At 42.9% G+C, this 72,089-nt stretch overlaps 1 long non-coding RNA gene across 1 annotated transcript; it reads right to left on the reverse strand.

The window, feature by feature from the left end:
- Window positions 1-637: 637 nt before the first annotated feature.
- On the reverse strand, window positions 638-11,022 carry LOC131201660 (uncharacterized). Its single transcript, XR_009155946.1, has 3 exons — window positions 10,897-11,022; window positions 1,277-1,310; window positions 638-1,195 (listed from the first exon to the last, which is right to left on the reverse strand). It is a non-coding gene; the product is annotated as an uncharacterized LOC131201660 (long non-coding RNA).
- Between the last annotated feature and the right edge of the window lie 61,067 nt (window positions 11,023-72,089).

Consider the following 72,089-nt stretch of genomic DNA (forward strand, 5'->3'; position numbering starts at 1 on the left):
TTCAAACGTACCAGCACAACTCTCTCCCGGGGCTCGAGAGTGGAGTGGAGCCCAGCACACATCCTAATGTGGCACGGGAAAGGCTGGAGGCAGCATTGGCACCCTCTTACCCTGCCTCAGCGGGGACCCTTGTACAGTGTCAGCAGATTGTCAAAGTTATAGTCTTGGACAAGCCTTGCCTCGCTCGAATGGAGCCGGCCCTCAACCAGACTTTGACGCGCTACGTGTCCTCCGATTCCTGCAACTCTACACCCTTGCACTGTCGAGGCAGCGGGCTCCAAGGGACCCCGGTGAAAACCATTCATCAGCCCCCACTTCCACCTCCGCCACCACCCTACAACCACCCGCACCAGACCTGCCCCCCCAGCTCCTTGCTTCACAGACGCAGATGCTCCAGTGGCTCACGCAGTCTAGTGTAGCAGTCCCTACCAGCAGTAGCCAAACAGCACAGACCTAGCCTGGGACTCTTTTTCTGTCTTCAGAAAATATCTAGTTTGTAATTTATTTTTTAGTAAAATGAGAGAGAGTGTATGTGGGGAGAAAAGAAGAAAAGAAGAAGAAGAAGAAGAAGAAGAAGAAGAAGAAGAAGAAGAAGAAGAAGAAGAAGAAGAAGAAGAAGAAGAAGAAGAAGAAGAAGAATGGAAGGAGGAGGAGGAGGAGTATAGATTGTGATAAAAACACACAAAATCTTTAGTTCTTTATTACCTCTTCTAAACTGATTCTATTTTGAAGGAGCCCTGTGAGAACTTCAGAAGATTTTTTTTCCTTTGTAGCCTCTTCTGCATTCTGCTTCAAACTCATACCTTTTCTGTCCTCTCTGCACTCCATCCTACTTCTGAGAGGTTCATTGCCTTCCTCTTTCTTCTGCTTTCACTTGCCCTCCCGTCTCCCACTCCTTACCTTTTCAGATAGGACCTTTTCTCACCAATACTGAATTTCATATGTTTCTGACCAAAACAGACCTATCTATTTGGGCGGGGGTGGTGGTGATGATATTGACTTTCATAGCCCATTTTGTTGAGGTTTGAAGAACTGTAGCTGCCGTTACCAACGCTGTTGCCTCATCACCGCAGCTTGCTAAGTTGGAGCTGAAAATCTGTGCCGTTCACCGTGCTTTCTTCTTCACACTGTCTTCGCAAGCGGAATGGAAGAGGAAGCAGAAGATGGAGGACGCTCCTTCTTCCACCCCACCCTGCTGCTAAACACAAAATCCAGACTCATTTTTGGACAAGAAAAAAAGTCTCCATTGTAACGAGAGAGCTCTGTAAATACACACCTTTATAGCTGAATGTGGGTGGATCATGCCTCACCTGTTGGGGGAAATTGGAGGAAAAGATAGAGGCATAACCACTTTCTGAAAGTATTGGACAATATGAAAGGCTCTTCAGATTTTTATTGAATTATTTTATACCCTGATTTTCAGTCTGTTCCAGGTTTTTAAGAAGTGATTAAATTCTGAAAGAAGGAGGTAATTTCAGCTTTAGAAGCACCCTGCTTTAACCCCCAAGTCAAGATTTATGCTTTCTTCATGTAAGGCAGGGGTGGGAAATGATATCCTCTTTATGACTTGTGGACTTCAACTCCCAGAAATCCTGAGCCAGCATGGATGTCTCAGGAATTCTTGGAATTGAAGCCTACAAGCCACAAAAGGGCCATCGTTTTCTACCCCTGGTGTATGGTAAGAAAATGCACCTCAAGTTATAATATAAGCTAAAGATTGCATTTTTTAAGTTGATGGATGGAAGTGAAATGTTGAAAACATGTGGTGGATGTTCTAAAAAAAAAAGCCGATGGAAGGAATTTCAAATCAATCCATCAATTTTACTTCGTACACCAGCACAGAACCAATAACATAACAATTACACTAAATAAAGTCATCTTGATAGAATAAAATAAGGCAAAGATAAAATTATTTTGGTAAAATTACTGAGCAGAGGTATTAAAACTCAAAAGAATCCTATAAATTTACAATTTTACAATGAATAATCTAAATTCTATAAATAACTAGGACAGATAATTATAAAGGGCCATAAATGATACCATAAAACATTATGAGAATGTAGAGCTATGCTAATTTATATTAAGTCTGATACCTGCTGAAGCTCTGCTAGGATTAGTTGGGATTAACACTATTATGCTCCAAGCAACAATAACAAAGAAATGGCAAAATAAAACATAAAGTGATATGCTTATATTTAAAAGGAAAAAAAGGAAAAATGGGGAAAGGGGAGGGGGAAAAGAAGGAAAGACCCAAAAAAGGCATATATTGAGTTATGGAAGTCTAGTTAAGGCTTAGCATCAATTACCTCACTTGGAGGAGATGTTTATGTTCGATCGTAGCTCTGACACAAAACTGGACTGCATTGTCTGAAATTCTTGCTATATGGTCAGCTAGTGAGAGACTGAGGTAATCAACCACTGGCCCGCCCAGGTATTGTGTTATAAATGGAGAAATATACATTTCTCATAGATGTCTATAAAAAAAAGGCAATACATGTCCCACAGTTTCAATTTCCCACTCTCCACAAGAATGAAGCCACAGCTCTTTCGATACGTTAAAGATAATATAGAACCTTCCTTCAAGAGAATGGAGGGGAGCGAGTAAATACTCTTCTGGTGTTTTGAGGGACAATGTAAAATGCAGGAGCAACACTTTTTTGTGGGTTCACCGAATTAATCATATGATGGAGCCTGGCTAAAATTGTTTTACAGGGCCATGTATCTGGCACATAGCTTGAAAGATGCTTTGGCCCACTGGAATTAATGCACTGGAGAAAAATCCACAATGGATTAGGGTGGCACCAAGTAATTTTTGCCAAGAAGTCTGGAATTTGTCTTGAAAGTCAAAGAAGCCAGACAAACTGGGCTGAAAGTTATTTTGAACCAGTAACTACCAGGCATACGTGTTAAGTGGAACCATGTCAGCTTCAGTCTAAAGGGTTGTGTTAGGAACACAACCAGGAAATCAAATCAGGTTCCTTAGGAAGATTAATTGTTCTAAAGGTTCTAGGTTCTTATATGCATATATTTGGAAGTTGTAGGACAGTGGGGCTTTGGGAGCCTCTGAGCTTGGTTGTTAGACATTTTCCATTAGGTAAGTGATGATGTTACCTACTTTGGTAATGAGATATCTGCAAGAAAACAACTGAGCTCAGAGAGCACAAAACATCTCACAGTTCAGCCTTGAGCTATAAATATTCTCTTCTATCAGCTGTGGGACAGTTGTGATACTAGTCCACCAGGTATAGAATTACCTCCTATGGTGTGAGAAAAAAAAATCTTAATAAGGCAGCTTCACTTTTGACCTTTTAGTGGCTGAATCTGTGGACCTCCATGAACTGGTTGCATAAAAAACAATTCTGAGGTATTTGAAGGTCTGAACTTGTTCATTATCATTCCCATTTAATTGCTACCTATGACTATGTCTAGAAAGTTTCTTTGAAAAGGCCATATTTTTTGTTTTCACATAATTAATAACTAAATCATTGTCCATGCTGTAGGAGACAATTGATTTTAGAGCTCTCCACCCACAAACTGAATCCCAGGAGAACAACGGTCAGTTAAAAAATGCTAATTTATAGAATTCCCACTAGCTCCCCTACTATCAGATATTGGCTATTATCCTTGCTTTCCTTTGCCAATTTTCAGTTTTTCAACCTAAGCATTTAGCATCAGTTGCCTATCCTTTGGATTTTTAACAGAACGCTATTTGTGCCACAAAGATACTGTTGGAAATAACGATTGAGTTTAGAGTTTGATTCTTTATAACATGCCGATTTCCCTTTTTATTTTATTTTTTAAGTGTACAAGGCTGGAAAACCTGTCAGATTTTTAACACGTTGATTGCCTTGGATGTCATACTAGGGAGACCTGTTTTAGGGTTTCCCTTATATTCAGAACATTCCCTTTTGTGTCCATCTTGCATTCTGAGCTGTCAGATATGTATTTAGGGCAGTGTTTCTCAACCTTGGCAATTGAAGATGGGTGGACTTCAGCTCCCAGAATTCTCCAACCAACAAGCTTCCTGGGGAATTCATCCTGAGGTCCATCCATCTTCAAGTTGCCCAGGTTGAGAAACACTGGTTTAGGGCATTGTCCTGATTAAAAAATGCCTAGGTTTACGTAAGGAGGGGAAATGTTTGGTTCATATTCCAGATGCTTCTGGTATGCTTGATTTAGATTAATCAGCTTCACCTGCCTTAATATTTGCAACAGAAAGAAATGAAGCCTTTGTGGAGGTGATAGAGAAAAGAGGGATGTTAGTTAGCACCTCATCATTCAAACTATTTGCCTTGCTTTTCTGAACGCATAACAAATTGGATATGTTGAGATGAATGAAGAGGACATGGTCACAGTTAGCCAGCCATGTAAGTAGAGCCCATAAGGTCAGGTTGGTTATGGCAAGCTGTGTGGGACGCTCCAGAAAGATATGAAAGCTTTTTAAGCTCCATCAGTGATGCTGATCTGCATAATGATATTAAATGAGGCCATTACCATATTTTTTAGAAAAAGTATAAGGGAGCAGCAGCATCAATTAAGAACTTTGTTCTTGGCCACTTCATCTCCCTATGAGACCTAAGAAGATCGTCTTTGGTGTTTGGAAGGGGAAAAAATTAAATCTTTGACTTGTTTGTTTGCTTATAAAGAAATGGATACAAGGAAAAACAGTCGGTTTTCTTCTTTCCACATGAGACAGAAACAAAAACGTGCACTGATGTTGAACCAAACACTGAATTATCTTATGCTGATAAGCCCAGGGCCTGCTGTGGTATGGAAGTATCAGTACTGTAAGAGCTTGGTTAAGCTCAATAAGAGCTTGCAGATCCATGCAGTCAGGATTTTTATTGTGCAATTGTTCTGCTTTGTTCATAAATGGGTCCAAGAGTCCTTTTCAATTTTACACCCTTTGTGTTTTCCATGATTTCTTGTGGTAATGCAAGAGAAATCACACAATCTCTTCTAATTGAGAGCACTATGACTACTCCCTCTGGAAGTCCCAAAGGGAGTCCAGAGGGAGTAGAAAGTCCAATTGCCTTTTTGAAAAAGTACCTTTGGGACAACCATGACCTGGATGAATGAGACTCTCCATAGACATTTGTCCATCGGGAAGTATAGTCTACCTCAAGTGGTTGCTAATAGCATTTCTGTTACAGTAATTCTGTCACTGTGGATTGGCATTTGTTTTTCTAGGATTGTGGTCAAATCTGGAAAACCTTAGAGATAAAGCAAATCATGCAAAAACAAATATTTGACTTGAAGATTCAATTTAAGTCAATTATACAATTTCAACGTCTTAATCCGGAAGGATTCAGATCTGTTTTGATGGATTTTGTGCATGTCCAAATATACCTTTTCCCAATTGCTCCCAAAGTTCAAATATAATTAATTTGAGACAAATTCAAATCCAATTAGAGTTTATAGCATGTCTCATTATATTTTTACAATCTGTTTAAAATGACTGCCCATATGACATCACTGGTTGCATTATGAATGAAATCCCATTCATGGCTGGTTTTATTTTTAAAAAAATCAATCCCATTTGCCATCTGCTGAGCTTTGTGGTTTTCTTGTTGTTCCCTCTTCCATTCAGTCAATTTACCCTTTTGATCATTAGAAACTAGGTTTCTTGGAGGGCTGGATTTCGTCACTTATGACCTTGAAGTGAAGTCTTGTACTGATTGAGAACAGAAACAAGGAAGAGATCAACAATGGGGACAACACATTTCCTGCTAGCCAGGATGGATGGAAAACACTGTAACTTGGTAGTACGAAAAGCTCCTTAGGAGACAAGGATTTTATTATTTCCACACAGTAAGTTATTTGCAAGGGGGGAGGGAAAGGAGGTGTTTAAATAAATAAATTAGATTGCACTTGACACATGACACAAAGTGGAAGAAAAACATTAGTGGACTTGATGACATGATTGCTTTTTCAATTAAATATTTAAGCGAATGTGGAATTCTTAGACAAGTAAGAGATCAAGGTGATTAATAATAGATTTGGGGTGATGTGAAAATATTCAACATAAGGACTTTTAGCTGAAAAGTTTCCCTCCACTCCACACACACAAACACACACACACACACACACCATTCTGTTTTGCATCACTTCGAAAATGAAAAGTTTGGAGGGTCAAGAATGCTAAGACCAGATCTGAGTTTCTGCTCTCCAAACCCAGCCTGTGCCATTTTGATGAAGTTAGTAATTAACAGGGTTAAGCAAATGGCCTTGATATTTTGGGAAAATCTTCAGATGAGAACTCAGGCTCACCAAGAGAATCTTCATTTTAGAAAGATGCGTTCTTGTGTGCTACACTTCAATTCTCCCCACTTCTCTTGATTAAGTTTATACGTCCCCTGCCTGTAGTTTCCCAAATTTATAAATTTTTGAGATCAGAGAGGAGGAGATAAAAAAAAAATCGGTGGGAAATATTTGCAAAAGTCAAAAGCTATCTACATTTCCTCCTAGTTTCAATAAAGGCTTCTGAGCACACTTAAATCAGTATTCATTTGTTTATTCATCCATAGTTATTTTTTTTTTGCCACAATCCAAAGATTTTAGGCAGGATTTAATAAAACTTTGAAAAACTGAGATTATATATATATATATTGAGTGGGTACGTTATTTTCCTATTCTATTTAGAATAGAATGATTTGGAAGGGATCTTAGGATCTTCTAGTCCAGCCCCCTGTTGAAGCAGGAGAACCTATACCACCTCAGATAAGATATACTATCTATATTCTTCTTTAAAAAAATCCAGTGATGAGCGCCCACAATTTCTGGAGGCGAGCTGTTCCTTCATCTGAAATCATTCTACATCTACTGCTGCTACTGTTACATTGTGAAGCATCCCAATGTCGTGAAGCATTGTGTCTTTGGCTCAAATAACGCCATTAAAAACAACACTGGCTTAACTTGAGTCTTAATAGCATCTCTTCGCTATTTAAGAAGCGTAACTGAAGTGGAAAAGTTGCTTGCAGTTAGAGAGCTTTGCATTCAGTTTCCAAATAATGTGAGTTAAAATTATGCTGGGGGCAAGAATTGCTGTGCCATTCCCACCCCTAAGCGGATTGATTCCTATTCTTTCAAATCTTCGCACAGTTATTATTGCATTTTGGAAGGACTGTTTTCATAAGAGATCCAGGAAGACATTAGACAGGGATGTACGGTACATGAGCACCTAATTTTATAAGGTTAGCTAAACCTCTCCTTATCGTCAGATAAAATTTAGTGTTACCAGAATGGGTAGCAAAGCAAAATGTTGGGAACACTCTTCAGTGTTCATGGATCCCCTTGAATCAACCTGGCTGTGTTTGGGGTGCAAGAACTAAGCCAGGCACCCTTGGGACTGCAGTTGGATCACACAGCAGAGATTTGGGGTGGGAGAATGTGTAAGGAAGAGCTATGACAGGGCAGGTTCTTCATTGTTTTGTGGCAATATTTATTTATATATTTATTTATTTATTTAATACATTTGCTGCCCATCTCACCACAAGGTGACTGGCAATGTTAATCACTTCTGGTGGTTGACTCTAATTTGGTTCCAGAAGAATAGCAGGAAAGAAAATAATGAGTGTCTTTGGGGAGGGGGTCTCTTTTGGAAAACCGTGTAAAGACTTATTCTGCTTCCATCACTTAATGCCAGAGAAAGATAGTCTCTTGCAAACAAATTTGCAGGATACCCCTGACTATGGAGACGGGGGTGGCATCTGTATCTTTGCTCTCACATCCTTTTAATTCTCTCCCAATGGATCGTATCAATTCTTCCACTCTGGGGGACTGAATCATTAATGTAAGGGCTCATAAACTTCAGCTGCAGGAATGTGGAATTCATACTGCTTTAATTTTTCATATTTGTACCCAGTTACTGGGGCGTAGGCCTCTCTGAATTTAACAGAGCTTTTTTTTTTCTGGAATCATGTGGAATGGTTATATCCTAGTTAAGCATTTTGTGGTCATCAAATGAACTAGGACCGATAGCAATAGCAATAGCACTTAGACTTCTATACCGCCCCATTGTGTTTTACAGCACACACTGGGTGGTTTATAATGTCAGCATACTTTCCGAGTCATTCTCCTCCATGGGAACAGGCTCGAGGGCCGGAGTCACAAAAATATTGCTCCCAACAATCTGGCTCCTCATTTTACTGATCATGGAAGGATGGAAGGCTGAGTAAGTCTTGAGCTGGTCAGGATCGAACGGCTGGCAGTGAGCAGAGAGTTAGCCTGCAATACTGCATTCTAACTGATTGCCTCCAGTTGTAACTAGGCATTTTATATCGGTTTCTTGAAATCTTGGACCATTTCAAGTTAGATTTCTTACCTAGGGATCTGTCATGCAAAACCTTTTCAGGGTTCTTGGAGAGCCAAGAATAGAATGCTCATTTAATTTCCCTTTCCCCACCCTTCTCTCACTGCATCCCATATCAATGAACTTGTATCTCTATGGCAGAGGTCTTCAAACTTGACAGCTTTAAGACTTGTGGACTTCAACTCCCAGAATTCTCCAGCCAGCATAGCTGGGAGTTGAAATCGACAAGTCTTAAAGCGGCCAAGTTTGAAGACTTCTGCTCTATGGTTTTCCCCTAAAAATCAATGGCCCTGTAAAAGAGATTGCACGGGGAAGCCAAAGATACTAAAATGACACTTGGGATTCCATTTTAAATGATTAGCTTTTTCTTCTTTGCATTAGTTACGTTCAAACATCATTTAAAATTTTGAAATGCACTTTGAATAGATTCTTTTGTGATTTTCTCTATTGACCTTTCCTAAAGAAATCCGGCTTTGTCATATATGTGAATGTATCTCATCATTTACTAAACAGTTCTGAAGCTAGTCATTTCTGTTGGTCAAGTCAGCCAAACATTATTTCCCATTAAGCTTAACATATGTCTTAAGAGGACAAGGGTTTTTAGATTCCAATCTAAAATTTTAGAACTACCCTACAAATAGATACCAATTTATTTCAGGACAAGTATAATAGCACACAGATATTTTCCATTACCATCAGGATTCAAAGCATGTTTACTGCTTAGCAGTAAAATAAATCTGTTTAATACCGAGGTTCTTAGTTGCATGCTTTCCTCTGCAAAATGATTTAGTTGAAGTTTATTAATCAAGGAGCCCTTTTAAAAGTCAGGTTTAGGTAGACTAAGGGGTTTATTTCAGTGCTGTTCTAAGTACCTCTGCACTCAGTGTGTTTTCAGAGAGAAGGATATGGTGCTTATTAATCGTTGGGCACTGAGCAGCTACTTTGCATTTTTTTCTGAACTTCTCTGCAAGGAAAAAAGATGAAGCAATGGGTGGGAAGACAGAGAGAAAGAAACGTCCTCTGGACCATTGTAAAATTGTTGAATAAGGCAGAGCAATTGCACAACAACAAAAAAATCATGCACAATAAAAAGCTCATCTATAAACACCACAATCTAAACTCAAGCTTGTACTGTTGGAGAGACAATAACTTTGAGGTGAATTTCAAGTGTGATTATATCAGCCAGAGCAATTCACAGGCAAAGATTGTGGTATTTCTCTTGGTAAAAGAAGTTTCTGGCTATAGGTTAGAGCTGGAAATGTTGCTTCCAAAGAAAGCATTGTTAACTCCTCTGTTCTTTTTAGCTTCTCTATTTTAAGAGAGAGAGAGAGAGAGATCCGCAATGGATGACTTGAAAAATGCCCTAGGTAGAGTTGTATATATTCATGAAACCCTAATGAATCGAGGTCAATGAAGGATACTTCCATAAAGTAAAATAGTAAAACACACTGACCATAAAGCAGCACACACAGAGTTCTTTCAATTGCAATGAAAAAAAAAAAAAGAAACCACAATGCAATTAGACTTGTACTGGATTAGGATCTCTAAATCAAGTCACCTTCTCCTGCATTAGATATCCATCCTTCTTAGCCTTATTTGAAAGTTTCCATGATCATTTCAGAAACAAAGATGTGCCAGAATAATTTTTGTACGCTATTAGAACTACAACTCCCAGAATTCTTCCTCAGAATAGCCAAAGACTTCAGGGGTGTCAAATTGGCGGCCCATGGGCTGGATGCGCCACGCGCAGGCTGTGCCTACCCCAGCTCTGCGAATGGGAAAAACGTCACCTGACAGCAAGGTGACGCTGCGAGTTTGACACCCATGGACTAAATTATGGTAATTGAAATTCAACATATCTGGAGAGCACCAGGTTTAAAACTGTTGTTCTAGAACAACAGTGCCTGAAATTTAAAAAAAAAAAATGATTAAGTAATGCAAGCTTGCAAGGAAATGCTTCCCTTAACTAAAGGATGTCTGTCAGCTCTAGAGGTATTTCTAAACTACAAACTAATCGGATTTATCTTTCATTTCCTCTTTCTAGAGAATTTTGTATTTTATAATTCCGTAGGTGCAGAGAGGGAGGGTAAATATCTATAGCAAAACACACACCGCCTAAGTTAGGGGTCTCCAACCTTGGTCCCTTTAAGACTTGTGGACTTCAACTCCCAGAGTTCTGGGAGTTGAAGTCCACAAGTCTTAAAGGGACCAAGGTTGAAGACCCCTGGCCTAAGTCATATGTAGAAATATGACTACATATTTGGGTGTAATGAAATCCTAGGGTATTTCTTCCAAGCCCTTCTAAAATATGTTTTCAAATTGAAATGCTTATCATGACAGAAGAAAAATGATAAAAGCACTGGAAAGCACTCATATTAACCATAATTGATGTTAATTAAATCTAAAGGCAAATTAAATCAAATCAATGTTCTGGTCCCACCAACTGCTTTTTGGAATATGGCCACTTAAAACCAACTATGCGCCCCCCAAAATATGGTACAACTCTTAGAGAAGCCATTGCACTTACACTGGTAAACGGTAGCAAGAATAGAGGGGCTGCTACAATTGTGATTATGATTACATACTTCAGCAGAAAGGAGGATCGCTCTTCACAATGTTGGGTAGTTGAAGTCCAGACACCTTTTTGGGTAAATCAGTCCTCAGCTTTTCTTTCTGCTAAACAGGGATCTGGCAATTTTATCTGGAGAATCTATGAGGGAGAACCATTCAATTATTGACTTTTTATTTCCTTCCATATTTGACAAATAGAATTGTTTGTATAATCTGAGTCATTGCTAGTGCCAAAAAACAAACAAAAAACCCTTCAAAAGAAGGTGGTTAGGCTTTTTTTCATCTCTCCCCCCCCCCATTTTCTACACTGAAGGTATATATTTAAGCTTCTAATAAAAACAGAAACATTTTGCTTTGAAAGGGCATTCATCACTAATGGAGCAGTTTGTGACCCACAGTAACACTTACCGTTTACACGATTATAATCATCATGTAGCATTTTAAGCACTGACTCTTGGGAAATTTCATGAAACGAGAAGAGATTTCTGGAACTGATGTCTGCTGGGAAGACTCTGGTCTTTTCTATTTTTAAAAAAATACGTAACTTGTACGGGGAAGGAAATGATTTGCATCAAATTGCTCTGCTGGGCTACCTAAGTATCTTCCGTTTGCTGTAATTGAGGGCAGAGCCTTAGGACTGTTAATAGTAGCTCTTGAGTCATGTCTGGCAGTTGTCTAACTCTTTGGCTTGTTACCTCTCCTTAACGATCAGAGCTGGGTCAGAAGATTTCTTGTTTCATTTTGGTTTCTCTTCACTTGGTTATCAATTGATTCATCCCACCAATATGTTTCTGTGTTATTTACCTACCGATGTGTGTGGGCTATTCGAGGACACCTGTTTTTTCACCTGTCTGTTCTGGTTTCCTGCTGTACATAACTCTTAAGAGAAGTTTCCTTTGGGAACAGCTGTGTGCTCATATCTAGCAAAGATTCCAAATGGCTAATTTTTTTGTAACAGAAATAGACAAGATGTATTTTATCTGTTCAATTAATAGAGTTTTAGAAATTATATTGCATCACTTGTTCAAGTATGTCTTCTTTGTCTCTATCGTGCCCGGGCATCTCTACCCACACCTCATCTCAGGCAGACTGAATCAGGATACAATGATCCTTATTGGATCAGGCAGCAGATTTATTTATGCACAATGGTCAATCAAATACCTTAAGAGGATGACAAAGCAGTTATCAGAGCAACAGAAGCGATACAGTCAAGAATGAATGGATGATGAATGAAAGTAGATTAAATGTAAAAAGTAAGTGATCCGTATAGCAGAAGTGAAGCACTTTTGTCATATGGAGAGAATGAGGTTTGAATGGTACTAATTGAAGGAAAAAGGAAATACTGGAATAAGCAGAAAAGAGCAACAAAGATGATTAGGAGACTAAAATATATAAAGATTTAACAGATTTAACAGATTAACACAACTGGAAGGGACCTTATAGGTCATCTAGTCCAACCCCCCGCTCAACCAAGAGACCCTACACTATTTCTGACAAATGGCAGTCTAATCTTTTCTTGAAAGTCTCAAGTGATGAAGCTCCCACAACTTCTGAAGGCAAAATGTTCCATTGGTTGATTGTTCTCACTGTCAGAAAGTTCCTCCTCATTTTTAGGTTGAATCTCTCCTTGGTACGTTTTGAATTGCAGGAATGGGGCTTCTCTAGTTTAATAAAAAGAAGTACTAGAGATGACATGAAAACAGTGTTCCAATATCTCAGGGGCTGCTACAAAGAAAAGGGAAGACAAGAAGCAATGGATGGAAAATCAATGAAGGAGAGAAGCAACTTAGAATTAAGGAGAAATTTTCTGACAGTTAGAACAATTAATCACTGGAGCAACTTGCCTCCAGAAGTTGTGGGTGCTATAACACTGGAGATTTTAAAGAAGAAATTGAGCAACAATTTGTCTGAAATGGTATATGGTTTCCTGTTTAAGCAGAGAACCCTCCGCTTAGGATTAGAAGACCTCCTAGCCCCTTCCAAATCTATTATTCTGTTCTGTTAAGGGAATGTAGGCTGGGTGGAATTAATAAGATAGTCAATAGAAGAAGAAATGTTCAAAGAGCAAAGGCAATGTATGAATGCATAAACACACATGTGGTGGAAGTATGGACAATCTGCAAAGACAGAAATGCAAGGAATGGCATGATGAATGCTGTTGGTATAAACTGATTTAGTTAGAGGTCATCCTGTATTCTCTCATCTTCTGCCCCCAATTTATTTTGCTCGGAACTTCTGCTTTTCTGTTCCATGAATAATGTCTCCGAACCCAAAAAGGAGTGACACCACGGCTATGTGTCATATATGTCAGTCTCTTGCTACTTTTTAAAAAGCTTTGCTGGCTGAGGGACTCTGGGAGTTGAAGTCCACAAGTTTTAAAGGGACCAAGGTTGGAGACCCCTGATATATAGGGATGGGGAATAATTTTCTGACTGAGTTTTAAGAAAGGGGATGGAATAAAGGGAAGTGAAGAACCATAACCATTTCAGAAACAAAGGCCTGCTAGAATAGTTTTTGTACACTGTTAGAACTGCAACTCTCAAAATTCTTCCTCAGAATAGCCAAAGACTAGATTGAAGAGCAGCATTCAATTCTCGTCTCCCTCTAGACAAAATTAACTCAGAATGGAAGAAAAAGGAAGAAGCTCTTACGTCCAGACTGAGAAAGAATGTCTTCACCATCAGTTCCAAAGTCAAGGAGTCTTGCTCAGGTTTGCCAGAGATAAGGCCTCTGGTTTCCAGTATTTTCCACAGATTCGGCCAGAACGAAACCTGCTGCTTTGGAAGGAAACATTTTTCCTCCTTTCTTCCTTAGTAATAAAGTTCAGCATCTTGGTGCTTGCGGGTTGGCTTCCCTTTGCCTGTCAGCACAGACTGACGCAACCTCTGTCCTTCTTTTTTTATTTAAAAGTTTTTTATTGATTTTACTACAACAACCCAACCCAACACAAACATACATAACACAAACACATAATGTGTTTTCTTTTTACATGTCAGTTTCGTTCCACATACTTTCTGCTTTATATATTCCCCCTTTTTCCTTTCTTTTATTATCTTTATCGTCCCTTTATATCTAGCATTATTCCTTTACAATATTTTACAGATTTGTTATCTTCTCTTCTCCATCATTTATTCATATTTACTTTTCCTATTCTCTAACCCAGGGGTCTCCAACCTTGGTCCCTTTAAGACTTGTGGACTGGCTGAGGGACTCTGGGAGTTGAAGTCCACAAGTCTTAAAGGGACCAAGGTTGGAGACTCCTGCTTTAACCAATCGTACCACTTGGTCTATACTTGATAGTATTTTGTTTCTTCCTTTTCTTTTATTTCTCTAATTTTTTTTATTTAAAAGTTTTTTATTGATTTTACTACAACAACCCAACCCAACACAGACATACATAACACAAACGCATAATATGTGTTTTCTTTTTACATGTCAGTTTCATTCCACATACTTAACTGCTGCACTTCTGTCCTTCTATCAGACTACCATGCAACATTTGAGGGTTACTGCTCCACATAGCTGCTGGCTGGGAATTCTGCATTTTCCCTAACTTAGTTCCATCCTGCTCATGGCACAATGAATAAAGATTTTTATAATTACAGTATGAGAAAGAGGGAAAGCATTGATTTGCTTAAGAATGTTAAGGAAGGAGGCAGAGAGCCAGTTTGGTGGTTTAAGGCATCAGGCTAGAAATCAGGAGATGGTAAGTTCTAATCCTTCCTTAGGCACAAAGCCCGCTGGGCCCATCATTCTCTCTCAGTCCTAGGAAAAGGGAAGGGCAAGCCACTTCCAAAATCTTTCCAGGAAAACTGCATGGACTTGTCCTGGTACATATCAGGTTACACTATTGATTTGAGGGGGCGGGAGGGGGTGGTGGAAAGGCAGGCAGGCAGGCAGGCAGGCATGGTGAGGGAAAACAGTGAACTCTGCCAAGCTGAAAATGGGGCACAACTCAGACTCCAAAAAAATTCACTTAAAACATTTGAGGAGTTAAACTTTGGAAAAGTCCTCAATAAAAGTGTTAAAATCACCATCACATAAACAAAAATGGTCGATGGAATTGTCACTCACTGAGAAATCCAAATCTCATTCTGCAATTTCATGACTAATTGCCAATGACAGCTTAATAATTCTGAACATTACAGTTGCATAGAGGAATTCCACTTCAAAATACTCATTCTTATTTCACTACCGACCGACATGCATGGATTTTTAAAAGGCCATTCTTAAAGCAAAGAGAGGTATCTTTGGCTCATGATTAAAAACAACAACCAAATTAAAAACAACAACAATAACAAAACAGTATTCCCTCACCATCAGCCTTTCTGTTGAGGCTGTTGGGAGTTGTAGTTCACCAACAACAGGGCAGTTCTAACGAAAGCACGCTAGTAAAACATGATGGTCTAGATCTAGAATTTGATGGAATTTTTTTGCATCCATTTTCACTCGACTCCCCTTCTGTGAGAGCTAAGATCAGAGCACAAGATTAACCAAACCAAGTTTTCTTCTACTTCAAATTGCCAATCTTGAACTTTTTAAAAATTCTTCGAGGTTCTTTGAAATTGCCTCTGGGGTAATCTGTTTTATTATATTTTCTTATTGCTGTTTCTCCTTTTTATTTGTGTAATGCTGCCTTTAGTCACACGTTAGCAGGGCAGTTTTTTTTAAAAAAAATTTTTGCCCCATCTTCAACTTAAGGCAGCATACATACAGTATCTCATGCTCCAACCTCCTATTTTCCCCACAATAATTCCTTTGTAAAATAAATTGGTTTGAAAGAGAGGGAATGGCCCAAAGAAATCCGTCTGCTTAAGGAAGGACTAGAACAGGGCTCTCCAACCTTGGCAGCTTTAAGACTTGTAGACAACTCCCAGAGTTCCTCAGCCAGCAAAGCAAAGCAAAGCTGGCTGAGGAATTCTGGGAGTTGAAGTCCACAAGTCTGAGAGTTTTCAAGGTTGGAGACCCTATGGACTAGAATTTACGGTCTCCTGCTTAGAAATCCAGCACTTCTACCGTTACACCAAACTAGTTCATGATTCTATAAATCCATTTAAATCAACAAATAAATGAAATAAATAAGCCTAGGGGCCCTCAAGATGCATGGGGTGACATCATCCCGTCATCTCATCCCGTCATCTCCCGTCATCTCTGCAGCATCCCATCATAATCCCGTCATTTGCAGTATTGCAAATGTCTTCAGTGTGAACCAGAGATCATCTCACAAAGACCTCCACAAATTTGTTTAGATGTTTCAGCTGCTTGCTCCCCTATGCTGCAGGGAAAGGTCACAGTGCTGCTCAGTTGTTACACACATTCCACACGCACATGTGATGGCTGCCGAGGAGTTGGTATCATGTGGTCCAAATATGAAGATCTGCCTCGCTTTGTTTCAGAAAGCCAGAGGAGCAATCACCCTCTGTTTCTCAAGAGCTTTGTTTGGATTTATTTACCTCTCCTTAGCGCTGTTTTCCTCTGAATATGTCTCATTTCTGACAGCTTAGGATTCAGCTATGGCTCCAGTTCCTAGTCGGTAAGGGATGAGCCCCATTGCTGATGGAGTACAGTAATTCATTTGTAGAGAAATCCTGAGCAAATTAAGAGAGTTCCGCCCCCGAAAAAACACTAGAAATATTTCCAGGGTAACCTTCATCGTCACAGGCCACACAGTACTGACCACAGTGATGCCTTTCAGATATATTGGGGCTGTGTTCCCATAATTCCCTAGTGGTTTTTTTAGGGAATTCTGGGAGATGTAGTCCCAGTATCTCTAGAACAGTATTTCTTAACCTTAGCAATTTTTAAGATATGTGGATTTCAACTCCCAGCATTCAATTCTGAAAGTTGAAGTCCACTTAAGGTTGCTAGGGTTCAGAAGCAGTACTCTAGCGAAAAAGCCCAGGCCATCTTCTGAAATTCCATTCAGATTCTGTATTAATCCTGTGGAACTCATCTAGACTCACTTTTTAATCCCCCAGCCTGCTGTTCTTGAGATAAATGGGATAACAAACTGCTTGGTTAAGAATAACGGAAAGTGGAGCTCGAGGACAGATTGTGACCTTAATAATTTTCCAGGGATGAAAATGCCTTTTTAAAAAAAAATAATTAAAATTAAGGCTATGAAATATTTCAGATTTAATTAAGGCCTCTTATACTTTTATCACATCATAAAAATCTGGAAATATTCTAACCTAATTATTCGAGTACATTCCAAACATCAGAAAAAACCATTCTTAAATAATAATGCAAATAATTATTTATTTAAAATAATTAAAAAATATTTTTGAAAAGTATAGCTTTTAAAAAAATGTGCCTGCAAATAAAAATACGTATTATATATTTGCATCCAATGATATCTTTGGGGGGGCTGCATCCACTCACACATTGTTTTGTCCAGGAGCTTAATTTGGCATGTGTAGTGTCCCCTCCTCCTTTTTCCCCTAACAACAATCTTGTTAAGTGTGACGGGCTAAAAGAGGGTGGGGGGAAAACTGAGTGAAAGTCCCCCAATAAGCTTTCATGGCTGAGAATGGAGAAGAATCTGGCCATCTCTCTTTCGTCAACACCTTCACCACTATCTGATAATGGAATGGATAACATCATCCTAGATCAGAGGTGGATACATTTTCGATGGCTAGCCATCACATACAAGGGCATTGGTGATGATATCTAACTTGATAATGAAACATCTGTAAGAAAACCACGAGAGAACACCAAGGATCCCACATACAAAGGTTGCAAACAACTGGAAAACACTGGAGCCATCAAAAATGTGAGCTGGTTGCCAAGCATCTGAATTGCGATCTCTCTTTTTCTCTCTCTCTCTCTCCCCATCTCTCTCTCTTCTCCACTCTGTCCCTCCCTCCCTCCCTCCCTCTCTCCCTCTCTCCAGCTGTCTCTCCCCCCTCCATCCCACTCTCTCTCCCTCTCTCTCTCCCCTCCCTCCCTCTCTCTCTCCCTCTCTCTCCCCATCTCCCCTCCCTCCTTCCCTCCCTCTCTCTCCCCCTCCCTCCCCCATCTCTTCATCTCCCTCCCTCCTCCCCCTCTCTCTAAGTTTGGTTTATGGAGACGCAAAATTGGAGGGTGTTTTTCCACATCAGTTGCATGTTGCTCTCTCTAACATCAGTCATGTTCTCTCTATTCATTTTTTTAAAAAAAATATTTATAGGGAGGAGTGGCCCTGACTCTACTTCGAATAGGGAACTGCAGGGTCATAAGATGAGAGCTTTTTTTTATAGGGAGAAATGACTTATCTTTACGGTGTTTATTTTTTAGACTTACAATACCATTATTTTGTCCTTCCTCCAACCAGCAGAACAAAACTTGGAGGAAACTTAACGCTATCATGATAAACCTGGGATGAGTAATAGCTGAAAAGAAAACATAATTCACCGCACGTAAATTGTAACCCTATATAACTTCTGTATATAATCCTTTGTGTACTTTCTCTCTCTTTCTCCTTTACATACACACTCACTTGCACTGCTTAGTGCAACATATACCCCAAAGCGATGTAGCTTTTTTACCAGCCTGAGTCAGTTCCACTTCCATTGAAGTTCTGTCTTGCTTTTGCAAACAGAGAAGCTGATGCATTTTTTAAAATAACTCAGATGCATTCAAAGAAGCTGGAGAGTGAATGTATCTTTTGTTCTCTCTTCAAGGAAGAGCAAGGGGTCACGGTAAAAAAAAAAGCTTCCAGTTTCACACACACACACACACACACACACACACACACACACACACACACACAAATCTCTCTGCATATGTAGCTATCCACAGTCCTAACCAGGCTGTTAGTGGGTTGAGCGAAAGAGTCTAAAAATTCTAGGTTTTTAACGTCCCATGAGATCCACGTGGACTCTGGCATCCTATTTCTGAGCAGATGAAAATTCCTAAAATTCTTACAATAAGCAGCCCGATTGTGTCTCGAAAAAGAATATTGTGGAGTTTGAAAAGTGCAGAAATTGGCAATAAAAGGATCCAGAGTGATGCTGTTTTGAATAAAGGCTATAATACCAGGAGCTTTTTTTGATCAGACAATAGGTACGGAGAAAGACAAAACAGAGATATATAAAAATCATGCGTAGTTCCTGGAGAAAATGAAGAGAGACGGCTATCTCTTCATTTCTTATAACATTAAAAGAGGGCATCCAATGGTGCTGAAGTTGGAAGATTTCAGCAGAAATAAGGAAGGATTTCGCCACCCAGAGCATTGCAGGTAGTCCTTGACTTATGACCACAACTGAGACCAGAATTTTTGTTTTAAGCCACATGGTTGTTATCTGAGTTGCCCCCCCCTTTTTTTTACTATGATTGTTAAGCATGAATAACTGCAGTTGCAAAACATGCAGTAATTAACCAAATCTGGCTTCCCTCATTGACTTTGCTTGTCAGAAGCTGTCTGGGAAGGTCACAAATGGCAACCACATGACTCTGGGATGCTAAACCCATCATGCTACAAATACACCCCAATTGTTAAGTGCCCGGATTTTGATCACATAACCACAGGGATGCCGCAACGGTTGTGAATGCAAGGACCTCACAGTCCTAAATCATTTTCCCCCCAATCTAATGTAACTTCAAATAGTCCCTAAATGAATAGTTGTAAGTTGAGGACTATCTGTCATAAATTATGGACTTCACATATCCATTATAACAAAGGCTGCTAATCTGAATGATTTCAATCTGATAAAAGGGAAGTTTGATTTCAAAATGATTTCAAATAAGTTCTTATAGCTGGAAAAATTCTTACACATTTATTTAGTTTTAAAATAATTTGTGGCTCCCTAAACAAAAAGGTTTCCTTTGTATATATGTGCTAGTCATTCCCGACTCTAGGGGGCGGTGCTCATCTCTGTTTCAAAGCCAAAGAGCCAGCGCTGTCTGAAGACGTCTCTGTGGCCATGTGGCCGGCATGACTAAACGCCAAAGGCGCATAGAGTGCTGTTACCTTCCCACCAAAGGGAGTCCCTATTTTTCTGCTTGCATTTTTTTAGGTGCTTTCGAACTGCTAGGTTGGCAGAAGCTGGGATAAGTAACAGGAGCTCACCCCGCTACATGGCATTAGGGATTCGAACCGCTGAACTGCTGACCTTTTGATCGACAAGCTCAGTGTCTTAGCCACTGAGCCACCACGTCCCTTGTGGCTCACTACTTTTCAATATAATTAAAAGAATTCCTGTTTTGTTTCTCAGTAGTATGAAAGCAAATCATGACATGCTGTCAGAAAGTATAGAGCACCATAAGCCAATCGAGACAACCAAAAAACAAGTAAGATTGGGAGAAAAAAAACAACCCAAACAGTTTTTTGGGTTGTTTTTTTAGTGCTCTCGATCTCCAAAGCCATTTCATTACCATTCCACAGTTGCATTTAAAAGACCCGTGAAATAATAGCAGGTTAGCATAATATTATGGCTTCTGGATCTGAACCCAGGAGACGGCAGAAGTCAAAATATTCTCCCAATGGGAGAATTGACTGCTGGCAAACTGCAGTGTTTCAGACAAAAAGATTGTAATTTCAGATACTGCCAGGGATCAATTAACTCAGTTTCAGATTGGAGTCAATGTTGAAAGATCAGTCTAGAACTGGTTCTAAGCTGATGAAAAGAACCCAGTTGACAATGGTCCCAACCCTATCAGTTGTAGCTCCTTCTATGGTAGGGGTCTCCAACCTTGGTCACTTTAAGACTTGTGGACTTCAACTCCCAGAGTTCTGGCAGAATTCTGGGAGTTGAAGTCCACAAGTCTCAAAGTAACCAAGGTTGGAGACCCCTGCTCTATGGGGCTTTTTCTATAGGAGTGTTCTTGCTACAACAAAGGACAGACTCGCGCATAAGAAGTTGTAGGAGAAGTTCTGACATCCTGACCACATAATCTAACATGATGTCTCCTCTCAGTGACAGCTGCTCTGCAATTTTCCCCTCTCCACTCCACTTTACCAAGCTCCATTATCTAAAGGTTGCTAAGATTTATCCTGCCGGGACATTATACATGCAAAGCCTGCTATGAGCCACAGAAGACCAAAAGAGTGTTCTTCCCATGGAAAATGCAATCAAGAGTCATTTGCAGGTGTTTGTTTTTTTTAAGCGTAAGAGCTTGGTGCAGAGAGCTGAATGTACCTGTAAGAATTTCAGTGAGACCACAAAGCTGGAAAGCAGGAACGTGGGGAGAAGATTAACCCTTTCTTTCCAAATTATTTTGTTTTCTCCAAAGCTGTGATTTGTTTCGTAAAAGACAGATGGGGACAGCTTTTGCGTAGGAGGAAAAGGATTGATATTTTTTTTAAGAAAAATATAGAGGCGAGTTAATTCCACATTTCCTCATTATAGTGTTCTCGAACTAAAGGTGTTCAGTTAAGCACGTAAGTCGTCTTCCGCTCCGGCTTTCCCCATTTTTTATGAAATCCATGAAAAATAAAAAAAGAAAAGGGGGCGGGGGAATACATTTTTGTGCATTTAGCAATTGCTCAAAAAAAGACAAATGTCTGGCAGCTGTTAGTGTTGGCGGAAAAACTGAAAACCTGCAGAGTTGCCACTTTGCTTTGGAAAGAAATGAAGAGGGTTTTTTTTTTTTAACCACTTAGCTTAGTTTTGCCTGCTTTGGCTGGCAGAGGTTTGCCAAGATTTCAAGCAAAGGGTATTTCCTCTTCCTCTTCTAACTGGAATCTGGTTCTAACTAACAAGTCCCAGCCTATCGTCCCTATTCCAGAAGTCCTGATGTCCTTTGCATTATGTTGACTGGCCATTTTTAATCCCTAACATCGATGGTACCCGATTGCCTCTTGCAGAAGGTCTCTTGTAACCATGACACCTCCCAGTCTGGGATTATGCTGACGGGAAGGAGGTGCTGTCCCTGAGTAAAGACTATTTATCAGGGGTGAGATGCTACCAGTTCGCACCAGTTCGGGGGAACCGGTAGTAAAAAAAAAAGTTTGAACCAGTATTTCCGACGATCAGCTGTGCCACGGGATTTATATTCGCTAGAAAGCAGAAATCCTGCTTTCTAGTGAATCTAAATTGCATGGCACAGCTGTCCCCCCCGCCGTTCTACTTACTTTGTTAAACCTTCTTTTTCCGCATGAAGTGTGCGTTTGACCCTCACTGCGCATGCGCGTCCATGCAGTGTGCATTTGGGGTGCAGCGTGCTTTCGGTATGCACTGTGCATGTGCGTACAGCGTGCTTTTGGTGTGCACTGCACTTGCTTGCACATAGCACACGTTTGCCATGCACCGCGCATGTGCGGGCAGCGAACCAGTGGCAATCTGCGGAGGGTTTCACCCCTGCTATTCATCATATTTTTCTAAAGGATATATGATTTTGCAGAAATATAGTCCTGAATTTTTTTTCTACTAGGTCTCATCAACTTGATAAAGGATGATTTATTTTCAGAATTTATTTTTGTGAAAAAAGAAGAGAATCTCAAAGACATTACTTGGGTGGAATGTGGTATTCTTATAGCAGTGTAATACTAATACTTCCATGTTGGAAACACTGGAGTGCTTCCGTGGTAAAAAGATCACCCCGGTGATATCAGTGGATGCTTAGTTGGAGGCTCCTTTCCCTGTGGAGTTACCCACCAAAGTAGCACCCATCTATCTACTTATGGTCTCCCGCTTTCAAACTGCTGGTTTGGCAGGAGCTGGAGCATTATGATGGGAGCTCACTCTGTCCTGTGGCAGCAGTGGGTCTCAAACACGTGCCTGCCAAGCCCAGTGTTCTAATCTCATGAATCATCACACTCCAAACAATTTAATCATAAGGTGGTTAAGAGGTTTGTGTGCATGCATACACGTGTGTGTATGTAAAAGAAAGAGAGAGAAAGACTTGTTTTCCAATGGATAATCATCTCTCCAGAGACCTATGTTCTTCTTGGCTTCCTGTGTTTTGATTAAGTTCCAGGAAGACATCACAAACAATTCCTGTTAAGTCCTCAGGGCTAAGACTTGCCAGCCGCCCAGCGATCCTGATTGGCTAAGACGCCAGCTACTGAAGAGCAGGAAACCCAAAGCACTGTCATTGGTTCAGCCGTCTGACAGCTCCATATTTAAGCGGCTGCCAGACGGCACTTATTGCTGTTGCCTTCACTGAAGTTAGCCTGTTAGCTGTTTACACTGTTAGCATTAAAGGTTGTTATTTGTTACTTGCAACCTGTCTTGCCTCAGTTCTTACCACCCGAGTCCTCCATACAGAGCAATTCCCTTTTTCTCAAATTCCTAGAACTTCCTAGAAATCTCAGGACTAATCCCAGGCTAGACTGGGCGGTTTAAACATCATCCTTCATCAGCTTCCAAGCCATGAAAAGATGGGTAACAAGCAGCGGTGGGTTTCTCATATTCTTACCACTGGTTCACCCTGTGTGCGCACGCTCGCTTTGTGCACATGCACTTTCCACCCATGCGCCCGGCACATGCACTTTGTGAAAAAATGTCTAAATAGGACGGCATTATGCCGGGGTGCGTGGGTGGGCCCAACCGGAGTCACCACTACCGGTTCATCCGAACCGATACGAACCGAGTAAATATCATTTCTGGTAACAAGACAAGAGCCCCAACAGCAACCCACATCTCCAACAATCAACTCAAAAAACAACCAAGAGAAATTTGAAAAGAATGATTAATACCACATTCTACCCAAAATTCAGGTGTCAAAAAGATAAGCCTCTTTCACTGGAAGTCTGGGAGAACTTTTGACAAATAGACATTGCAAGATAAATTTCAACCCGTTATGATGATTCATGCAGCATATACAAAAGGTATACAGTTCTACAGAGGAATTATTGAGTCTGTCATCTGCACCTCTATAACTGTCTGGTTCGGTTCTGCAACCCAACAAGAAAGACACAGACTTCAGAGGATAATTAGAACTGCAGAAAAAATAATTGCTATCAACCTGCCTTCCATTGAGGACCTGTATACTGCATGAATCAAGAAGAGGGCTGTGAAAATATTTACAGACCCCTCACATCCCGGACATAAACTGTTTCAACTCCTACCCTCAAAACAAGGCTATAGAGCACTGCACATCAGAATAACTAGACACAAGAACAGTTTTTTCCCGAAGGCCATCACTCTGCTAAACAAATAATTCCCTCCACACTGTCAAACTATTTACTGAATCTGCACTACTATTAATTTTCTCATAGTTCCCATCACCAATCTCGTTCCACTTATGACTGTATGACTGTAACTTTGTTACTGGTAATCCTTATGATTTATATTGACATATTGACCATTATTTGTGTTGTAAATGTTGTATCTTTTCTTTTATGTACACTGAGAGCATATGCACCAAGACAAATTCCTTGTGTGTCCAATCACACTTGGCCAATAAAAAAAATTATTCTGTTCTGTTCTAAAAAAAAAGATACATCTAGGGCTGACTTATGCCATTTTCTTTCCTAAATCCAGGCAGGGTTTTTTTTTTTAATCACTTCTGTAAGGCAACCCTGCTTGGATGAAATTCTCTTCCCTAGACCAGGGGTCACCAACCTTTCGGACCTCAGGGACCACTAACTTAAAAATTTTAAATCACGCAGACCATTAATATGATCTGCCTAATGACTGACTGGGTGGGCATGGCTAGGTGGTCATGTGACTGGGAAAGTGTGGCCAACTTGATGTCACTCATGTCAAAGGGTGCCTTGCCAACCTCTGCTTGCCCCACCCTCCCAGCCACTCCTCGCCTGCCCTCCCAGACTCCCCAACGGGAAGCAGTTGTTGGAGCTAAGCAGCCACCACAAGAAAGAGTTGGCAAAACAGCTGGCTCAGTTCAAATTGGATCTGACCGAGAAGGAGGCTCAGCAGAAGTCCTCACTGAGGACTACAAGCATAGACTTTCCAAGTAGAGGGAAGATCTGCGGGAGTGCAAGGCCAGGTACCGACACATGGAGGCCGAAGCAGATCCCAAGTCGAAATTTCTGCCCCCGTCTGCCCCGCACAAAAATACCCCGAAGGGAGAGACTCTGCAGCAACACAAATACTCATTACACGTATCCAGCCCAGGGGCCATAGTTTGAGGAACCCTGATTTAGCGCAATATAAAAAATGCAAATAATTTTTCTGCAGACCACCAAAATTTTCTCATGGACCACCAATGGTCCATTGACCACCAGTTGGTGACCACTGCCCTAGATCATTCTCACCTCAGCACATTGCAGTAACTGACCAACCTTGCCTGGATGGGAAGCTAAGCAGGCTCAGGCCTGGTTACTACCCAGAAATCCCAAGGCTGTTAACTAGACTAGGAAATTGCAAACGCATAAGGATGAAAGTGGTGCCAAACCTCTTCTCTATTGCTGCCAGTAAAATGACATGAGTTTGTCCATGAAATCACCAGGTATCAGACTTGACTTGAAGGAGACTTTACTTTTTAAACCTGCCTTTACGAGTCCATAGCTAGCATCGCTTTTCTGATGTATCTAAGAGGCGGTGTAGTTCTGTGATCTATTCTGGCTTTCTCTGTTGGCTTCTTGATGCTAGGAATATTTACTGAAGTAGCAACAGTTCTGTGAGGAGAAAGGAGGAGAAGGTGGCAGAGGCAGGAGGAGGTTGAGTGGCTCCTGGCTGAGAGATGCCTTCAAGAATCATCCAGCAGCCACATCACAGAGCCAGCAAAAGGAAGCGTCTGAATCAATCACATTGCCGGTTTTAGGCATGTAGACTATTGATGCGTCTCAGATGCCTCCATTCCTATTGAAAGCCTATCCCAGTATGGAGTGTGTTTGTGAGAGTTTATGTGTATGTGTGTATGTAAGAGAGAGAGAGAGAGAGAGAGAGAGAGAGAGAGAGAGAGAGAAACTAATCAATGATAGAACCAACCTAGAATTAAAGAGAAATTTCCAGACAGTTAGAACAATTAACCAGTAGAATAGCTTGCCTCCAGAAGTTGTGGGTGCTCCATCACTGGAGATTTTTAAGAAGAGATTGGACAGCCATTTGTCCAGAATGGTATAAAGTCTCCTGCTTATGCAGGGGGTTGGACTAGAAGAGCCCCCAAGGTCCCTTCCAACTCTGTTATTCTATTCTGTTCTATCCTGGAGAGATAGGGAGAGAGGGAGAGGGGGAGGGATCACAGGTGAGTTTCAGCAGGTTCTGACCACTTCTGGAGAACCGGTAGTGGAAATTTTGAGTAGTTCGGAGAACCAGTACTAAAAATTCTGACTGGCCCCGCCCCCATCTATTCTCTGCCTCCCAAGTCCCAGCTGATTGGGAGGAAATGGGGATTTTGCAGTAACTTTCCTCTGGATTGGGGAGGAAATGGAAATTTTACAGTCTCCTTCCCCTGGAGTCGGGTGGGAATGGAGATTTTACGGTATCCTTCCTCTGCCACGCCCACCAAGTCACACCCACAGAACCGGTAGTAAAAAAATTTGAAACCCACCACTGGGTGAGAGGGAGGGAGGGAGAGAGAGAGAGACAGACAGACAGACAGACAGACAGTTTATAAGTTTGCATAAACTCTTAAATAAATCCAGCACTCAAGTATCTTGATGGGGAACATCTTAGAAACCCCAGGGCTTTTGTCTAGACCGGAAGGTTAAACATTATTCTGTAAAAAGAAGCTAGCTAACCATTTCAATAGAACGGCCAAAAAATCTGCATGGATCACTGCAGTCACTAGTCAAGGTGAACTTGAGGGGGTCTTTAACTGGCTGCCAACTGCTCTGGCTTTGCTTTTTTCAACAATGAATATGATTATAAAAATAAGGAAGGGCAATTTTGCAGCCTTGAAAATAACCATGGCTGCCAATTGGGCTGCATTGCAAAATGGGAGAGGCTCCAGTTACCAAAAAAAAAAAAAAAAAAGGTCAGCATTTGTACTCAAGGAACATCATGGTTTAAAGCGATGGGCTCCATACAAAATCACGAACTATGGTTTACAAACAAGGTGGCTGGGATTTATCCAACGGGCTTAAAGCAGTGGGGAAATCTGAAGTAATTTACTACCGGTTCGCTGGCTGTGCACGCGCAGTGCGCGTGCGCGTAGTGCACACCAAAAGGATGCATGGGTTAAGTAGAACAGGGCGGGGCGGGGGTGATCAGCTGTGGCGGGCAATTTTATTTTTTACTTTTAAAAGTAAAATTTGTTTTACAACCTATTCAGCTGAAGAGGTTGTAAAAAATGCTTTTAAACGTAAAGAAAAAGGCTCTGATGATCGCGTGGCTCAACTGTGATCGTTGGAGCCTTTTTTTTAACCTTTTAAAAGCATCTTTTACAACCTATTTGGCCAAATAGGTTGTAAAAAAATGCTTTTAAAAGTAAAAAAAAAAGGCTCTGATGATCGCAGGGCTCAGCTGGGCATGGGCGGGTGGGGGGAAGGGATTTTTGCTACCGGTTCTCTGAACCACCCGCCGCCATCGCTACCGGATTGGCTAATCCGGTCTGAACCGGGAGCATTTCACCCCGGCTTAAAGGCTGGGTTTTCCTTAACATGGCTGTGAGTTTAGCATGACAGTGAGAACAATTCATCAGTGGAACGGCTGGCCTCCAGAAGCTGTGGGTGCTCCATCACTGGTGATTTTAAAGAAGAGATTGGACAGCCATTTGTCTGAAAATGGTATAGGTTCTACTGCTTACGTAGGGGGTTGGACTAGAACAGGGGTCTCCAACCTTGGCAACTTTAAGCCTGGCGGACTTCAACTCCCAGAAAAGCTGGCTGGGGAATTCTGGGAATTGAAGTTCACCAGGCTTAAAGTTGCCGAGGTTGGAGACCCATGGACTAGAAGACCTCCAAAGTGCCTTCCAACTCTGATGTTCTGTTACATCTTGTCTATTCCTTCTTCATTTAGAGCCAAAGTTGTTGGAAAGGGCATACATTCACAAATATACTTTAATAGGAGAAGAAATTTAGATATTCCCCTATCTGTTTATTATTAAAGATGATCCAGTGTTTCAGCTAGGAACAGAACAGATAAAACTGTACCTCGTCTTAATTTCTCTAGCATGTCTTCATTTTACAAAGCCTCAACACGACTTACATATCCAAGATACCAATCCTTTTTCAGGACAAGTCTACTGGTCTTTCAAAAGAGTGGCGATACCCAGGGGTGGGCTTCAAAAATTTTAGCAAGGGGTTCTCTGCCCAGTTGCTGGTTGGGCATGGCCATGGTGGGTGTGGCCTAGTCAGCCTCCTGCACCATGCAGGGGGGGACGTTTTCCCTCCCCAGGCTCCAGAGGCTTTTCTCGAGCCTCCGGGAGGGTAAAAATGGCCTCCCCCCGGCTCCGAAGACCCTCTGGGGGCTGAAAATGGGCCCATTTCTAGCCTTCCTGAACTTCCAGTAGGCCTGTTTTTCGCCCTCCCCGAGCCTCCGCCTGCACCCTGCACTTACCTGCATCTAAAACAGGCCGTGTGGGGGCTCCTGGGAGGGGAGGGGTGGGCGGGGCCAGCCAGGAGTGGGATTTGGGGGTTCTCCAGACTGCACAGAATCTTAGCTAGCTCACAAACCCCTGCGAACCCCCAGAAGCCCACCCCTGGTGATATCACTGAGTTTACAATGAGCCCATCTTTGTATAATATCTGCCAGTTGTTCCAGAAAGCGCTTTCAGGCATTAGACAGTGTAAATTGCTCGAATGGACTGCATGAAATGGTTCTCAGTTTATCAGGTCAGTTTTTTGAACCACTATGGGCTTTCCCTCACCGCTGCTAGTTCTCCTGCGCTGTGCAGCTCCTCCCCGGCTCCACCTCTCAGAAGAGGACCTCATGCCATTGCAAAAAAGTCTACCAACCCTCAGAGGGGACTTTTTCAAGGAGAGGCAAGGTAGTCCAAGGAATGGGAAATTCTGATCTCTGATTGGATTGCCAGTTGTGCATGGCTGGCACTGAGCCAAGGAGCGTGCAAGATATTCTTAAGCTAAGGAAAGAAGTGCAGATGAAGAGCCCACAGCTTTGAATACAGGCAGTGGTGAAACCCATTCCCAAATTCTGCTTGCATGCAGAAAGATAACCAACACTTCCTTTTTATTTGGTTTTATTGGCTTCTTTGGGCTTCGAAGCCATTATGGCTTTCTCGCCCCCCCCACCCAACCCCCAGCAAATAACGGTGTCCTAGCAGTCTGACAGTGAAGATGCCCTAGAAATCAGCCAAGAATTGAGAAGTAGTTCTGGAATAGAAATAACCTACCAGCAGGGACAGGTGTCTTCGCTGCAGTAGCTGTGTAATGTTCTTGGCAGCGATTCAGTTCAGCATCGCAGTGATGTAGACAAGGAGTCCAGCTGCAGCAGCAGAGTTTTTCGCAGGGCTGCCAGATGTTTCATATAAGGCTGGCATTTTAGAGGATTAGTCTAAAAGAAAATTCGAATGCAGTTTGACCCACAGGAAGCAACAGACAGATTTTTTTTTTTAATGCTTAGAACAGTGTTTTTCAACTGGGAACTTTCAGATGAGTGGACTTCAGCACCCAGAATTCCCCAGTCAGCAAGAGGAATTCTGGGAGTTGAAATCCTCCCATCGTAAGTTCCCAAGGTTGAAAAATATGGGCCTAGAAATACACATTTGCTTGGATAAAACAATTGTTACAGGAGTAGGGTTAGTGAAAAAGTTGACAGAAATGAGAACTATATACCTTCAGAGGACAATTTATCCTAATTATTCTGATTTTCCCCCCCTAAATGATTCTGACAATCTTCTTAAAGCTGGTTTGTTAATACATGTGAAAGGAGGAGATGATAAAAAGTGCTTTGTAAAACAGCAAGAAGTTAAAACTAAAAGCTATGTTAAAACCATATTGCACATTTTTCAAAAGCCCGAGAAAATAGGAAGTCTTGGTTCAATGCAAGAAGAATGGAGAGGAGAGAAAAATATAGATCCATGAGGTATTCAATCGATCTCAGATAATCAGACCAGAATAAGATTCCAGTCTATGGTATGTACAATTTATACTCTACTAAAACTTTCATTCTCATGGCCTTTAACTAAGTGAAATAGTGCATCAATATAGCAACAGTTTTTGAACCAAAATGCCTCAAATGGGATAACCTACAGAATATGTCCAAAATCTATGACTCCCAAGGAAATAAAACCTCTCACAAACCCTGTGACCCCCATCCATTCTTTTTGATCCATGCTAACCTCCATGCAACCTGACCAATGTGGCACCTCTTAGTCACTCCTATGACCTCCACTTAGTCACTCCAGTAACCTCCACATTCTACTTGTCATGTGCTGCCCCCCCATGCAACTTATTTGATCTGTGTGGCATCTTTTACCCAACCCTCATGATCCCTGTATCCTTGTGTCATCCCCCTGTCACCTACAGTATCAGACCCATGTGTTGTGCTCCGCCAGCAGCCCGCTGAGCTAGCAGCAGAGTCGGAAAGTGAGGAGGCTGGGGAGGGCCATGAGCCAGTCCTGGATTATGGGGAAGGCCTGGATGAGGCCTTCTTGGGCTCTTCGTAGGAAAGCAACATTGCTAAATTTGTTTCTAGTTGGCATCCCTTGTTTCTGAACTTCATGGGGCTTTGCCAAGAAAAGCCTTTGGCGGGGTACCAAAGAAGACAAAGGTTTGTGATAAGGCCGAAGGACTTTTTCTGAAGGATTTGTTTTGGAATTAATTTGGACTAAGTTGAGAATGAAGTAAGTCTCATTTCTAATAAATTCTAATAAAATATGTTTGTTTAGGACTTATTGTGTCTGATAATAACTACTTGGGTTTGGGTTACAACACCACATACCACTTCTTGTGAACCTGCAGGCACCTTCCTGACCTATGCCACCCACCTGTACCTTTACCAACTAATGTGGCATCTCTGGAACACACCCACACTTTCTTACACTCACATGCACCCACAGGTACCATTCCCACACCCCCATGCACTCCTTCTTCCCCTCCCCCTCCCAGCAGCAGCCACTTACCTCCTGCCTTGGTGTTGCAACTTCCTGCTGGCTTCCTACTGATTTTTTTTCTTTGCAAGTTTCCCACAAGCAAAGTAAATGGGAAAGCTGACAGAAATTCAAGGAAGGAAGGAAGGAAGGAAGGAAGGAAGGAAGGAAGGAAGGAAGGAAGGAAGGAAGGAAGGAAGGAAGGAAGGATTGATTTATGTTGTTCTCTGACCGCTTCCCACAAGGAAACGCAATGGGGAAACTGGCGGGAAATCAAAAGTCACTCCTGCTTCCACTGCTTTTTTGCCCACCCTTGGATATTTATTTATTTTGATAAGGAAATATTTTTTTTTTTTGTTTACATTTATACCCTGCCCTTCTCCGAAGACTCAGGGCGGCTTACAGTGTATAAGGCAATAGTCTCATTCTATTTTGTATATTTTTTACAAAGTCAACTTATTGCCCCCCCAACAATCTGGGTCCTCATTTTACCTACCTTATAAAGGATGGAAGGCTGAGTCAACCTTGGGCCGGGCTCGAACCTGCAGTAATTGCAGGCTACTGTGTTCTTAATAACAGGCTTTACCAGCATGAGCTAAACCGGCCCTGTCGGTTTATCTCTGAAATATCTCTGAAATGATGCCCAAATAGGGCACGGGTTCTCTAGTGATGTATAAAAGTGAAGGTATTAACAAGATTAACACATAAACCATTATAATTCCCAATTACACAATGAAAGGCAGGTTTATAACTTTTTTGGGGGGGGAAAGCACAAGGATTATTGTTATATCCATATCCATATAACAATAATCCTTGTGCTTCCCCCCCAAAAAAAGTGGTCTTTTAAATCCATATATATGGATATAAGTTCATTTATAAACAATTGATTCTATTCAATGAGTTGAAACAGAATGGATTATCAGGATGATTGTAGAACTTCATTCAAGCCAGACATTTATTTCTTCGATGGTTGTTATGGCTTCCTTCTGTTGAAATAGCAACAGAGGTAGGAAAATAGGATTTCCTAGACACCAACTTGATGATGCGATAGGGCGGTAGGAGAACCATAAAATTGGAGGAGGGACTATTATGTATGCTACCTTAACCTCCAGGAGGAAAGGCAGGAATTCAATCTAGCAAAGAAATAAACAAACTGCACTGATATAATCTTTAGACAAAAACAGTTTCTGTTCTCTGCCATTCCTAACGGTTGTGAGGTTCTACAAAAATATTCTCTTATTTCAGCACATGGAAATGCAGTATGGAAATACATATCACTTTCTCCTTAATCTTTTCAGTGAGCTAGTCCTAGTTGTATTCTTTGCACAATCTCTGTCCTCTTATCATACACTTCAAATAGCAACAGCACTTAGACTTATATACCGCTTCACAGGGCTTTACAGCCCTCGCTAAGTGGTTTACAGAGTCAGCATATTGCCCCCAACAATCTGAGTCTTCATTTTGCTGATCTTGGAAGGATGAAAGGCTGAGTCAACTTGGAGCTGGTGAGAATTGAACTCCTGGCAATGTGCAGTGAATTAGCCTGCAATAGTGCATCCTAATCACCGCAGCGCTCAGTAATACAATTTATTAGCTTTTTGGGGAAGAACGGTAATACAAAGCCCTAGGCCAGTCTCAAGCCATGTCTTCGCTTGCATCTAACTAGAGATGGCTGTGAAAATTGGACCATAAGAAAGACTGAGGGCCAAAGAATTGAGGCCTTTGAACTGGTGTGGAGAAGACTCCTGCAAGTCCCTTGGACTGCAGGGTCAGACCTAGAGAAGATCAACCCTGACTGCTCTTTAGAATGCCAGATCCTGTAGATGAAACTCAAATAATTTGGCCACCTAATGAGAAGGAAGGACTCACTGGAGAAGAGCCAAATGCTGGGAACAATTGAGGGCAAAAAAAGAAGGAGACAACAGAGAATGAGGTAGCTGAAGCAGTAGGTGTGAGCTTAAATGGACTCCAGAGGATGGTAGGGGACAGGAAGGCCTGGAGGAACATTGTTCATGGGATTGCGATGAGTCGGACATGACTTTGCAACTAACAACAAGAGCCAAAACATGCCCTGCCAATAACTTTCATTTCATCCCCAGAATGTACAAAAGAGAGCTTCAAGTTGTCCTTAACCTTGTAGAACTTCACTCAATTATTGAAGTGTCCAAATAATATTTTCTCTTGGTTTTATCATTCTCCAAGGATGGTATATATATCAGATCTGAGAAGGTTTGTTTCCAGTACCTTGGAGGGAAGCCAGCTTACATCCCCAGACTGGGAAAGGGGGTCCTAGAGGCAGGATAGGAACAGCCATTGGGAATTTCATTTTCGTGATTCTCTTGCTCACTCAACATTAGGTAGAGAGCACTTCAACTCAGCAGTAGCCAAAGGTCTTCATTGAAATTGGGCAGCGCTCTGAGGACCAATTTGCCCTTCTCGATAAGTAATTCTCTATCAATGGGGGGAAAAAAACCATGTCTCCCTCTCATCCCAGATTTCCATATTCAGATGGAAATCTCTTCCATATTTTCCTCTATTAGCAATTATGGTTAGCAGAACCATCAAGGCAACAGATGGTCTTAGTTTTATCTCTGAGTGCCCTGGTTAATAAGGGCTCTTGGCAATGCTTCCTTCCTTCTTGCACATGTCTTTTTTTCTGGCTATACATTGCCAGCTGTCGTTTCTCTTGCATTTGTCAAAGAGGAACTTTTCATGAGTCAGCTGTTCAAGGCAGGGTTTAAATCAACTGACTTGATCCACCGATATTTAAAATGTAATCCTTGGATGTATGTTCACAGCTGTATGCATGACTGTGTTTTTCCCCCCCCTTCCCTTTAATGAATTGTAATTGGCTGGATTCACAAAACATTGCATGTTGTGGTAGCAAATTCTATTCTACATGAAGAGAACAGAACACCTTAAAGGTTACCAGATTGATTAGCTTTTGGGGGGAGGGTAATGCACTGGGTGAAATCCAGCAGGTTCTGACAGGTTTTGGAGAACCGGTAGCGGAAATTTTGAGCAGTTTGGAGAACCGGCAAATACCGCCTCTGGCTGGCCCCAGAGTGGGGTGGGAATGGAGATTTTGCAATATATTTCCCCCAGGAGTAGGGAGGGAATGGGGATTTTGCAGTATCTTTCCTCTGGAGTGGGATGGGAATAGAGATTTTGCAGTATCCTTCCCCTGGAGTGGGGTGGGAATGGAGATTTTGCAGTATCCTTCCCCTGCCATGCCCACCTAGCCATGCCTACCAGCCACACCACACCATGCCCACCAAGCCACGCCCACAGAACTGGTAGTAGAAAAATTTGGATTTCACCACTGCAATGCCCTTAAATCCAAATCGATGACACACATTGTAATTTGTAATAGATTACCTGATAATAAACTACTTAATCTTGACAATGCCACAAGACTCCTTTCTAATCCTCCCCTGTAAATGACCAAGAGGTCTATTCCAAACCACTTCCGATGGTTTGCGAATAAATATTTTCCTCTATGGTTTTGGATTTAAGTATTTTGCACGAGGAAGAAAAACCTACACATCAATCATAATGTTATGCTTGCTCTCCCATTTTTCCAAGCTAAAATACCTTAAACGATTGTAACCTTGCAACACTGAATCCTTCCTAAGACAATTAAGTGAACTAAATTCTCTTGTTAAGAGTCATCCGATGTTCTGGTTGAGGGTCATCCATTCCCACCTTTCTTCTCTCCCATCCACCCACTTACAATTTGCTATTATAAATGTTTGCAATTGTGGTCACTCCCTTGTGATAAATCAGTTTTCTACTTTTAGATTTTGTTGGAAGAAATATCCATCTGGTTCGGTTCCAAATGGGGAGAAAGACATTGGAAACATGGAGGCTGATTGGAAAGATGGTTTAATGGAGCAGAACCATCAAGCACATGGTCCTGCTGCAGCTGAACACATGGAGTGGAGAGTGAGGGTTATTTATACCCTCTCTTGGGACTTGCCCTTGAGCTTCCTGTTCCTCTGGCAAGGGCATGTATCGGGGTGAAATCCAGCAGGTTCTGAAGAACCGGTAGCGGAAATTTTGAGCAGTTTGGAGAACCGGCAAATACCACCTCTGGCTGGCCCCAGAGATGGGTGGGAATGGAGATTTTGCAATATACTTCCCCCAGGAGTGGGGAGGGAATGGGGATTTTGCAGTATCCTTCCCCCAGGAGTGGGGAGGGAATGGGGATTTTGCAGCATCCTTCCACTGCCACACCCACCAAGCCACACCACACCCACCAAGCCACACCCACAGAACCAGTAGTAAAAAAATTTGGATTTCACCCCTGGCATGTATTCTATTGGTTGCTCTCAGACTCCCATGGGGCTATGCAAAGATCATAGCTAACTTTGAGCTCCCAGGTTTGGTTGAAACTTGGAGGGTGATGCAATGTCCCCAGGTGGTTGCGCCATGTGGTGAGCGCTGTTGATAGATAATCCTATTTTGTCCTGGAAGGTCATGTCTTAATCCCATCACCCTGGAGCTGAAAGTCTTCTGTCTTGTAGATAGGATGGCCAAATGTCTGCTGGGGGTAGGGAGCTGGGGCTGAGTTTCTGTCTCCCTTAAGATTTCTATTTCACTTTTAGGGGAAATATAATATTCTGCCTTCTTAATATTTCTCAACGTATTTCCTTTTTCTAGGAGAGGGAAGGGTGCTAACTTTCTACAGATTGTATTCCTGAACATCCTTTTAAGGAAGGGGTGTCCAAACTTGGCAACTTTAAGACTTGCGGACTTCAACTCCCAGAATTCCTCAGCCAGCACAGCTTTGCTGGCTGAGGAATTCTGGGAGTTGAAGTCCACAAAGTCTTAAAAGTTGCCAAGTTTGGACACCCCTGTTTTAAGGGAACTATGAAGATTCCATGTCCAAGCTGGGCTTCAGTTTTTGATTTAAAAAAAAACAAACAAATCAAATAGTTTGTACAGGGATGAATCCTGAGGAAACAATTGTGGCTGCTAAGAATAGGAAGCATTATTTTTAGAATTAAGGGTGCCAGTCAAACAAAACACAGCCAAGTGAGAAACTCAATGGCTGTCAGCCATTTTCACAAAGATTAGAGCCTTGGTTTTAAAAAGGTGTGGAGCAGAAGAAAAAGAGGCAATATCATTGTGTACGTGTGTGGGGAGGGAGACACAAAAGGGTTGGAGTAAACGAAATCATTTTCTTTTTGCCTCTTCCTTAGAAAAGCTTTTTGCTCTTTTAGAAATAATTTTGAGGAGAAAGTGTCTTCCAGAGATGGCATTGTAAAGAAAATGCATCATTCTTCCTTGCCCTCAAAGCAGGACATTTTGTTGTCTTTTAATTGAAAGATGTCGAGCTTTTGATATTACTTTAGAAACAAATCTTATCTGACACCAACTTGCACTTTTCTGTCTCTCCTGCTGGCTACGTTCACACAACACACTTAATCAGGTCAGTGAAAGACCTGCTAGCTATATTTATCCAATGTGCAAAAGCTTGAACAGTGTGAATGATGGTTTATGTCTTAGCATATGTGAAACCAGCCAGTCTGGTTAGCTTATAAAGCTTTTTCATTAAGGTTTTTTATGAAGGTTTTACTCATTTTTTTTAATTAAATTACATAAACCCAGATAATGAGTTAATCCAGTAACTGGGTGATGTCTATTGTGAGATGGCAGTGTTTTTGCAAGGGTTGAATCATAAATCAAGGAAGCCTCAAGGAATTTCCTAGTGACATCTGGCTAGCTATCACCGGAGCTGGAATGCCGAACAAAAAACTTTGCAAGCAAGAAACAATCATCACTAATTAATCCTTTACTTTATATGTGCCTGAGCCAAATTTTGGCATTGATAGAATAGAATAGAGAATAGAATGGAATTTTTTTATTGGCCAAGTGTGATTGGACACACAAGGAATTTGTCTTTGGTGCAGATGCTCTCAGTGGACATAAAAGAAAAGATACCTTCATCAAGAATCATACACTTAGTGATCGTCATAGGGTACAAATAAGCAATCAAGAAACAATATCAATATAAATCGTAAGGATACAAGCAAAAAAGTTACAGTCATGCAGTCATAAGTGGAAGGAGATGGGTGATGGGAACGATGAGAAGATTAATAGTAGTGCAGATTTAGTAACAGTTTGACAGTGTTGAGGGAATTATTTGTTTAGCAGAGTGATGGCATTCGGGAAGAAACTTTTCTTGTGTCTAGTTGTTCTGGTGTGCAGTGCTCTATAGCGTCGTTTTGAGGGTAGGAGTTGAAACAGTTTATGTCCAGGACGTGAGGGGTCTGTCTTTCACAGCCCTCTTTTTGACTCGTGCAGTATACAGGTCCTCAATGAAAGGCAGGTTGGTAGCCATTGTTTTTTCTGCAGTTCTAATTATCCTCTGAAGTCTGTGTCTGTCTTGTTGGGTTGCAGAACCAAATCAGACAATTATAGAAGTGCAGATGACAGACTCAATAATTCCTCTGTAGAACTGTATCAGCAGCTCCTTGGGCTGTTCATATGTTTATTCTGAAAGCAATTTCATTTATCACATTTATTATGCATACATGCCCCATTCCTTTACAACATGTGGAACAGGTATGAAGAAATATTCTAACTTAGACTTATTTTTTTAATAGAATAACAGAGCTGGAGGGGACCTTGGAGGTCTTCTAGTCCAGCCCCCTTCTCAAGGTATAGGAAACCCCTGATCACGGTATAGGAAATGGTATAGGAAACCCTATACCATTTCATACAAATGGCTGTCCAGTCTCTTCTTAAAAACTTCCAGGATTGGAGCATCCACAGCTTTTGAAGGCAAGTAGTTCCATTGATTAATTGTTCTAACTGTCAGGAAATTTCTCCTTAGCTCTAGGTTGATTCTCTCCTTGATTAGTTTCCATCCACTGCTTCTTGTCCTGTCTTCAGGTGCTTTACAGAATAGGTTGACTTCTTTATGGCAAACCCTTAGATTATTGGAAGACTGCTATCATGTCACCCCTAGTTCTTTTCATTAAACTAGACATACCCAATTCCTGCAACCATTCTTCATAGGTTTTAGCCTTCGGTCCCCTAACATTTCACGGACACCTACAAGAGGATTAAAAAAGTCAAGATAGTGGTCTCCACTTTAACATTGAGGTCCTATATCTTTTTTACATGCATAGCAGAGCTTTGATTAGGCAGTTGGGACTATCATCTTGAGTTTTCTTTTAACCTTTTTCCACTTCTTGTAGACACCCCTATCCTTCAGACAAACAGAATAATTTTTATTTTATTTTATTTATTTATTTATTTTGTCAAGCACGTATTAGATAACAGGTATAGGTATAAACATGGTTATTAATGCATGGCATGGATACAAATAAAAGAGAACATTAGGACAGGGACAGTAGGCACATTGGTGGGCTTTTGCACGCCCCTTACGGACCTCTTAGCAATGGGGTGAGGTCAACAGTAGATAGTCTAAGGTTAAAGTTTTGGGGGTTTGAGGAAGAAACCACAGAGTCAGGTAGTGCATTCCAGACATTGACCACTCTGTTGCTGAAGTCATATTTCCTGCAATCAAGTTTGTTGCGGTTTACCTTAAGTTTGTATCTATTGTGTGACAGGTAGGACATTGTAGTGGATAATTGTACTACGCTTAGGTCAGACTGAAGACGGTGTAGTTCTAAGTTTTCTAAGCCCAAAATTTAAAGTCTAGTGGCATAAGGTATTCTGTTGCGAGTGGAGGAGTGGAGGACTCTTCTCGTGAAATATCTCTGGACTCTCTCAATTGTATTAATGTCTGATAGTTGAGAATTGGTCTAGCAAATGTTTTGTATGCTCTAGTTAGCAGTACAATATTACCAGAGAAGAAGCTACGCAAGATCAGGTTAACAACTCTTAATGCCTTTTTGGCAATGCTGTTACAGTGGGCTCTGACACTTAGATCATTACAGATGAGTACTCCAAGGTCTTTGACAGAGTGAGGGTTGTCTACAAGGTCATGTCCATCCAGCTTGTATTTTATGTTCTGTTTTTTTTTTCCCAATATGTAAGACAGAACATTTGTTGGTTGAGATTTGAAGTTGCCATTTGTTCGACCATTCTGACACATAGTCAAGGTCTCTTTGAAGGGTAGCAGCATTGTCGGTGGTGTTGAATAGTTTAACATCATCAGCGAAGAGAACGCAGTTGCTTTTAATATGATCAGAAAGGTCGTTTATGTAAAGTATAAAGAGAGTTGGACCTAGAACGCTGCCTTGATTAGCTATTCCTAATCTGCTGTGCTCCTTGTTTCTCCCCTCAAATACTAAGTATGACCTCAGTCACCAAAATGTTATGTCCTCCATCCTCATGATGGCCATGAGCCTGGATTAGAAAGAATGTGCTCAGGCCAGTCCAGTACAGCTGATAATAGAGGATAAGAAGATTTACAAGAGAAAGAAAGCGACTGTTCAGATAAGGAGCCAGGAAAATTTTCCTTTGGTGGATGAAGTCTAAGAGGCATTTAGCACAACTTTCTTAGCATTGATTGCTCCCTCCACAACACCCCCCCACTCCCCCACCCTCTTTTCTCGGTAGGACCGAAATGGCATATAATCTTCTGTATCTGTCAGAAGTATTTTATTCCGCATCGCTCTCTAAATTCCCTCTGAGCTTCAACGGTTAAGAGACTAACATAAGATCCTCACCCACAAGAAGCCAGAGTTTCATATGGAAATCTTCCTGCTGCCACCTGCTGTTGTTTGTGAAGATGGTGGATCCAGGGATCGGAGAAGGTGGCTGTTTATGCAAATTAGCTGTCTCAAATTGGGGATCCGGGATTGGGAGAGAGAAGGATTCGATATGGTTTTTTTTCACTGTGAAGATGGGGGATGAACGACTCGGTCTAAGTTTCTTCAAGATTTGCATGATATACATCGAGGTAGCAGGGAAGCATCAAAATGCCTGAAGCAACTTCATGTTTTGGCTGAATGGGATGGACGGCAACAAGGGTGATCCGGGTAAAAAATTAAACTGTGCTGAAGCAATGCCCAAGCTGTTCCACTTCAACAAAAGTGAAAACGTTCAAAAAGGCTTTAAAGTAAATTTTGATTTCTCTAGTCTTTTTTTTTTCCCCAAGAGCAAGCATGCCAATCTGGTTTGGCCATTTGATAAAAAGACACCTGAAACTTTGCCCATGCTCTTGGCAGGGTTGGGAGATGGCAAGGGAAGAGAAGAACTGACTCTCAACCTTTTCCACACCACTCCCAGCTTGGAGAACAATTTGTAGGGGTGGGAGCAGGGGTGGGCTGCTGGGGGTTCGCAGGGGTTCGGGAGAGCCTCTAGCTAAGATTCTATGCAGTTCGGAGAACCCCCAAATCCCACTCCTGGCTGGCCCCACCCAGAGTTCCCATGTGGCCCGTTTTGGGTGCAGGGCACATGCAGAGGCTCAGGGAGGGCAAAAAATGGGCCTACCAGAAGTTTGGGAAGGCAGAAATGGGCCCATTTCCAGCCTCCAAGGGCCTCTGGAGCCTAGGGAGGCCGTTTTTGTCCTCCCAGAGGCTCGAGGAAAGCCTCCTGAACCTGGGGAGGGCAAAAATGCACCACCACCACCCTGCCATGGTGCACAAGGCCAACTAAGCTATGCCCACTATTTTACCCCTTGCTAAAAAATTTAAAGCTCACCTCTGAGTGGGAGGGATGGCAGGAAAAGGACCTCCCAGGTCTCCATCCTTCAGAGCTGATCTCTGGAATTGGACTCCTGGTAAGTAAAGAGCAATCTCTCCTTCTCCCAACTCTGGCAGCTGATCCCCAGGCTGTTTGAGAGCACCCCAAACAGCATCTGACAGATGGAGTGGAGAAATTGCACCCGGAAGCATTGGGAGGTGGGGGGGGGCAATGGCTCTCTCTTCTGCTTCACCTCACATTCCCCTGTTGCCACCACTGATCAGCTACAGTTCAGGTTGATCTGGATCCTCAAGCTTTATGCATCACCAGAGTAGGAGTTTCTCAGCCAAAAGCAGCACTAGGGAAGGAAACAGCTAGAAAGTATGGAAATCCCTTTCCCAGACAAAATGCCTCTCATGCAGATATAAAAAGCCATATATGAAGAACAGTTGCAGGATTTGGGTTTGGCTAGACTAGAGAAATGAAGGACTAAGGGTGACATGATAGCAGTATTCCAGTCTTTGAGGGGCTGCCACAAAGAGGAGGGGGTGAACTTCTTTTCCAAAGCAGCACAGAGCATGAACAAGAAACAATGGATGGAAACTAATCAAGGAGAGAAGCAACCTGGAATTAAGGGGACATTTCCTGACAGGACAATTAATCAGTGGAACAACTTGCCTCCAGAAGTTGTGAGAGCTCCAATATTGGAAGTTTTTAAGAAGAGACTAAAAAAGCTTGCCTTCAGAAATTGTGGGTAAAAACTGGAGTTTTTAAAGAAGAGACTGGACAGCCCCTTGTCTGAAATGGTATAGGGTCTCCTGTTTGAGCAGGGGGCTGGACTAGAAGACCTCCAAGGTCCCTCCCAGCTTTATTCTGTTCTATTCCTCATCTCGCATGACATGTTCACCTCTTCTTCCAGCTTCAACTTCAGCTCCCCATTGGGAAAAGTAATTGGTGGATGGTTTCCTGTTGGCTGATGAACTTTATTTGGTGGAAGGGGAAAGAAAGCCATCACTTTAACTTTTGCAGTAAATCTAGAAGGAGACCACTCTCCTGGCTTCAATAGTCAGGAAAAACAACGCTTGTGTTGTGACTCCGGCTCCCGAGCCTGTCCTCATGGAGGAGGATGACTCTGAGAGTGAGGGGGAGGAGCCGAAAAGGGCTCTCTCTCCAGGTCCCTCCTTTCTGGCAATGCCTCATGTGCCAGCTGAAGGCCAGGAAGAAGGCGTGTCGGAGCCCCCACAGACAGAGGGTCTGGAGGATCAATCCTGGATTGATCCCAGGCAGCGTTGGAAGGAGAGGCGTGCGCAGCAAAGGAAGAGGTGTGGCAGGCCCAGAGATTGCTGAGTCACTGAGCCATACCCCACAGAGGATAAAAGCGGGTGGAGTTGCTCTGTAGCCCCTGTGATGGACAAAAACTACAAAGCATGAACTTCGGATCGGTTGTTTTTGAGTTAAGGCCTGGACTGTGTGAAGGAATTATTCTGTGAACTCTTGGCTGCCCCGGCAACGGCCTACGGACACATGGACTCCTGTCCCTGCCAGTGATAAGGAACTTGGCAAGCATTTGAACTAGCTGCCAAGTCTTTTATCCACAAAGGAAATTCAGGTCGGTTGTAGAATAAATGACTGTTAAACGCTCGCTCCTGCGTTCTTCTGTGTGAGGTGGGGAGGGGTACAGAATAGCTTGATCCGGAGCTGTTCAATGTACCGTGCATCATATTTCAAAAATATGATGCACTGCAACCAAAGTTCTATATCATAAGTGTGAAGAAGAGAGCTGGAGGTAAGCAGCTTCCTGAGAAAGTGGCTTTTGTAGCCCAGCCACCCAATTTTCTGAAAAACATATATTGCAGGGAGTTTATCTGAATTTCCGGGTATTTAGGGGACCAGGATAGAAGTGTAACGTTCCAATAACATAAGAGAGATCAACATTGCAGCTTGTAGCAAGTCTTCTGGCAAGAGATGAAGAAGTGAATGATGACCAATGTCTTGCTTTCTCCAATGTCCCTTAGAGGTAGATAGTAACTCATTGATACCCATGCCAATGTCAAAGAGCCCATCACAACTCTTTGCCTCTTCGGAACATTCTCCATGTAGGAGAGAAAAATAACAATCTTGTCTGCTACACACTATGTGTAGCAGTCTTGAAAACTTTGAAATCTACAATCAAGTGCTTCAGAGCCATTTGATTGGATTTACTGCTTCAAAACAGATTGCCTGCTTCCGTTGGCATACCGGCTTCGATGGGATGATTCAATCAAAGCTTTGTCAAATCAAAGCAATTCTTTGAAGGTTTGCACAGCCTTCAAACTATTTATTCTCAGCCTTAAGCTTCCTACCCTCTTTCTCTCCCAAAATATACTTTATGGTTAACCAGGTTTTCCCCCTTCTAATTCCCCAACTATTTTCCTTTCAGTATATTTTGGATAATGCCCTTCCTTCCTTCCTTCCTTCCTTCCTTCCTTCCTTCCTTCCTTCCTTCCTTCCTTCCTTCCTTCCTTCCTCCCTCCCTCCCTCCCTCCCTCCCTCCCTCCCTCCACACTGTCCTATGTTACACATTTATCAAGGATGCACTTTCTAATTTCCCCCCATTGCTCACCAGGTAGTCTTTACAATAATTTCCTGCATCTCACACAAATGTTATTACATTATATCACACAATATGAACTGGTGACCTTCGCAATTTATTCATCATTCTTCATGATGTAACTCTTATAATCCCAAATGCTTATTTGAGCTAAACTAACATTCCTTGCTACAGCTTCCTTGTGTAGCCTATATTCCTTATGTAGCCTATAGGATAACATATCCCCAAGATGATCTCTTTCCCTTATGTTCAGGATCTGGGCCTTCTTGCTTGTGTGAAATCAAGAATTAATTCCATAGAAATACCAGCTCAATTAATTAAATTACAATCTAAACCATGAGTTCAAGTCCTGCTTTAGCTGTGGAAAACCAACTGGATGACTTTGGACCAGTCACCCTCTTTCAACCAACTCACCTCACAGATTGTTGGAGGGGGGGCAATAGGGAAGAGGAATTTGTGTTGGATATGTTAGTCGCCTTGCTTTATTTGTAAAAATATTAAAGGCAGATACAAATGAAATAAATAATAAAGATTAGGGACTAGGTATATATTCTGTAGGGTGCAATGAGGAAGAACACACAAGGAACACATTGCAGATTTGTTGAATCCTTCCCTAGTGTTGTGGCCCACCAGTGGCCAGCAGAGCTGGCAGCAGACTTGGACAGTGAGGAGGTTGGGGAGGAACATGGGCCAGTCCTGGAGTCTAGGAAAGGCTCTGATGAGTGCTCTGCATTGGAGGCAGAGATAGGGCCAGGGCCATCCAACAGATATCAGCTACTTTCGGAGTTGGAGATAAGTGGGGCAGAAGAACAGCTGAAGCCTGTTCCTGATGTGCATATCCGCAGAGCTGTCAGAAGAAGGGAACAATTAAAGAACAGAGGTCGACTCACGAGTAAAGGCACTGTTGTGTCTGCGGGCCCCGAACCTGGCCTCCTGGCAGAGAGTGACTCAGAGAGTGAGGGGGAAGAGCCTGTCCTCTGCAAGACCTCCCTCTCTGGCTCCACTCCAGGTTCCAGAGGCAGGCCAGGTGGAGGAGGAGGAGCTGACACGGCCTCTTTCCCCCAACCCCTCCTTCTCCCTGGCTATGCCCCAAGAGCCAGCTGAGGAGGCTCAATCTTAGCTAGATGCAAGGCAGTGATGCTGAGGGAAACATGTGCAGCAAAGGAAAAGGAGGGGCTGGCCCAGGGAGTGCTGAGTCACGGAGCCACACCCCACAGGGTATAAAAGTGGGTGGAGCTGCCATTGGGCTTCGTAACAGACAAACACTGACTTTTGGAAACTTTGGCTGCTTTATTGCGAGGCTAAGGAATTGGCTTTTGGATTTCTGTTTATTTCTGAACTCTGGGTTGCTCCAGCAACGGACCGCAGTTGCACTGAAGAGATAGGAGGACTTGGCAGGCAATCGCAGGTTCGTTGCCAGAACTGATATCTGTAGTAGGAATAAATTGCTGGCAACTATAGTCAGCTCGTGTGTCTTTTGGATTGTGGTTGAGGGGGACAGAACAGGCACAAGGGAGTGCTGAAAGGCCCCTCTCGTAGGAAATAAAAAGGAGCAAAAGGGGAGTGGTGTTTGCAGGAGACAATTAGTTCATAGTATTAGTGGGAAGATTTCCTTATCTGAGAGACTCCTTGCCAAGTATTTCCTTGTACATTGTTGCATCTGGAAGCTATCGGCCTGGCAACTATCCAAGGACTGATAAGGTCTGTGGTTGCAATTCACCCTTGAAAGACTGTTTGCTGGGACTTTGCTGGATGTGAATGCTAAGAATTCACATTAGCCAAATAAAAAGGGTTTTTTGTGGGGGACAAGGAGTCTGTTTCGTGATTTGGTAAAGCCTAGGTCAGGTCAGAATACCTAGCTTGGAGAAAATGCACATGTGAGATGAGGGGTCCTTGGTACTCTCTGAGCTTCGTGGTTTTTCTGTAGACATTTCATTAGCCAAAATAAGTAATATCATTAGTGACTAGCAGAGAGCACCAAGGACCTGTTGTGACCCAGGCCCAAGTAGGTAGTAATAAACTTAGTCCATGGAAAAACAAACTTTATTCGAACAGCTGGGAATTACTTCATTCCCAGCGTTGTTCAACTCAAAGTAAAACAAACGCCTCCCAACAGTTATCTCACAAACCTTAGTCCAATTAGGCAAACTGCCAAAGGCCCTTCCTGGCAAACGTCCAGAAGCCACAAAAACAAAGATATTTATAAAGCAGAGGATGCAGCTACGACGTTGTTTTCTGGCAAGCTGAAACACCGCTGCTGGTCTGTTTTAAGCCTTTTTTAAGCCTACTTCTGAGTTGTCCTCTCTGCTTGAGCTGCTCTTGCCTTCTGGCAGCTCTTCTCATGCGTGCATTAGGAACCGGCTCCTCGTGGGCCTCTGCCTCACTACTATCAGTCTCTGGAGACTCTGGAGTCTGCACCTCACCTCCCAATGGCCCTGGCCTCACCTCAGCCTCATCGCTGTCTGACTCCATTGCCAGCTCTATAGGCTGCTGATGGACCACAACAGGACCTCTCATTTCAACCCTGAGTTACTAACATTCTCCTTTATTGGTATTACATCTGAGAAGAATTTCTGACTTCTTTCTCACCCTCCCCAGTAAATTCATGCTATGGTTTAATTATTCATTATGTAAATAAGTTCTATTTCCACATGTCTTCTGACATGTGCATCTTCCCTTCTTCCGTCCAAGCCATCTGTCCTTCCATTTTATCTTCCAGCACTTCCCTAGCTCTAGTACTGGTATTTCAACAACGAGGACAAAGGTTTTCCGCCTTTGATGGAAGAAATAATCAGGCGGCTTTAGAAAAGTGTAGTTTTCCCCCATGGGCTTGTGCAATGTCACAAGTTGTCACGATGTCACAAAGACTTTCACATGGGTCTTTGCATTGCTCCGGAACTGTGTGATCTCAGGCATTTATTTATTATTTCCAGCTCAGTTATAATGTATCTGAAATTGCACTGAAGGCAATCTTTCTGTTGGAAATGTGAAAGCTCTACAGGGTTTGTAGGCAGGCCATTTCCCCATTGACAGGAGCCTTACCCTGCCTCCTGGGCTGAGAGTAGCCTCTTTCTCTTCCTGCTAAGGGTTCAGCTGGGGGAATGCCAGGCAGGAATATTCTCTCTCTGTGTTTTCCTAAGCTAATGTTACAGGAACGGGGAAAAGAGTGGCTCACCTCTCTCTACAGAATTCCTAATATCACCCCCACCCCATCAATTGCTCATAGTCATTCAAGCAAATCAAGCATACACATACATACATGCATATTTGTGTGTGTATGTATATGTATGTATATATATGTGTGTGTGTGTGTGTGTGCGTCTCTCTCTCTCTCATCTATCCTCTATCCTCTCTCTCTCTCTCTCTCTCTTTATCTCTCTCTCTCTCATCTATCCTTTATCTTCTTCTATCCTCTCTCTCTCTCTTGTCTCATCTATCCTCTATCCTCCCTCTCCCCGCCTCTCTATCTCTGTCTCTCTATCTGTCTCATATCCCCCTCTCTCTCTCATCTATCCTCTATCTATCCTCTGTCTATCTCTCTATCTCTCTGTCTCTCTTTCTTTATCTCTCTCTCATCTATCCTCTATCCTCCATCTATCTCTCTATCTATCTCTGTCTCTGTCTCTCTATCTCTCTCATATCCCTCTTTCTCTCATCTATCCCCTATCTATCCTCTGTCTATCTCTCTGTCTCTCTATCTCTTTATCTCTTTCTCTCTCATCTATCCCCTATCCTCTATCTATCAATCTATTTCTGTCTCTCTCTCTGTCTCTTTCATATCCCTCTCTCTCTCTCATCTATCCTTTATCTCCCCCCCCCTCTCATATATATATGTGTGTGTCTGTGTGTCTGTGTGTCTGTGTTAGAAGAGGCTCTTGTTTCTACTGTTAATGTTCCCACTTCTAGCAGAAAGGAAAGGGTAAACCAAAGAATTTTCCTTTTATTTCGCTCCAGCAGTTCTCTAACCTGGTGAATTAGACCGGACCGGGGAGGGAGAGGGCGGGATGTTGGATTGTGGACAGACTTGGGTTGAGCTACAACATGTGAATGAGGTTCAAAATGGAATTGTCTTTTGAAAACCATAATGAGGAAGGAGGCGGGTGTTGGATTTTTTTGTAGTGATCCTTTAAAAAAACAAATTTTAAAGTATCAGGAGGCTTGAAGTTAACTACTTTTCAGTGAAAGCATGGGTTTTGACTGGAAGAAGTTTGGAAATAATGCATCGTGCCTCTTCTCCAGGAGATTTGTATTCAAGCCTATCTTTGTTAGGATCAAACAGATTTATTTCATTATCCAGGCAGTCAGCTGGAAAGGCCACAAGTCTGATTAACCCCATAACTTTGCCTATCTTTCTTCTAGACACTCTTATTTATTGTCCTCACATTAGATCTTATTCAAATCTATCAGCACAGATGGTCACCTCAGCCACTAGCCTGAGACATACATTAAGAGTCGTTTGCATTGATCTGGACCAAATTATGAAAAATGAATAAGAAAAACTGTGCCAAATAGTCTAATAAAGCTTATTTTGGCTGCAGGCAGTTACGATTTCCCTATTTTTTGAATATCAGAGGCTACTAGCCAGAGAGAACTGCATCATGCTAACCAGTAGTGGGTTTTGATTTAGTTTGCTATTGGTTTGCTTGTGTGCGCGTGTGCACTTGCGTGTGCACCGCTTCTGCACATGTGCAAAAACTTCTGTATATGTGCAGAAGGGTCTGAGTGGGTGGGCGGAGCCTCGAACCGCCGCTGCTACCAGTTCGCCCAATCTGGGGTGAACCGGTAACAACCCACCACTGATGCTAATTCTTCTATTTCACAAGATAGTGGAGGACATATCTGGCTGTAATTTGATGGCTGATTTCATTTGAATGATGTAGTTCTCACATTATATTAGGTAATATCTCCAGTTCAGGTGAACTGGGCATTTGCTGCCTGTTTATATATAATAGTATAACAGCCACTGTATAGGGCAGAAAGGCAGAAGATTAGCAGCCATGAACACCAACAGCAGTCAGAAGATATGACAAAAACTCCTTAATGAGGTTAAGGTCAGATGGACACTCACATTTCAATTAGAAAACTAGCATCTTCAAACCAAATCCAAAAATGCCAGTGAAATTGAAGTTTGGCATCCAGACAACTCTGCCATCAATAGACATCTAGAGATAAGCTACATTTACACACCATTTTAAAAAGTCAATTAAAAAACCTAAAAAGTAAACAAAAGGACTACACAACATCCTTTCCAGTGGCCAACATTTCAGATAAGCAGGGCTTAACCCAAGACAAACATTCAGATAGAAAACAATAATCAAGGAACCACCAAGGAGGAAACCATACTTCCATTAAAACTGAGAATACAAATTCTCAGAAATTTGTATTCTGAGAATACAAAATAAACCTGCAACAAACCTCAAACTCACTCAAACTGATGCAATTATCTAGTTGGGCAATGAAATGCCTTTGGACAAACAATCAAGTTTAGAGAGCACCAAGAGCTCCATATATATGTATACAGTGTTGTGTCTTTCCATTCTTCTAAAAATACAGGCATTTCTCTAACTCTGTGTCTGAGGGAAGTGGGGGGGAATGTTTTAAAATATTTGGATTCAAAACACTCGTTAGCATCCCTGTTCAGGCATTCGGAAGATTAAGCATTTCCTCTCCAAACATTTTTCTTCAGGAATTCCTTTTTGTCTAGCTGAATTAGAAATAGGAACCCCCCCACTCCTAGATGTCTTTGGAGTTTATTATTAATCCTTTTTCATTCTTCTGCAGGGAGAATCTATTAGATCAGCCCTCATCTTTTAACAATAAATGATAGCAGACTTAGGGCAAAAAGTGCCCTTTAAATACAAAACCTCCAATGCTTTTTTTCTATGTGATCAAGAAGTGCGAAAAGGAAAAAAACGATAGCCACAAAGAACAGGGCTCATTCACAAAATATCGTCTGCCTTCCCTCAGGGCAATTGCCCTGGCTTGGCTTCAATTCTGATTTCTCTTCTCACTGCCCTCCGTAAGATTGCACGAGCAGATTTCTGCCCTTGTATATCAGTTTTCTCATTCAATTTAGGAAAAAGGAAATGGCTTTCAAAAATTATTTTGAAAGAGCTGAAGAAGCTTCTGGGATGAGAAGCGAAACGTCTTCAAGGAAACACAAAGAAAAGTACAGCTGCCTTTTGAAAAAGCACCTTTGGGACAAGCATGACTGAGAATCTCCATAGACTTCTTCAGTTCACTCATTTTATTTATTTATTTATTTATTTATTTATTTATTATTTATTTATTTATTTAAGTTTGTCAAACATGTACAAGATAGCAGGTATAAATATGAACATGGACATGAACGAATGAAATGAATACAAATTAAATGGGGACAGAAGCTGAAGAAGTCGTTGACGGGTAAGATGTTGTAGCAGACAATTTTGTGTACTATGCTTAGATTGGACCGCAGGCGGCGCGGTTCCAGATTGTCCAAGCCCAAAATTTCAAGCCTGGTGGCATAAGGGATTCTGTTATGAGTAGAGGGGTGGAGTTCTCTTCTTGTGAAATACCTCTGGACCCGCTCAATCGTATTAATGTCCGATATATATCTTGTTCATCTCTCATTGGGCTTCTCTATAAAGTGCTGCTATCCCTGGCAAAGAAGAATTCAGCTATTTATTTACCGTATTTTTCAGAGTACAAAACGCTCTGGACTGTAAGACGCACCTACCTTTCTTGGTGAGGAAAACAAGAAAAAGAAATCTGCCTCTGCCTCCCAGCAATTTTGTCTCATTGCGGCAAACAGCAAACAACCTGCTTTACTTTCATTTTCGTTTTCAGCATAGCTTGATTAGCACAAGGGGAAAAAAAATCTGCTCCCAGCAATTTACCTCCTTGCAGCAAGCAGCAGAGGCTCCCGCAAAAGAGCTTAGAGTTGGAAGGCCGATTCAACAATCAACTTGTGCTAATTAAGCTGTGCTGAAGCTGAAATGGGCTGTTTCTTCTTGCTGCTTGCTGCAAGGAGGTAAATTGCTGGAAGGCAGAGATGAAAGGTTGGTGGCCAGTGGGTGGGCAGGGCTACATTCAGTGTATAAGACACACCTAAATTTTCACCCCCTTTTGGGTGGGGAAGATGTGTCTTATACTCCGAAAAATACGGTATTTGTGTCTGGCTTTTATTATTTTTACAAATAACTCAAGGCAGCAGACATAGCCAACACACTTTCCTCCTCCTATTTTCTCCACAACAACAACCCTGTGAGATGGTTTGGAATGTGGGAGAGTGACTGGCCTAAGGTCATCCAGCTGGCTTTCATGGCTATGGTGGGACTTGAACTCATAGCCTTCTGCTTTCTAGCCTGCTAGTCCTTAACCGCTAGCCCAAACTATTAGAAAACTCTTGGAGAATCTCTCAGGAAATCAACCACTTAGGCAACCTTAGTTGCCTACCCCCTTAGTTAGCGGTAGGCAACCTTAAACCCTCAAAGAGCCACAGAGGTCCTAACCGGAAGCCCCCCATTCAATTCTGGAGCCGACCAGAAGTTCAGTTCTCCCATCATAGTCTCCTCCTAGCGCAGCATCCTTTTTCCTCTACCTGTCCTAACTGAAAACCCTATCAATTGTGGAGCCGACTGGCAACAGGGAGCTGCAGCAGAGGAATAAAAGAGCCACATGTGGCTCCAGAGCCGCGGGTTGCTGATCCCTGACTTAGTTTATCTACCTACAGATTAGAAGGAAGTTTCTGAAGGGATATTTGTGCTTAGCTTGAACTGTCCTTTCAGTTCTGCTTTTTAAAGAATCAGATGCAACTTAAAAAGTATAACTAGAATGATTTTCAAGAATGATTCCTTCTTTTACAATTGGTAGATGACAACACTCATCAAATTCTAGTGTGAGCTTGGATTCCAGAATAGACGCATTTGGAAACGGCCATAATTGTGGATTATTATTCATTAGCTAAAAATGTGACCTACAGATACAGTCCGATTTTAATATTCTTCCTTTTAATGACATGTTGAATAGTTTGGTGGTGGAGAAATAGAACATCCTGTTTGGAAGGAAGAGGGGCAGGACAATCCTAGAGGGCTTGCATGTACAACTTGCAAAGCTTTCCTGACCTGCTCTCGAATTGCCATAGGCAGGGGGATGGGGAACTGAGCCTTGCAGCTGCATCGTGGAACTTCTATTTCAATCAAAACAAAGCACATTCCAGCCGGCAACGTCAAGGTAATCTCCACGGAGATCCACAGTGGCCGGAGGGAGTGACTTCTACAATCCACGAAATTGCTTCATTGGGGAATGTGACTGATGATACAACTTGGGGGGAGGGAGAAACAGTCAGAGCCAAGGCGCAAATTAAGTGAGGCCAGAGTTGGCTTCACTTGGTCCATGCCGACATGAAGCTCCTAATAAATAAAGCTCCTTTGAAGCTTCGCGTGAGGTTCATGATTTAATTAGGGCATCGGTTGGAACCTTGACAGATACCACATCAGGGATGAAATCCAGCAGGTTCTGGAGAACTGGTATCGGAAATTTTGAGCAGTTCAGAGAACCAGTAGCAGAAATTCTGAGTAGTTAGGAGAACTGGCAAATGCTACCTCTGGCTGGCCCCAGAGTGGGGTGGGAATTGGGATTTTGCGGTATTCTTCCCCTACCACTCCCATCAAGTCTCTGGTGGCTCAGACTGCTAAGACTGCTAAGACAGTCTGTTATTAACACAGCTGCTTGCAATTACTGCAGGTTCAAGTCCCACCAGGCCCAAGGTTGACTCAGCCTTCCATCCTTTATAAGGTAGGTAAAATGAGGACCCAGATTGTTGGGGGCAATAAGTTGACTTTGTATATAATATACAAATGGATGAAGACTATTGCTTAACACAGTGTAAGCCGCCCTGAGTCTTCGGAGAAGGGTAGGATATAAATGCAAATAATAATTAAAAAAAGCCATACCCACCAAGCCACACCATGCCCACCAAGCCACGGCCACAGAACCGGTGGTATAAAAATTTGGATTTTACCACTGTACCAGACACGGAAAAAGCAATTTATTCTGGCATTGTTGGTTTCCCACCCATGTATTATCCCCTAGAAAAGTCTGTTCTGTTGAGTAGTATTTCTAGTAGCTAAGTGTCCTATTTTATTTCATATGTTATGAACAAATACATAAGGAATTTATTTCTGGTATGGTTCTGCTACCCTTTTGTTCTCTTTTGTTGTTGTTTTTTTCCTGATCTGGAACACAACAATCATTATATTAATAAATCTAGCTGCTTTCTCAGAGTTGTGCTCCATTCTTCTTTATCTATGGCATTTACAGCATCTATATTCACTTGATTTGCCTGTAGTTTGGTAATATATTCATTGAGTTCTTCAAGTGCTCCTTTTTCTAAAAATAAGTAACTGGCTATTTTTTATCCTGTTTGTTGCTTTTCTTTTATGTTGTTGGATTTGCTAAAAATGAAATAAAATATTTTATATTATAGTTTGCTAAACCACCTTGCAAGTGCAGGAAGAACGTTTAATAACGTTTATTAACAAAGATGTGAGAAAATGATGAGGACAGGCAGTCCTTAACTTATGACTGGAACTGAGTCCACAATTTCGGTTGTAAGTCCTGATAAAGCCAGTCATTCTGTGGCAATGCCTGATTTTATAACCTTTCATGTGGCAACTGTTAAGTAAACACTGTGGCTGCTAAACAAACCCAATGGATAAATGCCAGTTTCCGGGGGTGGGGGCACCCAAAACACAGTCACGTGACTGTCGAGGGTGGGGGACATCAGAACTTTGATTCTGGGTTGTAAGTCCCCTTTTTCAGGGTTTGTCATGATTTTAGAAGGCCGCTAACCAATAGTAATAAGTCAAGGACTACCTGCAGGGATGCTGGGGGTTTGCGGGGGTTCGGGAGAACCTCTAGTTAAGATTCTGTGCAATTCGGAGAACCCCCAAATCCCACTCTTGGTTGTCTCCACCCACCACACCCCATCTCTCTCAGGAGTCCCCATGTGGCCTGTTTTGGATGCAGGTAAGTGCAGGACGCACATGGAGGTTCGGGAAGGGCAAAAAATGGGCCTACCAGAAGTTCAGGAAGGCTGGAAACGGCCCGTTTCCGGCCTTCAGAGGGCCTCCGGAGCCTGGGGAAACTGTTTTTGCCCTCCCGGAGGCTTGAGGAAAGCCTCCGGAGCCCAGGGAGGGCAAAAACACCTCTCCCCATGCCATGGTGCAGGAGGCCGACTAGGCCAAGGAACCGGGCAGAGAGCCCCTTGCTAAAATTTTTGAAGCCCACCCCTGAGTATCTGTATTATTTTCAATGATTTGGTAGCTTCATATGAAGCTGCTGGGGCACATTCCAGTGTTTATATAACTACAGCGTAGTAGTTAAGACGTTCTTGTAAAGAAATGACTCTTTGCTGTCCGATTGTTCCTTTCGCAATGAAAAATATACCTAGCATATTGTAAATCCTAGAAGAGGCTTGTAGAACAAAATGTCATGAGCCAACCAATGGCTTTGTCTACAAATAAAATGAACTTATTTCCCCAAGATATATGGGAGAGATCTCAGTCACACTGAAAAAAGAAATCTCCTGACACTCACACAGCCTCAACATGAGCATGGGAAAAGATTTGTTCTAGATAATGATATTCATTACTTCTTGGGCCATCTTTAACCCAGCCTAGTTCTCTGAACTCCCTAGAGCCGTGTTTCTCAACCTCAGCGACTTTAAGATGTGTGGACTTTAGCTCCCAGAATTCCCCAGCCAATGCTGACTGGGGAATTCTGTGAGTTGAAGTCCACACATCTTAAAGTGACTGAGGTTGAGAAACAATGACCTAGGGAAAGCTGTGTCTCATCCCAGTCCATTCGCTTTCCAGTGCTATTTTTCACAATCGTCAGGCTTCAAAACCCAAGAAAGACACATCAATAATCTAAACTGTTTCCTTTATGGGTCCTCGCCTATAGAAAAAACTCCTTTCCAAACAAAAGGATGTATGAACGTGGTGTCTCAGTGGCTAAGACGCCGAGCTTGTCAATCAGAAAGGTCAGCAGTTTGGTGAGTGAGCTCCCCTTACTTTTCCCAGCTTCTGCCAATCTAGCAGTTCAAAAGCATGTAAAAATGCAAGTAGAAAAATAGGAACCACTTAGGTGGGAAGGTAACAGCGCTCCATGCGCCTTCAGCATTCAGTCACGCTGGCCACATGACCACAGAGATGTCATCAGACAGTGCTGGCTCTTCAACTTAGAAACAGAGATGAGCATCGCCCCCTAGAGTCGGAAACAACTAGCACGTATGTGCAAAGGGAACCTTTACCTTTACCTTTATTTTTTTTTGGTTTTTTTTTTGTTTACATTTATATCCCGCCCTTCTCCGAAGACTCAGGGCGGCTTACAGTGTATAAGGCAATAGTCTCATTCTATTTGTATATTTTTTACAAAGTCAACTTATTGCCTCCCCAACAATCTGGGTCCTCGTTTTACCTACCTTATAAAGGATGGAAGGCTGAGTCAACCTTGGGCCGGGCTTGAACCTGCAGTAATTGCAGGCTACTGTGTTCTAATAACAGGCTTCTTAACAGCCTGAGCTATCCCGGCCCTTATGTATATACATATACATACATGTGTGTGCACACACACACACACACACACACACACACACACACAGAGAGAACTATAAGGGAGCATCAATTTTAATCCTTTTTCTCCCACACAAACTATCTAAACCAGGGTTGTCAAACTCAAGGCCCCAGGACCGGATCCGGCCCCTGGGGTGCTTAGATCTGGCCAACAGGGCTGCCCTGGAAACAGAGAAGGACCAGCCTGCAGTGCCTCTGCCAGTGAGAATGGAGCTTGGGAGGCCTTGTGAACTCAGTTTTCACTGGCAGAGGGTTGCAGGAGGCTGTCACAGCTGAAAAACAGAGCACAGGAGCCTGTTTTCGCTGGCAGAGTGCTCAGTCCACCACAGGTGTCCCTGACACGAGTGATGTCGAGCTCGCCACGCCCACCTTGGCCATGCTCCCCCCCCGAGGTAAACACAACCCTGATGTGGCCCTCAATGAAATCGAGTTTGACACGCCTGATCTAAATGGCACCTCTGGAATGGACTTTTTCTTCTTGGGAATCTGGACAATGTTCCATCATATAACTCAGGGGTAGCCAACCTTTTTATGCCTACCGCCCACTTTTGTATCTCTGTTAGTAGTAAAATTTTCTAACCACCCACCGGTTCCACAGTAATGCGCCGTGTATCGTCGTCTGAGTATGCCTCGCGCATCGTGGATTAGGTTTGGGGGAGGTGCCGGCTACCAGCTCTGCTTGTCTGTTATGTGTGTGGGGAGATGCGCGAGCTATTCTGAGACGAGGCTATTTTGTTTGCGGTCACACTATAGCGCCATTTAGTTTCACTTAGGTAACATAAACTAAACTTATGCACGCGCGATACAAATAGTATATTTTCAGAAATTTAAATTGTCACGGGGAATTTTATGGAAAAATAATGCTATGAAATTTTTTTAAAAAGTCAATTAAATTTAAAAAAAGGAAAGTGCTTCAGTATTGGACAAAACCCCTACCGCCCACCATGAAAGCTGGAACGCCCACTAGTGGGCAGTAGGGACCGGGTTGATTACCACTGATACAACTCATTAAACAAGCTTCCAGAAGATAAGTTCATAAATTCAAAAATGGATTCCGCATATTTACAGCTGCATTTTTGATCTTCTCCTGGGGGGAGATGCAAGAACCCGGCTCCCTATTTTGTTTGTCCCCTGCCATAGCATAACCCAATGCACCTCCCAATGTTTCAAGTGCTAAAGGGGCAGCTCTTGGCTCATGAAATTTTGCTTTGGCATTAACATCTAAATGAAGGAACATCTTTTTTTATTATCACTCAGCATCGATTTTTTTTTTTTTGGTTCAGGAATTCCCGCATGTGAATCTCAAGATGACAAAGTAATAATGATAATATATCTCTGCTGAACACCTAATTCCGACAGCACTGTTTTATGTCTAAGGATATTTACCCATGTAGTATGGCTATATTACTATTATCCTTCTCATGTCTTCTACTACTTCGCCTATTGATATCTTATGATTATATTACTTTGCTGTTTGTATGTACACTGAGAACTTATGCACCAGAGATCAATTCCTTGTGTGTTCAAACATACTTGGCCAATAAAGTATTCTATTCTGGTCTAATACATATCTTGGAGTATCTCTTTCAATGGCCGTAGATTTAGATGGCAATGAAATGAATGATGAAATGAAATGATTTATGAGGTGGGGAAAACCCAGTTTTATTCCCCATGTAGCTCTGTGTAATACAGGTGATCATGAAGTCAGAACACAGGTCTATTCTTAGATATTAGTTTCCTGTTTGAGGAAAGGCATCCAGCTCCAGCTCTTAACCTGTGATATTCTTCAAACAGCTAGCAGTTCTGACAAAGAGAATTGTAATATAATTCCCACATCTCTTTATGCAGTTTAGGGAAATGTTCACAGGTTTTCTGTCAAGCACTGACTGTGCCATCTAAACCCAGAATTGGGGTTAGCATTAAAAAAATTTTTTTTTTCACAAATGAATTTAGGAAGACATCTTTTGAATCTGCTGATTTTTCTTTACTTAATTAATATTATGCATGGGGATAGGATAGATCAGTGGTTAAAGGCACTGAACTTGTCAGCTGGAGAGCTGTTAGCCCGGGTTTGAGACCTGAGCTTCACGCAACAGAGTGAGCTTCTGTTCCTATCTCAGCTCCTGCCCACTTGGCAGTTTGGAAGCATGCAAATAGATTAATAGGGTTAGGGTTAGGGAAGGTAACAGCGTACTGTGTGCCTTTGGCCTATAGCCATGCTGACCACATGACCATGGAAATTGTCTTCGGACAATGGTAGCTCCCTCAGCCAAGAATCAGAGATGAGCACCATGCCTTAGAGCAGGGGTGTCGAACTCAATTTCATTGAGGGCCACATCAGGGTTGTTTGACCTCGGGTGGCCAGGGTAGGCATGGCCAGGGTGGGCGTGACCAGCTCAATCTCACTCGTGTCGGGGGAACCTGTGATGGCCAATTGCTAAGACCCTCCATCCCTCTCATTATAATCTTCCTTCCTTCCTTCCTTCCTTCCTTCCTTCCTTCCTTCCTTCCTTCCTTCCTTCCTTCCTTCCCTCCCTCTTCCTTCTCCTTTCTTCTTCCTTCCCCTCTTTCCTTATTTTTCCTTCCTTGCTCTCTTCCCAACTTCCCTTCTTTTTCTTTGTCTTTCCTCTTTCCCTTTCTCCTTTCCTGTCCGTTCTTGGATGTTCAAATGCAAAAAGGGAAACATTTCTCCTTTTGTTTTGTTTTGCTTTAAGTTTGTTTTGCTAGCCCTCTGCCAGCGAAAATGGAGCACGGGGAGGCCTCGCATGCCCTCCCAGGCCCCATTTTTGGCTACAATGGCCTCTTGCAGCCCTCTGCCAGTGAAAACACATGCCCTCCCAAGCTCCATTTTCTATGGCAGAGGCACTGCAGGCTGGTCCTTTTCCCTGTGGGCCAGATCTAAACATCCCATGGGCCAGATCTGGCCCCTGGGCCTTGAGTTTGACACCCCTGCCTTAGAGTTAGACATGACTGTCAGGGAAACCTTTACCTTTCTTTGTAATTAATATTAAATATTATTTATCAGTTCAGATCGCAAGGCAAATGGAAATTAACCAAAGGAAAAAGAGGTTTCTGCAGTAATTCCAGTTGTTAGATAACAGGAAAGGAGATAGGGAAAGGAGTCTAAGCATCTAGGAAAAAGCTTGACATTCATATTTTTAAAGAAACTAATTTAGCACGGTTTTCTCCAAACTAAAGTCTCCTTTTTGTAGACTTTAGTTCAGCATTCAATACTGTAATGTATCTTTAAATGTTTTGGCGGGAAACAAGCACGTTGCTGATTGGTTGAAGCCGCCGGTTAAACTGTATATAAGGAGAGGTTTTTCCCCAGCCCGGTTGCTGGGTTCACCATATAGTAAAGAGCTGTTGTCACTACCCTGGTCTCCTGCCTCGTTATTGCCCGAACTTAACACTGGCGACGAAGGTGGGATTTCGAGGCTAAAGAGCACCAGGAACGAGCTGAACGCGCGAAAGAACCGAACCCAGCAAACTCAGGGCAGAAAACGCAGCGATGGCCAGCTACACTCCGCCCGCACCGTTTGACCCATCCAGGGAGAAATGGGGAACGTACATGACCCGTTTCGAGAGCTTCCTCGAGGCAAACGAACTGCAAGGAGTTCCAGACAACCGCAAAAGGGCGTATTTCCTGAGCCACTGCGGTCCCGAGGTCATCGACATCGCGGAAGCCCTGGCAGAGCCAACGCCGGTACAATCGGTATCGTGGCAAACTCTGCAAAATCTATTGAAGAACCATTTCGCGCCAACACCATCCAAATATGTACGGCGTTTTGAATTTGGAGAGCGAGACAGCAAGAGGCGAATCCATCAGCGATTACATGGCCGCCCTGAGAAAAGCCTCCAAGGATTGTGGGTACGCGACTTGGATGAGGAGCTGTTAGAGCAACTCATCCGTGGGGTCAGAGACATTCGCTTATGGAGGCGGCTGCTATCAAAAAGCAATCTACGCTGGCAAACGCTCTGGACGAAGCCAGAGCTCATGAAATGTCCACCCAAGCGGCGGAAACCCTACAAAGCCACTCACGCCAGCGGCGGCGAAATCAACCCCGGTCCACAACGAAGAAATCCAGACCGAATCAGACGGCGAGGATGAGGAAGGAGTTTGCCTCACCGGGAGAAGGGGCAAAGAAGACCGGGAGGAATGCGGAAGTTGCGGAGGGCAACACCAGCGTCAACGATGCAAGTTCAAGGACGCTACATGTCGGCGGTGCGAGAAGAAGGGGCACCTGGCTCAAGTCTGTAGAGCACCCCAACCTTCCCGCCGAAAATTCAAACCAACCAATCAGAGCGCGGGATCGGCTAGGCGACCCGTGATTGGTCAAAACAAAAAGGGTGCGAATTCAAATCGAACGACCGTGATAGTTGGCCGTGCAGCAACCCGCGTCGAGAAGAAAATCTTCACAAAACCGAAAATCGAAGGAGTGCCGTGCCGACTAGAAGTGGACACAGGGTCAGCGATCACAATCATGTCCTGGGACACTTTTGTGAAAGCTTTGCCGAAAATCGCCAAACGCAAACTGCAAACACAGCGGCTAAGAGTCCACGACTACCAAGGGAATCGCATCCCTGTTCGAGGGACCACCTCCGTCCGCGTCGAGTACGGACCACACAAGAAGACCCTGCCCATCACGATAGTCGAAGGGACCCTGCCAAGTTTGTTGGGACTAGACTGGTTCCGTGCGTTGGGCATGGGAGTGACTGGCATCTACAGAAATGACTTTAACCTAAAGGACACACTCATGGACGAATTCGAAGATGTGTTCAAGGACTGCCTGGGCAAGTACAAGGGGACCCCTATTTCCTTCAATTTAGACCCCCAGGTAGCCCCCATACGGTTAAAAGCAAGGAGGGTCCCTTTTGCCCTTAAACCCAAGATTGACAAGGAGATAGACAAGCTCATCAGTCAGGGGATACTAGTGCCAGTCGATCATGCAAAGTGGGAGACGCCAATCGTCACCCCAGTGAAATCAGATGGGTCAGTTAGAATCTGCGCTGACTACAAGGCAACGTTAAACAAAGCCTTGCAAAAAAGCGCTTACCCGGTCCCCGTGGTACAACACTTGCTGCACTCGCTGGGGCAAGGGCACGTTTTTGCCAAATTAGATTTGGCCCAAGCCTATCAACAACTGCCTGTAGACGCCAACACAGCCGAAGCCCAGACAATTGTGACTCACAGAGGTGCTTTCAAGTGTACCCGGTTACAGTTTGGGGTGAGTGTGGCACCTGGCCTATTTCAAAATTTAATGGAGCGACTTCTACAGGGGCTCCCGGGGGTAGTCCCCTATTTTGATGATGTATTGGTATCAGCCGAAAATTTAGAAGAATTGGGGGAGCGTTTGAGAAAAGTTCTGGGCATTTTCCGGTCAGCCGGTCTAAAGGTTAAAGTGAACAAATGCCAAATTGGGGTAGACTCTGTAGAGTTCTTGGGCTACAGAATAGACAAGGAGGGAATTCACCCCACTGAGAGCAAGGTCAAGGCAATAAGAAAGGCTCCAGCGCCAAAAAACAAAACAGAGCTACAGGCATTCCTGGGTCTAGTGAACTTTTACGCGGTCTTTTTGAAAAATAAGGCAACCGTTGCCGAGCCGCTACATAAGTTACTGGGAAAGAATACTGCTTGGTCTTGGGGAAAGTCGGAAGCTAGGGCTTTCGAAGCAGTAAAGAACCTACTCTCGAGCGATAGCCTACTGATCCAGTATCATAACACAATGCCATTGGTATTAGTTTGCGATGCTTCCCCTTACGGGGTGGGGGCTGTGCTCAGCCACAGGCTTCCAAATGGCACAGAAGCCCCAATAGCCTTCTACTCCAGAACGATGTCCTCGACAGAGAGGAACTATAGTCAGTTGGATAAGGAAGCTCTAGCTATAGTGTCAGGGGTAAAAAAGTTTCACGAATACGTTTTCGGTAGAGACTTTGAAATTGTTACAGACCATAGACCACTGTTAGGGTTACTGGCTGGCGACCGCCCAACGCCTGTGGCACTTTCGCCACGATTGACCCGATGGACTATCTTTTTAGCCGCCTACTCCTACAAAATGCGGCATCGACCAGGAAAAGAGTTGGGGCATGCGGACGCATTAAGCAGATGCCCACTACCAGGGGCGATCGAGGACCCCACTCCGGGGACGCCCATTCTGTTAATTGACTCTCTGGACTCTGGCCCAGTCACGTCTAAGGAGGTGGCTCGGGCGTCATACCGGGACATTATTTTGAGAACTGTACTTGGTTGGGTACAAAGAGGGTGGCCCGCTGCGCCGGGCGAGCGTTTTAAAGGGTTTGTAAAAAAACGTGGGGAACTTTCGGCTCAAGGGGGGTGCCTGCTATGGGGGGATCGAGTGGTGATCCCAGAGAAATTGAGGAAAAGAGTGTTGGATCTCCTCCACGAGGGTCACCCAGGGATCGTAAGGATGAAGGGTCTAGCGAGAAGCTATGTGTGGTGGCCCTTAATGGACTTGGAAATTGCTGAAAGGGTAGGGAAATGCCAGGCCTGCCAGGAGTCCAGACCGCTACCCCCAACGGCCCCGGTTCGGGAATGGGAGAGACCCCAGGGCCCCTGGTCTAGAATCCACATTGATTTTGCCAGCCCCTTCCATGGCCAAATCTTCCTGGTAGTAGTCGATGCCTACTCCAAATGGCTGGAAATCATTCTCATGAGATCCATGACAGCCGAGGCCGTGATCTCAGTCCTACGGCACCTATTTGTAACCCATGGGTTGCCCGACACGCTTGTTTCCGATAACGGCCCGCAATTCACGGCAGCAGTTTGAGGAATACTTGGCAGAAGGGCATCCGACATGCCCTCTCGGCGCCTTTCCACCCTGCGACGAATGGCCTTGCAGGCGTTCCGTCCGGGCGCAAAGAGGCATTGTCAGACTCAAGCCAGGCGACTGGCAAACAAAATCGATGTTTTCCTGGCGTCAACACAGAACCCCTGTGTCACAACCGGCAGAAGCCCAGCAGAATTATTAATGGGCGAAAGCTCAGGTGCCCACTAGACCAGTTAAATTCAAACTATACACGGAGGGTTACAAGGGGACTCGAAAAACAAGAGGATGGAAATAGGCGACGAGTGTGGGCACACAACTATGGGAAGGCCCAGCCTGGGTAGCAGGACAAATCCTAAACGTAACAGGTCCAAAATCATACTTGGTGGAGTTAAAGGACGGCCTAGTATGGAGGCGCCACATAGATCAATTAAGAAAACGAATAGCCGAACAATCCGAGTTAGACGAAACAGGCCCTGACTATGCAATGTTTGAACCCACAGCTGACTCAAACCCGGAAAAATCGCAGGACTTATCTGAGTTCCCGGAGGTCCAGCGACGCCAACAGGTTCCATTAGAAAACAGCAGGGACGACTCTGCAAATAATCCAGGGCCGGATGGCCTAGAGGAGGAGCTGAGAGGAGCAAACAGCCCCTCCGGTCAGCTCGACCCACTCCCAGGGAATGAACTGCGCAGGTCCGAAAGAGTCAGGAGACGCCCAGTCTATTTACGTGACTACGTTGAAAAATAATATGTAAATATCATGTAAATATGGGTAAAGTGTTTTCTGGGAGGGAAGGAGTGTAATGTATCTTTAAGGGCCGGTGAATGGCGCAGGCTGGTAAGGCCTGTTATTAAGAACAGCCTGTTATTAAGAACACAAAGCCTGCAATTACTGCAGGTTCGAGCCCGGCCCAAGGTTGACTCAGCCTTCCATCCTTTATAAGGTAGGTAAAATGAGGACCCAGATTGTTGGGGGGGCAATAAGTTGACTTTGTAAAAAATATACAAATAGAATGAGACTATTGCCTTATACACTGTAAGCCGCCCTGAGTCTTCGGAGAAGGGCGGGGTATAAATGTAAACAAAAACAAAAAAAAATGTTTTGGCGGGAAACAAGCACGTTGCTGATTGGTTGAAGCCGCCGGTTAAACTGTATATAAGGAGAGGTTTTTCCCCAGCCCGGTTGCTGGGTTCACCATATAGTAAAGAGCTGTTGTCACTACCCTGGTCTCCTGCCTCGTTATTGCCCGAACTTAACAAATACCATCATTCCAGACAGCAGACATTCTTCTAACTAAGCTAAACCAGCTACAGGTACCGGAACAGACTTGTAAGTGGATCACAAGCTTCCTAACAAACAGGAAGCAGCAGGTGAAGCTAAGCAAGATCACATCAAATACCTGTACAATTAGCACAGGGGCCCCCCAAGGCTGTGTGCTCTCCCCACTTCTCTTCTCTCTGTATACCAATGACTGCATCTCCAATGATCCATCTGTTAAGCTACTGAAGTTCGCAGATGACACAACAGTGATTGGTCTCATTCGAGACAATGACGAATCCGCATATAGACGAGAGGTCGAACGACTAGCCTTGTGGTGCAACCAAAACAATCTGGAACTGGACACACTCAAAACCGTAGAAATGGTTGTAGACTTTAGGAGAAACCCTTCCATACTTCCACCTCTCACAATACTAGACAACACAGTATGAACAGTAGAAACCTTCAAATTTCTAGGTTCTATCATATCGCAAGATCTAAAATGGACAGCTAACATCAAAAACATCATTAAAAAAGGACAACAAAGAATGTTCTTTCTGCGCCAACTCAGTAAGCTCAAACTGCCCAAGGAGCTGCTGATTCAGTTCTATAGAGGAATTATTGAGTCTGTCATTTGCACCTCTATAACTGTCTGGTTCAGTTCTGCAACCCAACAAGAAAAACACAGACTTCAGAGGATAATTAGAACTGCAGAAAAAATAATTGCTACCAACCTGCCTTCCATTGAGGACCTGTATACTGCACGAATCAAGAAGAGGGCCGTGAAAATATTTACAGACCCCTCACATCCAGGACATAAACTGTTTCAACTCCTACCCTCAAAACGACGCTATAGAGCACTGCACAACAGAACAACTAGACACAAGAACAGTCTTTTCCCGAAGGCCATCACTCTGCTAAACAAATAATTCCATCAACACTGTCAAACTATTTACTGAATCTGCACTACTATTAATCTTCTCATCATTCCCATCACCAATCTCTTTCCATTTATGACTGTATGACTATAACTTGTTGCTGGCAATCCTTATGATTTATATTGATATATTGACATCAATTGTGTTGTAAATGTTGTACCTTGATGAATGTATCTTTTCTTTTATGTACACTGAGAGCATATGCACCAAGACAAATTCCTTGTGTGTCCAATCACACTTGGCCAATAAAAATTCTATTCTATTCTATTCTATTCTATTCTATTCTATTCTATTCTATTCTATTCTATTCTATTCTATTCTATTCTATTCTACTCTACTCTACTCTACTCTACTCTATTCTATTCTATTCTATTCTATTCTATTCTATTCTATTCTATTCTATTCTATTCTATTCTACTCTATTCTATTCCAACTGAATGCCTGCCAGTAGTGTTACTACTATAAATTGACAGCCACAGAAGAAGTCACACTGGATTGAAATTCTGGGAGGTGCTTTGCTAGCATCTCTGGAGAAAACACTAGGGAAGACTAATTTAGCATAAGGTCAAAAATCAGTTATTATCTCAATTTTACCAACCATGAATAGGAAGATATAATGAGAATATTGCATATGTCTCATTTCACTGTATTTCTTTGTTATTTCCCTGGTTGACTGAGTCATTTTGCAACGTTGTTTTGATTTCTACTACCGTTTGCAGTGTGAATCCCCTATTGGGGAAAAAAAAACCCTACTCGAATTCTGAGTCCTATAGTCTTGAGTAGTGCAACCGCATAATAATCCAATTATACTAACCAAGTCTGGGTTACAAATATCATACAAACAATGACTGGCAACAAAAAAGAAAGAAAATAAAATTATATTTGCTGGTCATCTAAAGATGTGTGTTTTCCAACCTTAGCAGCTTTAAAATGTGTGGATTTCAATTCCCAGAGTTCTCATGATTGCTGTGGAATTCTGGGAGTTGAAGTCCACACATTTAAAGCCACCAAGGTTGAGAAACTTTCATCTAGAGCAGGGGTCTCCAGCCTTGTCAACTTTAAGACTTGTGGACTTCAACTTCCAGAATTCCTCAGCCAGCTTTGCTGGCTGAGGGATTCTGGGAGTTGAAGTCCACAAGTCTTAAAGTTGACAAGGTTGGAGACCCCTGATCTAGAGTACTGACAAACTGGAACTCTAATCTTTTTTTTTTCTTCTAAAGTACGGTTATGGACTGTTCACAGATGTCACTCTTTAGAGTGCTCTTGAATGCATGCAGTGGGACACTTCAGTGTATCAGTCAATTAACAAGCAGCACTAAGAATAATTAATTTTAGATGTGTCTGAGAGGCTATAGAGAGCTGTCACTTTAAAAAATACCTAGCAGCCACCTGGGATGGAGACAGAAACAGAACTCAAGTAAATCACACAAAATTAAATGTTTTAAATATGGTATTTAGTGGCACCCAGAAGAAGAATGAATGAAAAGTGATCTTCGATTTATATATATCTGAATAATACTTACAAGGTCTCTGAACTATGAACAGGGTTAAATTCAACCTCCGTTGCAATTCCTAGGAATGCTAACATGAAGGGTTATATATAATATATAATGCTTATATATACTGTTGTGACAAATAAAATAAATAAATAATAAATAAATAAAAAAGTAAATAGCAGTAACAATAGCATTGAGACTTATATACCGCTTCATAATGGTTTTACAGCCCCCTCTAAGCAGTTTACAGAGTCAGCATATTGCCCTCAACAATCTGGGTCCTCATTTTACCCACCTCGGAAGCAGGGGTGAAATGCTCCCAGTTCAGACTGGATCAGCTGATCCGGTAGCGATGGTGGTGGGTGGCTTGGAGAACCAGTAGCAAAAATCCCTGCCCTACCCCCGCCCCCCCACCCATGCCCACCCAATGCCCAGTTGCCCACTTCCCCTCTTGCCACTTCTTTTTAAAAATGCTTTTGAAAGGTAAAAAAAGGCTCTGATGATCACAGCTGAGCGATGCGATCGTCAGAGTCTCTTTTTTTACTTTTAAAAGCATTTTTTACAACCTATTCACACACACACACACACTGTTCTACTTACCCCATGCCTCCTTTTGGTGTGCACTGCACATGCGCACTTGCAGCGTGCATGCGCAGCCAGTGAACCGGTAGTAAACCGGTTCAGATTTCACCACTGCTCAGAAGGATGGAAGGCTGAGTCAACTTTAAGCCGGTGAGATTTGAACTGCTGAATTGCAGCTAGCAGTCAGCTGAAGTAGCCTGCGGTACTGCACTCTAACCCCTGTGCCACCTCGGATATTGATATTATGGTTATTGTATTATGGATATATAAAATAACATTATGATGTAACACAACACAACACAACATAACATAATACGATATATAGATAGTCCTTGATTTACAAAAGTTCATTTAGTGACCATTCAAAGTTACAACAGCATTGATTCAATTCAATTTAGTTTATTACAGTCATAGAGCAGAGACCAGAACAAATAAAAACACTCAGTAAATATACAATTTAAAATTCTAGTATGAAATAATAAATAACAACTAAAATCCATGATAAAATCCAGTCTTGTAATGTGTTGTGTTATATTACTTTATTATGGTAAAGGATGTATTTTTCATCTAAAAAGGGTGGAATGAAAAATAAACTTGAAATCAAATCAATTATTTATTAAGTCAATGTGCTGACCTACAAAACAAAATCACATTGGGTAGAGTTTTTATTTCCTGGATTCTACCATTCAAGCTAAAAGAGACTATCTGAATTATCTGCTCTTTCATGAAAATGAAATTTTCTAATTTTTTAACTTAAGGAGATTTTACAAGAGACACAGATACCTTATTTTCCAGCCTATTTTTTGAATAAACATGGCTTCACTTTATTTTATCTGCTGCGCAGTCTTATATAATTGTACATTTCATATTGAGAACAGCTTTGGTGTACTGGTTAAAGACATCAGATCAGAAACTAGGAGACTATATGAGTTCTGGTCTGCCTTAGGCATGAAGACAGCTGGGTGATGTTAGGCCAGTCCCTCTGTCTCAACCCTAGGAAGGAGGGAATGGCAAACCACTTCTAAAAACCTTGCCAAGAAAACTGCAGGTTAAAATTAATAATATTGAGCACACGATCATTTCAGGCATCTGAAGCAAGTGGTGGGATTCAAATAATTTAATTCGCTGCCCTAATGACTGCCTGGGTGGGCGTGGTCATGGTGGGTGTGGCTAGGGAATATGACAGGCAGCACTCAGCCTCCTGCACCCCCCTTGGGAGCAAAAATGGGCTGCGAGGGGGGGGGATGCGCCGCCCCCAATGCCACATTTTGGGCCTAGTAGGCCTCCCTACAGCCTCCGGGTAGCCAAAATTGGCTTCAGGGGGAAACCTGGAAGGGGCGGGGAGAGGATGGGTGGGGCCAGCCAGCAGTTTAACCGAAATCAGCCCAAACTAGCTGAATCCCACCACTGATCTGAAGTATATGAAAATACACTTCACATATTTCCCAAGTTGGATAAAGGCAACTGTACGTGAGTTTGCAAGATGGTGCATAGATTCAAGACTAGTGTTGTGTCTTGCCCGCTCTCACCGCAGCCGGGGTCTTCTTATCTGCTTCCGAACGCTGAGGAATGTCCTAGTATGCCTCCCGGCCCCAGCCCTGGCTCCATGCCCAGACAGGCTGAGGAGGAGGGGGCACCTCCCGGCCTCAGCCCTGGCTCCATGCCCAGGCAAACGGAGCAACTAGACCCCTCCCCCTCCCCCACAGCATGTGAGCCTGAGGGAGGTCTATTACCAACAGCTGCCGACTGGAGTGACCCTCGCTTCAGAAGAATTGATAGGCGGCGGCGTCAGAAGGAAGGGAGGAGCAGGCCTGGGTAAGTGCTGAGTCCTGGAGCCACACCTCATGGCCTATATAAAGGATCTGCTTTCTGGCAGTCTCTGAGTCAGGCAAAGTCGAACATATCTTGCTGAAGTCACTTTCTGGTCTCCTGCCTGCCTTGAGGACTTTGCTAGGACTTTGGCAGAGCTGCAGAGGCACGCCTGATTCGGATTTCCCTGACCCGGCCGTCAGCGGAGGAGTGGGACACGACAACTAGGTTGTAGATGCAAATCATTGTATTTTAGTGGACCCTGGTTGCACTTACGAGGTGATACCCCAAATGTGCTCCAACTGATACTATTGTCCTTACCACGCTAGCGTAGCAGTTAACCTATATTATCCTCATAGATAAAGTGGGATATGAGTCATCAAAGCCATGATCAAGCAGAAGAGGACATTATATATAGGCTTCTCTGATGGTAACAGTGACATATAGAAGATTGTGATTCAAAATGGTAGAGGAGTAAATGAAATATAAAATACAAGTGGAATGAATGAAATAAAAAGTGATTCATTATCTGTGGAATTAAAGGGAAGGGAAATAATGCAGGGGTGAAATCCAGCAGGTTCAGACAGGTTCTGGAGAACCAGTAGTAGACATTTTGAGTAGTTCGGAAAACTGGTAGCGGAAATTTTGAGTAGTTCGGAGAACCGGCAAATACCATCTCTGGCTGGTCCCAGAGTGGGGTGGGAATGGAGATTTTGCAGTATCCTTCCCCTGCCACACCCACCAAGCACCACGCCCACCAAGCCACACCCACACAACCGGTAGTAAAAAAAATGAATTTCACCACTGGAATGATGTAATAGATCTCAGTAGATCTGAATAAAGTTTTATTTAATATTCATTAATTAGAGCCTTCTCTATAGGGAAAGGTTGATGAATGCATGCAGGGACTTGAAGTTGTTGGTTAAATTATAAATTAAAAGATAAAAATGTATGTCAGAAAGTATCGATTGGTGTCATCTAGAGTATGTATATATATAGAAATTCAGTGGTTGGTACTGTATTACTCTAATGCAGGGGTGTCAAACTTGATTTCATTCAGGGCCACATCAGTTTGATCTTGGGGGGTTGGGTGGGCATAACTATGGTGGGCATGGCCAGCTTGACATCACTCATATCAGGGGCACCTGAGGGGCTGGGGGATCCACTTTTGCTAATAGTTTGTTTTGGTAATACTCTGCCAATGAAAATGGAGCTCAGGGGGGCCCGTGCAGACCCCCCAGGCTCCATTTTTGGCTGTGACAGCCTCCTGCAGCCCTCTGCCAGCAAAAAGGGCCACCGCACATGTCCCTCCTGAGCTCCATTTTTGCTGGCAGAGGCACTGTGGGCTGGTCCTTCACTGTTTCCAGGGCAGCCCTGCAGGCCAGATCTAAGCACCCTATGGGCCAGATTCGGCCCATGGGCCGTGAGTTTGACACACTTGTTCTAATGAATGCTACAAAAATCAGAAATGAATTGGGGAGGATGTTCTAATTCTCATGAATGAAGGCAAATATGTGTCCCAGGATAATGTTGCAGGATCCAATCTGGGTAGGTTACCGGGACCAGTCCGGTGATCGACCCAGATTGGATCCTGTTCTAATTCTGTTAAGTAATAGTAACTCATGAACATGAACTCAATAAGCACAGAAAGAGCGAGTGGGATATTTGGAGATGTAAAAATAAATCAGAATGGCAACTGGTGAGTATCAGCTTAAAGGAAGTTCTGTTTATTTCTAATCCATAATTCAGATTGGGGGTCACCAATCTTTCAGACCTCAGGGGCCACTAAATTCATAATTTTAAATCCCGTGGACCACTAATATGATCTGCCTAATGACCAGCTGGGTGGGCATGGCTAGATAGTCATGTGACTGGGTGGGCGTGGCCAAGTCGATGTCACTCACATTGATGGGCACCTCGCCAGCCTCTACTCACCCCTCCCCTCTCAGCCCCTCCTTCCCTTCCCGCCCAGGCTCCTTAGGGCCCCAACAGGAAGCAGTTGTCGGAGCTAAGCAGCCACCATGAGAAACAGCTGGCAAAACAGCTGGCTCAGTTCAAATTGGATCTGACCAAGAAGGAGGCTCAGCAGAAGCACCTCACTGAGGACTATGAGCATAGGTTTTCCAAGCAGGGGGAAGACCTGCAGGAGTGCATGACCAGGTATTGGTGCCTGGAGGCTCAGCAGGCTGAGATGGTCAACCAGTTCCAGGCCATGATACAGTTCCACTGGAACAAGGCCCTCTGGGTATTCGCCACCAGTGGCCTTTCCCTCCAGCCTTTGCCCAAAGGAGCTGAAGCAAACCCCAAGTTGGAATTTCTGTCCCGCTCTGACCTTCACAAAAAGACCCAGAGGGGAAGACTCTATGCAGCAACACAAACGTTTATTGCACGTATCTGTCCCATGGGCTCTAGTTTGAGGAGCCCTGATTTAGTGCAATATAAAAAATGCAAATAATTTTTCTACGGACCACCAAAATTTTCTCGTAGACCACCAGCGGTCCACGGACCACCAGTTGGTGACCGCTGGTTCAGATAACTCTATTTGTTATCCGTGGTACCTTTGCATGTAATCATGGCAAAGGAAGAAATAAAAATCTAAAAGTATGATTGATTTACTGAGGTAATTAGAGAAGGCTACCAAGGTAAGGAGGGGTTTAGAATATGGGACAGACCCATTTTTGTTGGGTTAAGAGTGAATCTTAGTGGGGGTAAAGTACTGGTGAAATCTGAACCAGTTTGCTGGCTGCGCCTGTGCACTGCACGCCAAATGTGTGCTATGCACGTGGATGCGCAGTGCACACCAAGAACCAAATGTGAGGTGTGCGCGTGTGCACTGCACATCAGAAGGAAGCATGGGGTAAGTAGAAGAGCACGCGGGGGGTGCGTGATCAGCTGTGGTGCGCGATCTTTTTTTTTTTTAACTTTTAAAAGCATTTTTTACAACCTATTCCTACCATTCGGGTGGGAAAAGTGAGCGAGCTGGAAAGAAGTGACAAGCAGGTAAGCGGGCAAGCAGATAAGCGGGTGACTGGGCGATTGGGTGGGCATGGGTGGAGGGGGGGCAGGGATTTTTGCTACCGGTTCTCCGAACCACCCACCGCCATCGCTACCGGATCAGCTGATCCGGTCCGAACTAGGAGCATTTCACCCCTGGGGTAAAGGTTATAAAAGAAAAGAAAAGGAGCAGAAGAAAGTAGCGTGTAGGTAGAATGGCTGTAGGAACATTAAAAGGTACAGTAGCTCTAGACTTACAACCACAATTGAGCCGAACATTTATGTAGTTAAGTGAGACATTTGTTAAATGAGCTTTGCCCCAGTTTATGACCTTTCTTGTCAGAGTTGTTAAGTTGTCATTTGCACCTCTATAACTGTCTGGTTCGGTTCTGCAACCCAACAAGAAAAACACAGACTTCAGAGGATAATTAGAACTGCAGAAAAAATAATTGCTACCAACTTGCCTTCCATTGAGGACCTGTATACTGCACGAATCAAGAAGAGGGCCGTGAAAATATTTGCAGATCCCTCGCATCCTGGACATAAACTGTTTCAACTCCTACCCTCAAAACGACGCTATAGAGCACTGCACACCAGAACAACTAGACACAAGAACAGTTTTTTCCCGAAGGCCATCACTCTGCTAAACAAATAATTCCCTCAACACTGTCAGACTATTTACTGAATCTGCACTACTATTAATCTTCTCATCATTCCCATCACCAATCTCTTTCCACTTATGACTGTATGACTATAACTTGTTGCTGGCAATCCTTATGATTTATATTGATATATTGACCATCAATTGTGTTGTAAATGTTGTACCTTGATGAACGTATCTTTTCTTTTATGTACACTGAGAGCATATGCACCAAGACAAATTCCTTGTGTGTCCAATCACACTTGGCCAATAAAAATTCTATTCTCTATTCTAAATCAATGTAGTTGTTAAGTTAGTAATATAGTTGTTAGGTGAATCTGGCTTTCCCATTGACTTTGCTCATCAAAAGGTCACACAAGGGGACCTCATCAGAGGTGATATTCAGCAGGTTCTGACCAGTTCTGGAGAACTGGTAGCGGAAATTTTGAGTAATTCGGATAATCGGTAAATACCACCTCTGACTGGCCCCACCACCACCTATTATCTGCCTCGTGAGTCCCAGCTGATCGGGAGGAGATGGGGATTTTGCAGTAACCTTCTCCTGGAGTGGGGAGGGAATGGAGATTTTACAGTATCCTTCCCCGCCACACCCACCAAGCTAAGCCACGCCCACAGAACTGGTAGTAAAAAAATTTTTAATCCCACCACTGAATCAGATGATCCCGAGACAATGCTACCACCATAAATATAAGTCAGTTGTGAAGCGGTTGAACTATGCTTGATGGAAACTTGAAGTAAAAGGAGAGATGGATGGTTAAAAATGCATATAAGACCATAAAATTGCTGCAAAAATGAAGATAAGAAAAAGATGTTATGTAATCGATGTTTACAGAGAAAAAATAGTTGCCAAGAACGCTATCAAGGAGAAGGATGAATAATTAAGATCAAAAGAAACAAACAGAATGCAAAACAATAGAATTTAAAAAAAATATTTTGGAAAGGATTTAAGAGAGCTAAACAAGGAGTTTCTAACAGAGGGACTGGAAGTAAAAATGGATGAAACTATTTGAGGAGAAACTGAACTGAGTTCAGAGTTTGGAGTCCTGGAA

Source organism: Ahaetulla prasina, chromosome 7 (assembly GCF_028640845.1).
Source record: "Ahaetulla prasina isolate Xishuangbanna chromosome 7, ASM2864084v1, whole genome shotgun sequence".
In the NCBI taxonomy this organism is placed as follows: Eukaryota; Metazoa; Chordata; class Lepidosauria; order Squamata; family Colubridae; genus Ahaetulla; species Ahaetulla prasina.